Source organism: Perognathus longimembris, chromosome 4 (assembly GCF_023159225.1).
Source record: "Perognathus longimembris pacificus isolate PPM17 chromosome 4, ASM2315922v1, whole genome shotgun sequence".
NCBI lineage: Eukaryota > Metazoa > Chordata > Mammalia > Rodentia > Heteromyidae > Perognathus > Perognathus longimembris.
Window position 1 is genome coordinate 1,349,836 of NC_063164.1, and position 69,302 is coordinate 1,419,137.

Sequence of the window (69,302 nt, forward strand, 5' to 3'; positions counted from 1 at the left end):
ACATTTCCGTTTGATTGATGTCTGAAAGACTACACCTTGGTGAGATTTTGATAGGAATTCCAGGAATGCTACAGATCAACTTGGGAAGCACTGACAGTGTCTTCGCCCTCGGATCCACAAACACAGTCAGTTGCTGCAAGTATTGTGATCTTTGATTTCTCACACCAGCGTTTTGTATGTCTCAGCATACAGAACCTGTGCGTGTTTTCTCTATTTCACCTATTTCTCTATTGCAACCCAAGGATCACACTTTACTTGGAATGACTGTAAATGGTATTACGGCTTTCATTTTCGAGTGGTTTGTTGTTAATTCACACACGGCTGGGTGTGCTGTGAGTTTGTGAACTTATATCCTGCAACCTTGCTGAACTCGTTTGCCAGTGTTGGGACCTTTTCTGTAGATTCCTTTGGGTTTTCTAGAAAAGCAGTCACAGTGACAGCTTCATTCCTTCCTTTCCAGTCTGTGCTTCATTTATATAATTTTCCCTCACTGCTTTAGTTAGAAGTTCCAGTGCTCTCTGAGTTAAGTGGGGAGAGGAGAAATCATTGCTTCACTTCCTTTAATTTTTTTTTCATTGTAAAGGTGATGTACAGAGGGGTTACAGTCACATAAGTCGGGTGATGAGTATATTTTTCCAAAAGTGTCATCTCTTCCCTCATTTTCTCCCGGTTTTTCCCTGCTGACCCCCTCCCCCCACAGGTGGTATAGTTCATTGTCAGCATAGTGTCTACTTTCACTGCTGCATTTGTTCACCTTGCTTTCTACGTGGAGGGAAATGCTCATTCTTTCACAATTTAGAATGTTTGCTTTGGGGCTTTTTGTTCAAGCTACAAACCAGGTTTGCTCGGAGCTGGGGTTTTTTGTTTGCCTGTTTTTGTGCCAGTCCTGTGGCTTCAATTTGGAGCGTAGGTGCTGTCCCTGAGCTTTTGTGTTCAAGGCTAGTGCTCTACCACTTGAGCTGCACTCCACTTCTAGCTTGTTTGGTGGTTAACTAAAGATGAGAGTCTCACAGTCTCTCCTGCCTGGGCTGGCTTCAAACCATGATCCTCAGATCTCAGCCTGCTGAGTAGCTGCCAGTGCCCACCCAGCTGGTTGAAGAACATTCAAAAGGATGTTGGATTTTGTCAGATGCTTTTTGCTTTTTGTGTCCTCTGATGGTTGAGTTTTCTTTTGATTCTTTAGCTTATTGTGATAAGGTGATTTTACAGTGGCTGATGTTCAAATATCAGATCAGCTTAGCATCATTTGAATGAATTACATTTGACTGTGGTGAATTATCCATTTTATATATTGCTGGTTTTGTTGGCTATCATTTTCTTGAGGATTTTCCTGTTCTAAGTTCATCTGTGGTTTTGGGGTTGGAAAGCATTCTCTCATCTTCTGTTTTCTGGTGGAGATTGCATAGTAAATCTTGAGGCGTTCAGTGAAATTCTCTGATGAAACCATATGGACCTGGGAATTTAATCTGTTTTTTATTAGGTATTAGATGAGTTTAAAATTACAAGTTTAATTCTCAAGTATAGTACTATTCAGATTGTTGAATATCATTCAATTAATATAAATTAATTAGCTATAATCAATACATAAATGCGTAGGTCTCCTATTTTGCTTTTCGTTTTCTACTTATCCCCTCTGCTTTCTCTTCTCACGTTGCAAATGGTTAGCTTGTATTTTGTGTTTTTAGAATCCCACCCCATGATTTCAGCCCCCTTGTTTGGGGGGCTGTCATTTTGTATAGTTGCTTAGCGGCAGTTGTCAGTGTCGTAAGGTGAGGATTAAACTCACAACCTATTCTGCAGCTAGCGCATGTCTTCATGTGATGGAATGAACAATCGCTTTCACTTCAGTTCTTTTAAGCTCCCCATTTTCTAAATATGGTTGTCTTCAGAATTTCCTGCACGCATGTTGCTGCTACATTCACGGTGTTACAACCTTTCCGCGACCACGGCAGGAGGCTGGTTGACCCGTGAAGTAGGGGAAGCTCGCGCTGCTGCCATTGTGCTGCTATTCCTTCCTGCTGAGTCCTGGACTTGGTTCTCATCCTCTCTCTGTTAGGAGACTTTCCTTCAGCCCAGTCCTGTGTGGGGAGGGGAGAGTTCTAGAAACAGTCGCCTGGCTGCCGTTCACCTGAGAAGGTCTCTCTTGGTCCACTTCTTTTTCTTCCTGGAGAATGGTTTTTGGGATCTGCTTCCCCGGGGGACACTGGGGTCCCTTCCACGTGGCCAGGTGAGCCCAGCACTACTTGCAGGGGGTCCTCGGGGGGGGCCTGTGACAGAACGCAGCCTAGGAGAATAAGAAAGGCCACCACCACATGTGTTGGGATACAAGTTCCTAACTGGAGCCTCATTCAGAAGAGAATCCTAGGTGTGCGTCAGCCCCCTCCGCTGTGTATGCCCCCCTCCGCTGGGCACACCCCCCTCTGGTCTGGATACAGTGAGGGTCATGCTGGGGCCACGGTAAGGACCCACGCAGGGGGTCCACGGGGGGGTTTTATGTGAGAGGTCTATGAACTAACAGCTCTAAGCTCTTGCTCTAGCTCTGAGACTCTTGTCTGCAAAGCCTGACCCACGACAGCACATCCTGCCTCAGCAGGGACGACACAGGGTCAGGCCCCTTCCAGCCGTCTGCTGTGGCCCCAGCTCTGGGTGAGGGCCTCCAGGGAGGCGTGGAGCCCGGGAAAAGGGCCCTGACAGAGGACTGCGGGTCCAGACACAGAGCAATACACTCCCCTCGGGCAGGAGAGTGGTCAAGCTCTACGATGGAGATGGCTGAAACTTCATGTTATTTTCTGCTTCTTGGGGCAATCTGTCTCTGTCTCTGTCTCCTCTCCCTCCCTACCCATCAGTAAATAGCTGTCGAATACAAGAACCTTGTCTTAGAGAATAAGGTAAGGCAGTACCTTTTCCGGGGGGGGGGGGGGTGACCCCTACGGGAAAGAAGCAGAGGGAAATAAGAGGGAAGAAAAGGTGAAAACTCCATCCTGGGAGGTGGGCAGAAGACCTGGCCCTACGGGGAAGAACTCTAGAGATCTGGAGATGGGAGGGAGGCCTCGCGTCACCTGTCTTGGCGGAGGTGAGGTTGACCACCCGGGCTGCAGGGTGCACGGTGGTCTGTGTGGAAGGCCGGTCCACAGAGCTTTGGCTCCCCCTGTGTTGTGGCAGGAGCTCTGCAGGGAGGAGGGCACCGCTGCTAAGGAGGGAAGGTGGCTCTCACCGCCGAGCCTCAGGGTCCCAGACAGCGTTTCTCCCAGCGCTGCCCATCGGCCCCTTCATGAGCTGGAAGCCTCGGCCCACACAGGACTTACACCGGGCCCTGCCTACAGCTCTGCCATTCTCCAGTTACAGAAAATCCAGGGGAATGGCCAGGTCCACCCCGGGAGGGCTCCGTGCCGATGCCCCCCACCTGGTTAAGTCGCCACCCCGTTGCCTGGGTAACCCGCAGACCTGGAGGCAGTTGCCTCCCCCTTCCCTGGGGTCCCATCCCCCCCCCCCCAGGGCAGGGGCCAGCAGGGCCGCCCCTTCTCTCCCCTCTCCCGGCCACCCCCCCCCCCAGGGCAGGGGCCAGCAGTTGGGGAATGCACTTTTCTCTCCTGCTCTAAAACCCAGCAGAAATGAACTTCGTGTCACAGGTGCCCCCCCCCCCCCCCGCACCGGCCCGCTAAGGCGGTCAGGCTTGCAGGAGGAGGCTCCGTGGAGGGAGCTCTGCGCGCCATCACGGTGCCCCGAGTGTGTGGTGGGGGTGGAGCCAGGACGCGGCGGGGAGGAGGGCGGGTGGAAGGGGTGACGCCGGCCGGGGGCTGCACGGGGACCCGGAGGGGCGGCGTTCCGCGTCCCTCAGCTCTTGCTCCCTCTGGGCTCCCCAGGACCCAGGGCGAGAGTCCACAGCCCGGGGGGGCGGGGTCCAAGCCGGGCGCCCGGTGCCGCCCCGCGTCCGGGGCGCTGCCGGCGTCCAGCCCCGCCCAACTCTCCTTCTCCCCTCGGCACTCACCGGGCAGGGCTGGCGAGCTCCCGGGAGCAGGGGGCCCGGTGCGCTGAGCACAGAGACCCGCCCTTTCCCTCCCTGGCCCCGCCTCTCCGCACTAGCCCCGCCCATTCCCTCCCTGGCCCCGCCTCTCCGCACTAGCCCCTCCCCTTCCCTCTCCTGGCCCCGCCTCTGCACACCTGCCCCGCCCCTCCCCGCCCCGCCCCTCCACCCTAGCCCCGCCCCTTCTACCCCCGCTCTGCCCCTCCATCCCCTACCCCTGCCTCTCCGCCCCTAGCCCCACGTCTCTATCTTAGCCCCGCTTCTTCCATCTTCAGCCCGTCCCCTCCACCCGAGCCCCACCACTCCATCCCCCTAGCCCCGCCAGTCCGCCCCCAGCCCCTCCCACCGCGCCAGCCCCTCCCCTCTGCCCTGTACCCCTTTCTCTCCATCCTCCTAGCCCCGCCTATCCATCCCCTAGCCCCGCTTCTCCATCCCCTAGCCCCGCTTCTCCATCCCCTAGCTCCACCTGCCTGTCCCCTAGCCCCACCCCTCCCATCTCCAGCCCCTCCCTCCCGCCCCAAGCCCCGCCTCTCCATCCCCTAGCCCCACCCATCCATCCCCTAGCCCCGCCTCTCCATCCCCTAGCTCCACCTGCCTGTCCCCTAGCCCCACCCCTCCCATCTCCAGCCCCTCCCTCCCGCCCCAAGCCCCGCCTCTCCATCCCCTAGCCCCACCCATCCATCCCCTAGCCCCGCCTCTCCATCCCCTAGCTCCACCTGCCTGTCCCCTAGCCCCACCCCTCCCATCTCCAGCCCCTCCCTCCCGCCCCCAAGCCCCGCCTCTCCATCCCCCTAGCCCCACCCACCCATCCCCAGCCCTGCCTCTTCATCCCTCCACCCAGCCCTGTTTCTCTGCCCCCGAGCCCCGCCTCTCTTTCCCAGAGCCCCGCCCCATTCCCCCGAGCCCCGCCTCTGGCCGCCGCCTAGGCCCCGCCCCCTCTTCGCCTCGCCCCTCCCTCGCTGTGCGCCGGGCCGGCCCCGCCCCACCGCGCCTCACCTCCGAAGGTTCTGAACAGGCGCCGTGGACACCCTGGGCGTGACGTCACCGCGGCGCGCCGGCGGAGGGGAAGGACCCCGTCGCGTCCGCGTCCCCTCGGGTCCTTGAGCCGGAGCCGGAGCCGGAGGAGCGCCCAGCTATGGCCTTGAGGCTCCTGAGGCTGGTCCCGGTGCGGGCGCCGGCGCGCGGGCCCGCGGCTCGCCTCCAGCGCGTGGTGAGCGGGGAGCGGGCGGCGGGGAGCGGGCGGCGGGGGGCGGGCGGCGGGGGGCGGGGGGCGGGCGGCGCGGGCGGCGGGGGGGCGGGCGGCGCGGGCCTGTCCCCTCAGGAGCGCCCCTGCCCGGCGTGGGCTCTCTAGGCCGCTCCTCGGCCCCTGTGGAGCGCCCGCTGCCCGGGCGGCGGGGCCTGGCCGTGGGCCGGCCGGGGGACCGGGCTCCTCCCGGCCTGTGCCCCCGGCACGGAGGTGTCGCTCCCCTGCTGCGGCGCGGGGCCGGCTCGCCGGTGGTAAGTCCTGCTGCGGTTGCCTGAAGCAGCGCCAGCCGAGGAGAGGCGGGGAACACGCTTCGCTCACCCGTTAATGCGCGGAGCCACCTTACGCGCCCTTCCGAAGGGCCAGGGACAGGACATTTAGGCCAAATTCGGAAGGAAGCAGAACTTCCTATGAGAGAACAGCAGGACGCACCTAGACGCGGGGGGTGGGGTGGGGGGACGGGGCCAGAAAAGCAGATCCACCACCGGGAACCTCGGGGGACCGCTGTCACCCGAGCAGTTCCTAACCTCTGTGCTTGCGGGCGCTGGAGCTAAGTAACTGTCACACTGCGAAGGGGCTTCACCTCCGTGCTAAATTAATCCTCGATTCCGAACTGAAGAGTGTAATACCCTTATTAAAAGGCACATACGAGCGGGTGCAGGTGGCCCACACCCAGAATCCTAGCCACTCAGGAGGCTGAAGTCTGAAGATCACAGTTCAAAGCCAGCCTGGGCAGAAAAGTGTTGCTGTGCCTCAGGTGGCTGAGCGCTAGCCTTGAGCTAAGGAGCATTCAAGGGCAGCCTTCCCAGGCTCTTAGTTCAAATCTCAGGACCGGTACCTGCCCCCCCCCCACAGCCATATGAATGTATTTAGGAGATAAGTTGCATAAGAGAAGAGAGAAAGATGGTTATGTAATCTAGTCCCTGCACACACTTGCACCGGCATGTTTACTCCTGGGCACTGCCAGTTAACGGGAGTACAGAATCACTTCAGTAGGCCCAGGAGCAAGATGAAAAGGGATATATATATATATATCTTGGGACTTGAAATAACTGAAGGAAATACTTCATGAAAGATCAGTTATGCTGCGATTTCAGAGAGTGAAATAATAGAGTGGAGGATAGGAAATTACAGGGAGACTCCCAGTGCTCTACCACTTGAGCCACAGCTCCACTTGCAGCTTTTTTGGTAAAGTGGAGATAACTGTCTCAGATTTTCCTTCCTTGGTTAGCTTCAAACAACAGTCCTCAGATCTGGGCCTCCTGAGTAGCTGGGAAGTACGTATGTATGTACGTGCACACACATACGTACTTCGGGTGGGGGAAGTCCTGGGGCATGGGACTCAGGGTCTGAGCACTGTCTCTGGCTTCTTTTTTTTTTGCACAAAGCTAGCACTACGTCTTGAGCCACAGCACCACTTCTGGCTTTTTCTGTGTATGTGGTGCTGAGGAATCAAACCTAGGGCTTCATGCATGCTAGGCAAGCATTCTACCACTACACCATATTCTTGGCCCCCTATTTATGTATTTTTTTAATACTTAAAATTGTATTCATTGAGCATCCTTGTAAGTAGATTGTTGCATGCCCATCTGTTCTCTTAGGATTGGTCCTTGATGCCTTTGTCCCTTAGCTTTAATCCCCACTAGCAGTTCCTAAGGGTGAGTACTCTATCTTGTACTAACACTGAACATCAACTGATTCTCAGTTTGATACATGGAAAAGTATACTCTCCTTGTTCATAGTCTTTGTTTGCTTTTTGTAGCTATGAATAACAGTTTTTCGTGTGATTATTGGCATATTTAGTAATTTCTAAGTAAGCTGTCAAAAGGTCAAATAGGTTGGCCATTTTAGTTTGTCTTTTAATAGTATCCCTCTGTCCTTGCTTGGTAATTTTTATTTTGGAGGGAGGTCATTTTGGCCTCAGCCTGGGGGTGGGACTGGCCGGGAGGTGGTGTGTTACGTGTGGGTGAGAAGTGTGAGGATGCGATTGAGCCAGAGGGGGAACGGAGGCCCTGTCCAGAGAAATGGCGAGTTCGAGTCTGTGAGTGTGGAGTTTCAGGAAGGAAGAAGACGGCCACGGCAGCGCTTGTGTTTACAGTGCCTAATTTGTTGGGTAGTGGATGTTCCTTGTGTGGGGATGCGAGTGTTAGACTTCTGTTGTAGGTCTGCTAGCTTTCAGCTGCCTTCACAGCATTTACCGGGATGTGCAGAGCAGAGGCTTAGCTCAGGAGGCTGGGCCAGAAAAATGCCTTTTATTTTCATCCTATCTCCTAGCTTCCTCTCTTCTCTGACATCCATCCGTTTAACCACTTATCCATCCATTCATCCAGCTATCCACTCATTGTCCACCCACATATTCACCCGTTCATTTAACCACCCATCCACTGGTACATCTGCCAATCCGTCCAGTTTTCATTGAATGTAGCCCACTTGTTTGGCCCAGAGGCTTTAGCAGTGCATAGAAAGAGACACCATACAGGTTTGTAGGGAGCTTGTATAGGGTAGGAAGGAGTCAGCTCATTATAAACCGATTAATGCCCTCAGGTCTCAGTGGCTCATGCCTGTAATCCTCGGTTAAGTTCTGAGAGGTTGAGGTTCAAAGCCAGCTAGGGCAGACAAGGACTGTGAGACTCGTATCTCCAATTATCTGATCCCCCCACCCCCCCAAAAAAAAGCACCCAGAAGTATAGCTGTGGCTCAAGTAGTAGAGCCTTGTGCTAAAAAAGGTGTATTTTTAAAAAAATCATGGAGGGGTCTCAGTATTTTTACCTGTAGTTGCTGATGGCTGCGGTAACCGGAATGGTCATGCTGTGTCGTATGATATGTCTTTCAGGGACAGATTCATACCAGCGTGCAGTGCAAGCTGCGGTATGGACATTTGGCCTTCTTACTTGGTGACAAGACAAGCAAAAAACTGACAGAATACAGCAGGGTGATCACTGTGGACGGCAACATATGCTCGGGGAAAGGCAAGCTTGCGAAGGACATCGCAGACATCCTGGGTACGGACCGACGTCAGGCTGGGCCCCCCCTGCTCCTCGTCTGCGTGCCTGCCCGTCCTGCGTTGAATTTGCTGTGTACTGACCAGGTGGAACCGGGTCTAAAATAGGCACTTCACACCTTTTAAATGCTCAAGAGCTGTTTTTAATCCTGTAGAAAAAATATTTAAAGTCTGCTAATGGTCAGTTAGATAGGCAGTACACGCAGACCCCTTCTGTGAGCATTGTCTGACGTGGACTTTGTGGCAGCCTCCACACTGACAGAGTTGTAAACTTAGAACCGCTGCTGACTTGTGCAGTGATGTTCGTCCACCAGGCCTTTCTCTGGCATTTGATAGCAGCTGTGCACTTTCACAGTGGGGTTCCGGAAGAGGTCCTGGGAGGAATGACGCTGGAGTGCAGTGTGGCCTGCAGCACTCCCATGCTTCAGCCCTGTTGTAGGTGCCTCTCGGCTCCCTTTCCGTTGACGGAGCCGGGGCAGGAGGGTGGGGGCATGGGCGGGGGGCGGCATTCTCAGCCCCAGCAGTGGCATCCGACGGCTCTGTGTTTTGTGTAGTCCATGCTGCTCTGGAGCCGGAGCAGGTCTCTGGAGTGGGACGGCTCCTGCGTCATCCTGGTGTTTCTCTTCTCAGGGATGAAGCACTTCCCCGAAGCAGGGGTACATTATTTGGACCACACCACAGGGGACGGAAAGCCCCTAGACACGGAAATGACCGGCAGCTGTAGCCTGGAGAAATTTTATGATGACCCGAGAAGCACTGATGGCAACAGCTACCGTCTGCAGTCCTGGCTGTACACCAACCGCCTCCTGCAGTACGCAGACGCCCTGGAGCACCTGTTGAGCACAGGTCAGTGTCCTTGGTCAGGCAGCGGACACGTCCTTGAAACTCAGTGCTAGAGTTCAGCCACTCCAAATAGCCATTACCTGGTTCTTCTGTAAGTTTCACTGGAAGTAACTTCTGTCTCTGGTAAGATGATAAATTTTGGAGGTCCATACTATCATTGCTTCAGAATAAAGTTAAAGAGAGATAGCTGTACTTTGTGTATGCACTAGAGTGAGATTTATAGATTATATGGAATTTTTATGCCACTGCCGGAAGCACAGAAATGCAGAGTGTCAGGATGACGGAGGAAAGAGAATGTGGAAGTGACTGGAAGGAAGTGGGCTCTCACCAAGACGGAGTGTGCCTTCTACAGAGCTCTGATGGTAACAGAACGGGCTCCTCCTGGAAGGCTGATTGACGGTCAGGGTAGAAGCTAGACCTTGAAAAGGTTATTGGAAGCAAAATAATCAAGCCTCTAGGTACCCATGCGGTAGGGAAGATGTGTTCCTAGACTTTACCTGTGGTGAGGAGGAGGTGGCCAGCAGCTGTGTATTTGGACAGTTGAAGTCCACAGCCTGGGAGCAAGGAATTAGGAATCAGGAGGCGAAGAGAATGGAGACAAAAGGGCACATGTGGGTGAAGGCTCAGCTAGGGGCCTGTTTCATAGTTCTGGGAAGCAGAATCAAGTGTAAATTTTGGACCTGATTCCCAGACATTCTGAGAACTGAAAGCAGATGTGCTGCTGGTTTAGGTGAGAGCCACTGTGCGGTGGTGGTTGAGTCACAGGTAGAAGCCGTGGTGTATATGTGTTGGTGGTCGTCAGTGATGATAGGAGCTGTGGTGTGCGTGTGCTAGTGGTAGTCAAGGGTGGTAGGAGCCGTGGTGTGTGTATGTGCCGGTGGTCATCGGTGGTGGTAGGAGCCGTGGTGTGTTTATGTGCTGGTGGTCATCAGTGGTGGTAGGAGCCGTGGTGTGTATGTGTTGGTGGTCGTCAGTGATGATAGGAGCTGTGGTGTGCGTGTGCTAGTGGTAGTCAAGGGTGGTAGGAGCCGTGGTGTGTGTATGTGCCGGTGGTCATCGGTGGTGGTAGGAGCCGTGGTGTGTGTATGTGCTGGTGGTTGGTGATGGGAGGAGCCATGGTGTGCGTCTGCTGGTGGTTGTCAGTGGTGGTAGGAGCCATGGTGTAGGTATACTGCGGAGCCATACCATGTGTCTTTGTGTCTATGAGGCAGTGATTGCCCGTGGCTCTCAGCCCAGCAGCCGTAGAGTGGTTTTGTGGAGTAGGAGCTGAGAGTAAGGCCTCTGGATAACCAAGGTGCAGCCTGTCAGTCATGTGGTTGGGACCCATGGCCTCCTACTCCGTTCACTTCCCATACATGAGTACATGTCCATGCCTTGCAGCATGTGCTCCTGTATACATCTGTTGCATGAGTCTAACGTTTATTTGTTACTTTTTTCATGAGTATAACGCTGGTCTTGGTTGGTGATACTCTGAGAACTCGTGTTGTCTGCTTTGGATTTTTGCACAAGGCTCCAACTTTGGAACCCACTTAGTAATGTGGACAGAATAGCATTTGGATTGCTAAAGTATCATTTTTTTTTTTTTTTGAGCACTGTCCCTGGCTTCTTCCCGCTCAAGGCTAGCACTCTGCCACTTGAGCCACAGCGCAGCTTCTGGCCGTTTTCTGTATATGTGGTGCTGGGGAATCGAACCTAGGGCCTTGTGTATCCGAGGCAGGCACTCTTGCCACTAGGCTATATCCCCAGCCCTAAAGTATCATTTTTGAAACATATGCCAGACTTCATTTGCTGACAACCTGTTTCTTAAAATGAAAATCAGTTGGGTACGAGTGGCTCACACCTGCAATCCTAGCTACTCAGGAGGCTCAGATCCGAGGATTACAGTTCAAAGCCAGCCTGGACAGGAAAGTCCATGAAACTCTTATCTTCCATTGACCACCAGAAAAGCCAGTGCTAGAGCTGTGGCTCTAGTGGTAGAGCACCAGCTTTGAGCGAGAAAAGCTAAGAGAGTGTCCTGGCCCTATGTTCAAGCCACATACTGGCGCGCACCAGTGGCCATGGGTGTATGATGGTGGTGACTTGCTTGTACTTGTGATGTTTTGCGAAGAGCAAGGCTGGAAGTAGATGGAGATGAGGTTGGAGAAGAAGCCAGGCGAGACTGGGCCTGGAAAGCCATAACAGGGGCCAGTTTTTTTCTCTGAAGAAGAGAGGAAGCCACCGAGAGGTTTGAGCACAGCCGCTTCCGTGCTCAGCCCCATAAGGAAGTGTCCCTCTGCTGCCTGGGCAAGGGAGAGCGAGAGGTGGACCAGGGGACACGGGGCTATTGGACGGTGTGTTTGGGACACAGGGATGGTTTGTGAGGAGTGGGACATGAGGCATGCAAGGAATCAAAGACCCGGAATTGGATTTGTGTGGTTGAGTAAAATAGCACTGGAGCGGGGCAGGGAGGGCTAAATTTGTTGTTTAAAAACAGATGTGTGGTGGGCACATGACTGATTCTATCCTCTTGGAAGGTAAGGAAAGGAGGAACCTGAGCAAAGTTAGCAGCAAAAACCTATCTCAAAAACAAAGTACAGGCTAAAGGCCTGGGGGTGTGGTTCAAGTGGCAGAGCACAAACCTATGCCTTGGATTTGATCTCCAGTATGAACTAAGTAAGTAAACACACCCGGGGACACACACACACACACACACACACACACACACACACACACACACACAGACACAGAAAGTTACCAAAAACCGAAATGGTAATAGTTTTCAAAATGATTTCTCACTTATAAATAGCATAGTTTTTTTATAAAGTATTTGGTCTGGAATCAAAGAGTAAATCATCTCTTTTTCTATGCAAATTGAAATTCATAGTTAACAGTGCTTTTTATGTCTCTGGGTTTAAATTTTTGTTTTCGTTATCTCAACAGGACAAGGTGTAGTCTTAGAGCGCTCCATCTACAGCGACTTTGTCTTCCTGGAGGCGATGTACAAGCAGGGTTTCATCAGAAAGGAGTGTGAGTTCTGTGCATGCAAGCTCCCTGTTGTGAGCACAGCTCCACGTGAGACACGCTTGCTCCCTGACATGTGCATGGCTCCCTGCCGTGCACACGAGATCCCTAACATGCACATGCGCTCCCTGACGTGCACACGAAATCCCTGACATGCACAGAGCTCCCTGATATGCACACGCTCTCCCTGGCATGCACACGAGCTCCCTGGCATGCACACGAGCTCCCTGGCGTGCACATGAAATCCCTGACGTGCACACGAGCCCCCTGACGTGCACACGTGCCCCCTGACGTGCACACGAGTCCCCTGACACACGAGCTTCCTGACGTGCACACGAGCTCCCTGACGTGCACATGTGCTCCCTGACATGCACACGAGCTTCCTGACGTGCACATGTGCTCCCTGACGTGCACACGAGTCCCCTGATACACGAGCTCCCTGACGTGCACACGTGCCCCCTGACGTGCACATGAGTCCCCTGACACACGAGCTCCCTGACGTGCACATGTGCTCCCTGACGTGCACACGAGCCCCCTGACACACGTGCCCCCTGATGTGCACACGTGCTCCCTGACGTGCACACGAGTCCTCTGACACACGAGCTCCCTGACGTGCACACGAGCCCCCTGACATGCACACGAGCCCCCTGAGGTGCACACGAGCTTCCTGACATGCACACGAGCTCCCTGATGTGCACACGTGCCCCCTGACGTGCGCACGTGCCCCCTGACGTGCGCACGTGCCCCCTGACGTGCGCACGTGCCCCCTGACGTGCGCACTAGCCCCCTGACGTGCACACGAGCTCCCTGACGTGCACACGAGTCCCCTGACACACGAGCCCCCTGATGTGCACACGTGCCCCCTGACATGCGCATGTGCCCCCTGACGTGTGCACTAGCCCCCTGAGTTGCACACGAGCTCCCTGACGTGCACACGAGCCCTGTGACGTGCACACGTGCTCCCTGACGTGCACATGTGCCCCCTGACGTGCACACGAGTCCCCTGACACACGAGCTCCCTGACGTGCACATGTGCCCCCTGACGTGCACATGAGTCCTCTGACACACGAGCTCCCTGACGTGCACACGAGCCCCCTGACGTGCACACGTGCCCCCTGACATGCGCATGTGCCCCCTGACGTGCGCACTAGCCCCCTGAGTTGCACACGAGCTCCCTGATGTGCACACGAGCCCTGTGACGTGCACACGTGCTCCCTGACGTGCACACAAACTCCCTGATGTGCACACGAGCCCCCTGACGTGTGCACTAGCTCTTAGACTTGCAAATGAGCGTGCGTGCCAGCCTCTATAGTGGCCTGGAGGCACTGTTCTCCAAGTGTTGTAGGAGAGATTGTTACCAGGAGACTGAACGCCACGGCATGCCACAGTGCTTCAGGGAAGACTTGAGCTCCCATCTTCCCTCTCCATTTCACCTCTCCCTGTGGGTAGAAGCCCAGGTGCTGGACAGCAGATACTCACAGCTCCCACAACCATTCCCCAAGCATCAGCCCCTCACCCTGGGCCCTGCAGGGTGGAATTGAGATGTCTTACTTCCCCTCCACCAGCCCTGCAGTGTTGCCAGTGTCATTCTCTCTGAGAATGGCTGAGGGCAGTTGGAGCTGCCCCCATCCGTCTTCTCTGTCTGCAGTGAAGATGGGCAGTGGGACTTTATGGAAGGGTTTCTTTTTGACTCTGTGGTACGTGTGCATCTGAAGTTCTCAGGAAAAGGACCTATGGCCCCTAGAAGGCCGTTCCATGCTACACCTGCCACGTGCACATGCCCCACGGCCCCTGGAAGGCTGTCCCGAGCTACCCCTGGAGCGTGCCCGTACCCTCCCTGTACCACGGTCCCTGGAAGGCCGTCCCGTGCTCGCACCATTGGCTGTAAGTCAGTGCTGACTCCAGGCACTTCCCTGGGGCCCCTGGGAGGCTGCCCCTGCCTCACAGTCATGCTCAGTGTTTTCTGCTCTGCTAGGTGATGTGCAGGTTGGCACACAGCTCTGAGAACTGCGCGTGCTTGCTTTTATTTAAGAAAGACTCCGATAGTGACAGCCTTTCTCCTGTGCCAGGTGTGGACCACTACTATGAGGTGAAAAACCTCACCATGCGCGAGTACCTCCCTCCCCACCTGGTGATCTACATCGACGTGCCTGTGCCAGAGATCCAGAGGCGGATCCAGGAGAAGGGGGATGTAAGTCAGCCTCGGTGCCCAGTACTGGGCCTCATGCAGGTAGTCAGGCCCTTTACAGTTGAGCCATGCCTCCAGTCTGTATGACTAGTTATTTTTGAGGTAGGGTCTTCCTGTGTGCCCAGGCTAAGCTGGTCATGATCCTACTAATTGTTCTTCGTGTTGTAGCTGGGATGGCAGAAGTAAGCCCCCTTGCTCGTCTGTTGATAGGGGGATCTCGTGAACTTTTTTGCCTGGACTAGCCTGGAACCATGATCCTCCCAATCTCGGTGTCGACCAGCTGGGATGGCAGATGCAAGGCACTGTGCCTACCTACTGGTTGAGATAGGGTCCTGCAAACTTCATGCCTGGCTTATCCTGGAACCACCTTCCCCCTGACCTCCCGGCAGGCCCCAGTCATGGGTGCGGGGCTCTAGGCGTCTGTTGTGCACCTTTGTTGTGTGATTGGGATTTAGAATGCACACGGGGCTCTAATTCCTGACTGCTCCTACCGGGTCCGCTGGCACGTGCAGCCGGTCCCGGCCGAGTCGGTGGGGGGCGGGAGGGGGATGAGGGCTCAGGCAGCCCCGTGGGTGACGCCTGCCGCTGAGTCGGGGGTCACCTGGTGAAGAGCTGCTTTCCCTGTGCGTCTGTCCTGACGCCCTGCCCTTCCCCGGGGAGCTGCAGGGGCCTCCTGCCCCGCTCTTCCCACGGCCTCTCCCTCTTGTGACTACTTAGCGGCCCAGCACAGTAGCGTGCACACCTCGTTGCCGTCTCTCGGTTGAGACTGCCGGGTGGCAAGCACGCCGTAGTGCTGAGGCAGGGGTCGAGCCTGCAGAGGTGCGCGGGCAGCACGGCAGTCCTGGCTCTCGGGTCACTTCTCTCCGCTGCCTTGTTTAGTTCAGGAGGACACGCGTGTTGAGGGTGAGATTTGTGTGGCGGTGGTGTGGGGGGGGGCGCTCTCACGGTCGGTCTGTATGTGATCTTATTTCACTTGGACCCAACCCGGTGTCGGAGGCTTAGGACCCTGTCGCTCACGGCGCCTCTTCCCCCGGCATTTCCTGGGCCCCGGCTGCACACTGGCCCCCGGGAGCACAGGGAGTGCGTGGAGCCTTGCTGAGCACAGCTCCGGGCCCAGCAGCTCTCCCGAGGAAGCCAGTCCCCTTGGCGGTCAGCGTGGGAGCGTAGCCGCCCTGCTCGGCTTTCCCTGGGCCGCCTCCACTGCACGCAGACATGCTCTGTTACACCCCCTTCACCTCCCTCCCCTCTTTTCTTTCCATCAGCCGTAATTCATACTCGATTAAACGCACCTCGTTTAAGCATACGACTCAACAGTTTTTAGCAAGTTTACTAAACCCAGCAACTACCACAGTTCTATCACAGCAACTAACACAGCAACTATCACAGTCGAGAGTATTTCCACCACTTGGTAAACCCCGGGCCTGCCGTCTTTCTCCCTGTCCTCCCCCCGTGTGAGGCCACATTCGCTCTGTGGGGGGCTGTGTTCTGTAGAGCAGACCTGAGGTGAACAAGCAGGACAGGCGAAGGCCATAGAATGAAGCAGGGTGCAGAGAGAAAGCACAGCAGCGCTTGCTTTGCTAAACTAAGACGCTTTAAATACTAAAACCTGCTACCCAGAATGGAATTTGACTTAGCACACGGCAGACAGCAAGGGAGGGGAGAGAGAGTGAGGGAACCTGAGAGGGAGAGGGAAGAGTTTCTGAAAGGGTGATGGCTCTGGGCCGTTGGGAGAGGCCCCTGGTCTGTCACCATCGCCATCTGCCCTGGTGTCCTAAGGGTCGCAGAAGACAGGCAGTGAGACTTTATAATGAAGAAGGGCCTCTTTCTGACCCTGTCGTACCTGTGCATCTGGAGTCTGTGCCCTCGCTGGGCCAGGGTAGGGCTTCACAGTTTTCCCTGTGCCGAGGCCCTTCCCTGACACCCCACAGTGCTTGTAGTGCTTGGCTTAGTGCTAGAAAGCACTGCTGTGGGTTGTCTTTGTATTTTACATATGTACAGATAAATTAAAATGATGTCTGGATAGCTGGGTACCAGGGGTTCACGCCTGTAATCCTAGCTACTTAGGAGACTGAGATCTGAGGATTGCGCTTCCAAGCTGCCAGGGCAGAAAAATCCCCGTGGGACTCTTATCTCCAATGAACCACTCAAAAACTGGAAGCGGCGCCGTGGTTCAAGTGGTAGAGTGCCAGGTGTCTGAATGTACTTCCTTTCATTTTTCTGCTTTTGTTTAGCCCCATGAAATGAAGATCACCACTGCCTATCTCCAGGACATCGAGAACGCCTATAAGAACACCTTTCTCCCGGAGATGAGGTGAGCCCCGCGCCTCGCTGCGCTGTGGGACTGAAGTTTCTCCACAGACACTCGCGGTCTCTCCTCCGTGCTGGGTGTTGTCCAGGTGTTTCAGCCAGTGCTTGTGAGCAAGGCTGGCAGGAGACGTTTCCGCTGGATTTTTGTGGGGTTTTTTGGCTTGCTTATTTTTCCAGTGTTTTTCCTGTTTTGTTATGTCCCTAGACATTATGGTGCTAGAAAGACACCAAGCTCTAGTCCGTGTCATGTTTCAGCACCAGAGAACTCAGGCTGCTTGAACCCCTCAGCGTGCCTGTGGAGAAGTGGATGAGCGTTTCCATGGGCGCTTGGAGTGGGTTAGAGGAAGAGAAGTGGGCACCTTTGTCTTCCTCCCCGTCCTCTTCCTGTCCTGCTTAGGAGCACAGAGGAAGTCAGTTTGAATCCAGGCTTCGGGTGCTCGTTCTGAAGGCCTGGGAGTATCTGCAGGGAAGTCATTCCTACTGCCTTAGTCCCAGTACGTGCCCTGGTTTGAAATCCTGGAGTCCTCTGTAGTTGTGAATAAAAACGAAGCCACGGATAGTAACTATGAAGAAAAGGTCTAATTTACATCTTTAATTTTTACTTTCTCACCATAAACATTGCAGCTGATGTTACCGCTTCTCGTGGCAAATTTGTCTTCCGTATGGAAGACGGTGGCCTGTAGGCTTCTTTTACTCTGTTCGGCTCTGTTTTTAAGACCAAATGTGCAGGAAAAGAGGCAATTTCTGAAGTCTAGGCCCCAGGGAATGTAGAGAACTCTATAAATGCACAGCATAAGCCGAGGTCGTTAGCCCTTGAGTTCCAGTTCCAGAAATCCCTCCAAAGGTGCTCTGGCTGCAGAAGCATAGATGAGAAGGAATTTGCTCACCAGTCCTCCCACAGACTGCTTAGCCCCAACCTCAGGAGTCAGGGGTTTCACCTGAGCACAGATGGCAAGATGGCCTCTTTCCTTGCGGTTGCTTTCAGGAGCCTGCCCTTCCGGGCTTCCTTAGGATGAGGTGTGTCTAACAGCAGGGCTGAGTATCTTCCTTCATTGGGCTCTGTGTACTCAAACTGCATCAGTATTTTGTCCTGCTATCAAGTTCAGTTTATTCTAGCATCCAGATACACCTCAGAGGCTCAGGGAAGCTAAAAGACAGCTCCCTCCTCCCCACATGTACTTCCTGGGCTGCTGAGCTGTGATTCTCCTAGAGCCCAGTGATCAACTTGGTCTCCTCGTCATGGACTGCATACCCGTTGCAGGTCTCACTGGTGGTTGCTGGGCTGCTTTGGAAGCTTCAGCTCAAAGGTGCAGGAGCGAGTGGTCTCTGAAGAACTTTCCTAGGCGTGCCCTACACCACCAGGTTGGGGGGGGGGGGGTCCATCTGTGCCTAGCTCCACTGCTGTCAGCCTCCAGGTGGTGTCACAACTCCGGGTGACTCAGAAACCGCTCAGCGCTGCACCCTGTTAAGAATGGCAGGGCAGTGTGTACTGCACTCTGTGACTTAAGGCCCTTCTCAGAGGGACCTTCATGACCATTGCCAGTTTTCTGGTTTTTCAGTGCTGTAGTCACTCATGAAACAGAAAACCACACCTCTCTGGGGGAAAGAGGCTTCCTTGATTCTTCAGAGTAAACTTGGGTCTGAGATTTTTAGGATGGAAGCGCTCAGGCCATCCTTGCCAGGGATTTTAGATTACTGAATTGTAGCATATACACCTCAGCTGATGTCCAGGTTGGTATGTGTGGTCTGCTTTAGTCACCCAGAAGGGAAAAGTACACACTAGACCCTCTGGTTATGAATGGCTGGGTGTCCACGGAGCGAGGAGCTGTGTCCTCTGAGGCCTGGCTCGTGTCCCAGCTGGGCGAGGAGCCGTGTCCACTGAGGCCTGGTTCTGGTTCATTTTGCTTTCACCTTTGCTTCCACGCTGACCACCGCCAGGTAATGGCGGCTCAGGCCAAGCCCTTCTAATGCATTGTGTGAACAAAATCAATAGAAAGAATTTTCTTCCATTGGTATCCCATCGTGCTCACGGTACAGCTGAGGAGCCTTCTCCTGTCCTGCTTGTGTTGGGTGCCGTGTCACTGGCGGCCCTTATGCAGAGCATTGTGCGTGCCCCGGCTCACGAGTGCTGACACGTACATGCTGAATTGATTGGCTTCTCCAGATGCATATTATTCATTATGACCCCTCTCCTTATTGCCAATTCAAAAAGTCTTGAGCATTTGGACAAACAGGGTTTCTGTCCATTGTGAAGTGCATTCTGTCTGACAGAACAGCTGTTCAGATTTATAACAGCCATGCAAATTATGGGACACCTGTCATATTTAGAAGACCAAGTGCTGGAAGCATTGCATGTACTATGTTTTAAGATTTTCTTCTAGAAAGTCAGTATGAGACTTGACTATTTTATATAAAAATTTTTAAACCCATTACAAAAAGGTTATATAACGTAACATTTCTAAGTCATTTGTGTTTTAGAATCAGGAAGTATTTTCCAGCAGGAGCCATTTTAGGTTTCAAGTTTTAAGTTGTACAGGCTCTGCCGCCCCTGCGGTGGGCCACCCCTGGTCTGCCGCCCCTGCTCCTGCTCCTACTCCTGCTCCTCCATGTGGTGAGGTCCAAGCTTCTGAGCCTGCTGGTTTTCAGTCATCTCCTGGCTAGACAGCCAGGCCTCTGAATGGTCAGTGTAAACCCAGGAGGAAAAGGGCGAAGTACTGGAAACAGTGAACTTCTTTCCCCCACTGGAGACCTCGTGGGGATTTACCTGTGCCCAGACAAAGGGCTGAGGGCTAAGGGAACTGAGTTGGTACTAACCAGTTGCATGGTTGAAGCAGGAGGAGGGGGTGGTCCTAGTCCATGGCTGTCCCACCTGCCATGCCTGCCGCTCTCTGCAGAGTCTGGGGAAGCCAGGCTCCCCTGCCCCTGCTGCAGTGGAGAGTGCAGGTATGGCATTGGTGACCTCTGTCCACGGCGGGGGCCAGGACTGCTCCCCCTGAGGCAAGGGGGGGGGGTGTAGACAGGAGAGGCAAGCCAGGCAACAGAGCTGCTGTTGTCTTTGCCAGTGGTGAGCACATTGCCACGTGTTACCATGTGTCCTGAATTAGGCTCCGAGGCACACTGGCCCCAGTGCTCTGTTCCACCGTGGGCTGATTGGGCTTGGAGCAGGTGACTTGAGCATCTGTTCATTCATACGCATTCCTGATGTTGACACTGACCTGGTCTTGCTTTTTCCTACAGTGGGAAATGTGAGGTTTTACAGTACAGCACAAGGGAAGTTGAAAGCGCACAGAAGGTAAGAAAATGTTTGGGAAAGTGGGCATTCTTCTTCCTATTAAGTAGTTGTACAAAGAGGTTACAGTTCTGTAGGTCAGGTTATGAGTTCAGTGCATCTTGGTCACCCCATTTTCCTACTCTGATCCCTACCTTCAGGTTATGTAGTTCAGTTTTCACATAATGTACAATGAGTGTAATGACTGTTTGTTCAGTCTTCTTCCTTTTGTGTGTCCCCAGGCCCTTCCCCCAAAACACCTTGCTGCTTCATGGCATTTATTTTTAAAATCACTTCATGAGTAGTCCAGAGGAGTTGCACCTTTGAGTTCCTCCCCTAAGTATACCACCCATTAATTAGTTTGTTGTTTGTGTACATCTACCTAAAACCCTGTATGTTATCATGTACACTTATATTTTAGATGTAGCTCTCACATATGAGAGAAAACATGTGCTGTATTTCCCTGAAAATGACACCATATTCTTTCTGATGGTTGAGTAAAACTGCATTTATATATGTGCTACTATGTGTTCTTGACCCACTCATCTGCGGTAGGGCATCTGGACTGTTTCCATAGCTTGGCTATTGTGAACAGTGCTGCGGCAGTGAGCCTGGGTGTGCAGGTTTCTTTACAGTATGCTGGCTGGTGTTGTGTGTAGATGCCCAGGAGTGGTATCCCTGGGTCGTAGGGAAGTTCTGTGTTTAGTTTCTTAAGGAAGAATGGTTGTACTAGTTTACATTCCCACCAACAGTGGGGATTTTCAAAGCTGGCCAATCTTACTAGGGCGAACTATAACCAGTGCTGTTTTGATTTGCGTGTACTATATGGCTAGGATGTTGAGCATTTCCTCATGTATTTATTGGCTAATTTTAGTTCTGAGATTTTTTTTTTGCCAATTTATTAATTGGGTTATTGATTTGGGGGGCATTTAGTTTCTTTGAGCTTGTATATTCTGGATACTAGACCCTTGCCGATTGTTTTGCTGGTAAAGACCTCCCAGTCTGTCAGCTGTCTTTCTAGTTTAGTAACTTATGTCCTTTGCTGTGGAGAAGCTTTTTAGTTTGATGCAGTCCCATTTGTTGAGTCTCTCTCCTATTTGTTTAGCTTCTGCAACTCTCTTCAGAAAATTTGGGCCTACGCCAATAAGTTCTAATGTTTCTCCTACTCCTTCTTGTAGCCATTTCAAGGTTTCAGGTCTGATGTAGAGGGCTTTGATCCATTTTGAGTTGATTGTGGTGCAAGGTGACAGACAGGGCTCCAATTTCAGTCTCTGCATGTGGATGCCCAGTTTTCTTAGCACCATTTGTTGAAAGTGGTCATTCCTCTCACGTTTGATTCATGAGCAGGATTCTTAGAAACCAGGTCAATCATTTGTCCCATGGGTTTTAGGAATGCTCCCAGTTCCTCATTTAGAAGCACTACCCCAACCCATCACCTTCCCAGGTTTCCATGATCTTAAAATTATAGATGGTGAAGTGGCAAAGAATGAGGCATCTTCTGCTTCAGCATTTTTATTAAACACATAATACAATTGAAACTTGGATTTGTTTATGGGAAAAAGTTGTCATTAAAGGTGGCCACTTTGTCCATTCTGTAAAATTCTAGTAAATCTCTGTGGAGTTTTGGCGAAACTTCATGAGTAATAGACAAGGGAAAAAAAATGAGTAAGTTGGGATATTTTTCCCATACCGTAAAATAGTGGAAGCACTATAATATTAATATAAGAATGAACAAATAGCATAATAGAACAAGACAAAGTCCAGGCCTTGTAACATGACTGCCTTGCAGATGTTAGACCCCGAGTCTAAGCCAGTACTACAAAAAAAACAAACCAAAACCAAAAACAAACCCCTCTGAACACACAGAGTCCAGAAATAGGGAGTTGTGTGTCTTAGTTTGGCAAAGTCAGTTCCTCCAAGAGGAAAATGGGTTTGCAAAAATTGAAATCATCTACTTGATAAGAAGCAGAACTTCTCTATGACATGATGTATTATGAGTTAGAATAAATTACGAAAGAGCAAAGGGAATTGGAGCCCCAAAGTCCTGAGCTTGCCGGTTGCAGGCAGAGCTGGCCACGGGAGTGTCCAGTGCGGCTAGCATGAACAGCACACCCCGCGCGAGGGGAAGGCTGTGCTCTGCCGCAGGCAGCACCACGCTTCGCCTGGATCAGCTCTGCCGCTCTGGCGCTAAATATTCTTTTGAGATACTGGTTTGTGCTTCTCGGCTGAGTGAATTATACTTCATTTCCTTCCCTAATTTGTTTTTGTGGTGCTGGCATATTTGTTTTTAGGTTATTTGTTTCACATTTATGACAGAATGTTTAGGTGGCTTATATATTATATGTCTGTCTCAAGGACGGATTGTTGTTAGTTCATTGCATAGACTCAGGTTCTTGAATCTTACACAGAGGTTGGAGCTGGCCCTGTGGAGGAGAGCATGAGGGTGAGATTGCACTGAAAAGCTTGCTCTCTGGGAGGTCGGGTCCCATTTCACGTGGGGTTTTCTTCTGTCTTAGGTGGTAAATGACATTGAATACCTCAACTATGACAAAGGCCCTTGGCTGGAGATGGATAACCTCGCCTTCCACAATCTGCGGATGCTGTGAGTCACGGTGTTGGATGGTCATGGGGAGCCGTGGAGTGGAGATCACAGTGGACGGTGGTGGGGAGCCGTGGAGTGGGGATCGTGGTGTTGGTTGGTAGTAGGGAACTGTGGATTGGGGATCGCAGGGTTGAATGGTGGTGGGGAATTGTGGGGATGGGAACAGAGTGGATCTACTTGGATGCTACAGAACCTTGAAGTCATGGTGGATCTGGTCAGGTATTATCAGTACCAAGCAGTGCTGAGGTACATTTCCTATTCCCTTTCCTACAGTTCTTGAGCTCTCTAACCCATCGCTTAATTAATTGCCATTATTAATTCAAGAAATATTTCTCTTTCATTGTGTTCTAGGCATTACTTCAGTTTAAAATACTGGATAAAATTTCTGCTCCAAACATGGCTATATTAGGGACTAAAGTAAACGTTTTTAAACCAGTATTGAGTCAGGACTCTGAAGTATCCCAAGTCACAGGAACACAAGTGGTCAGGGCTCAGTGACATGGGGCCCGGGGGGCACAGAGGCCTCACGGGAACACCAGTGGCCAGGGCTCAGTGACCACATGCTCTGGGGAGTGTAGAGGCCTCACGGGAACACCAGTGGTCAGGGCTCAGTGACCACGTGCTCTGGGGAGTGTAGAGGCCTCACGGGAACACCAGTGGTCAGGGTGAGGATAGGACCCGGCTGCACAGGTCTGAGGATGTCTGGGACAGGAGTGGGAGCAGAGCAGGAGATTGGGGGGTGGGGGGTGTCCTGGAAGGAAAGGGCCAGGGGTCCTTCCACCACACACTTTTCCCTGTGCCCCAGCAGGCAGCCTGGGGACCCTGTGGTGTCAGTGTACCAGCTTCCCATACGGACACACAGGTGCCCGGCCTGCGCTGACCGCACTGTGCCCTGTCAGGAAGCTGCTCCTGTGAACACTTAGGAGGCAGTCTGCTGAGCCTCCCCCGTCCTTCTGCCCGTCGGCTCTGTGCACGCAGCCTCTGCAGGAGTGTGGACTCATGCTTGGGGACGCGCATCTGCTGCCTTGGCTTCACACATGCACCCAGGACAGAGATCTGGAGCAAGAGCTTTTCATTTCTTTTAGAATCGTAATTCCCCTTTGCATTATTTCATTTAGTATAGTGAACGCAAGGCCTCGTGCTTGCTAGGCAGGTCTGCGTGTTTCTCTCTCACCTTTGGTCAGGTGTGCAGAGCAGACATGCCTTCCGTCTTGGTTAATGCTCCACTGATTGGGAGAAGAAAATGGGCTCAGCCAGGTGTGGCAGCTCACGTCTGTAATCCCAGCTACTTGGGAGGCTGAGACCTGGAGGGTCACAGTGTGAAGTCGTCCAGGCTAAAACGTCCATGAGGCTCAGTGTCCAGGTAACTAGCACAAAGGATGGGTTGGCGGTGTGGGTCACATGGAGAGCACTAGCAGAGCGAGCTAGCTGGACGTAAGCCCTGTCCGCTGATGAGCTGGTGGCGGGGTTATGTCCTCACGGACCCCTCTGCGGGACCTGTCCTGTTTTGAAAGACGGAGTTCATGTCTCCAAGCACAGAACCTGGTTTGTCCAGTTCTCCTTTGAATTCTCTCAGGTTTTGCTGGAAGTGGTTTGTTTGTTTGTTTTTGGCCAGTCCCGGGCCTTGGACTCAGGGCCTGAGCACTGTCCCTGGCTTCTTTTTGCTTAAGGCTAACACTCTGCCTCTTGAGCCACAGCGCCACTTCTGGCCGTTTTCTGTATATGTGGTGCTGGGGAATCGAACCCAGGGCTTCATGTATGGGAGGCAAGCACTCTTGCCACTAGGCCATGTCCCCAGCCCCTGCTGGAAGTGTTTTGATAGCTGGTGGTTAGGTTCATCTGACTTTGCAGAGAAGTTGCCCATTTGATGTTATGTACTGCCCCTTTGTGTGCCGATACTTTCCTTGTCCTCGGGTCTGCTCCTCCTGAAGTTAATAAAGCCACTTCTGCCTTTGGTTAAGTGTATTTCTGTATCCTTGTAACTTACCTGACTATGCTTTCTCGTGGCGGATGGTAAGTGGCTCTGACCATCGCCGCCTTCTCCATTCGTGTTGAAGTGAGCACCACTGGTCCGGGATGCAAGCCAGTGCTGGTTTCCAGTTTATCTGTGTGGCGTGTGTCCTCTCCCTGCCCCCTTCCCCACCTTCTCTGCACTCAGTTGAGTGTTTTATCTGACCCCAGCCTATTTCCTACCCCCAGCTTCAACTTGAGCAACATGTTTCTTATTGTTATTACAAAGGTGATGTACAGACTTGAGTAATGCTTTTACAGTTGCTATTGAGGTTCTAGTTCCTTCCCTACAGTTGCTATAGAGGTTCTACAGTTGCTATTGGGGTTCTAGTACCTTCCCTAGCTGTTTCTGGGCCGTGCAGTGCTGACTGCCCTGCTTTGGGTCACTCCCGGGGTCACACACACGTCACTGGTGTGGTTCCCACCCCCCCCCCCCCCCCCGCTGAAATCAGTCACTGTATTGCTACTGTGGGCCTCTTTTTGTGCGTCTGTTGTTTTTAGCAGGGTTAACTCATCACACCTAGGGGTCCACATTCATGGATTGCAACCTTGGGTGAAGCCTATTAAAAATTACAGTTAGGCCTGATGTGTACACTTGCTCTGTGACTCCTGAAGCAGCACGGTACCACAGCCACGCACGAGGCGTTTCCGTTGTGTTCTGGACTGTTGAAGCTCGCAGGGCATTTTAGGCTGCGTGTGAATAGATGCCATTTATGTCATGAGGGTCCTGGAACTATTCCCGGTGGGTACCAAGAGATGCCTGGTGCTCATTTTCAGCTTTTCTTATTGTGAAGACAGGAATGAAAGCTCCAAACTCCTTCCTGTTGATGCTGGAACTGGGTCCCCACTTTTTAAAGAATGATCACTTTTTACTAGACTTTACAGTCTGTGTATGTTGCTAAGTTGAGCTAAGTGTTGTCCTCGCCTCTGTCCCCGTGCTCCCTGCTCGACACCCTCGCCTGTCCTGTCCCTACTGATGGTGTCTGAGCCTGCACCGGTGCTGGCTCTGCTCTGTAGCACTCCCACCGAGGTGAGGACGCCAAGGCTCAGGAGCTCGGGAGCTCTGGCCTGCTGGGCCTAGGCCTCCCTGGGGTGAGGCTCGTGGGCAGGGCAGCTTCTTTTGGCTGCAGGGTGGAAGCTGCTGGCACTCAGTCCAGGACCGTCTTGCCCTCCTTCGCTGTCTGTTCAGGCTTGAGTCCTGTGGGAGCCCTGATTTCCACCAGCAGTCCTAGGTCAAGCTCTCCTCTCTCTTCCCTGAGCTGCTCTCTGCAGGCTCACATGCTCTGTCTTTGCAGTTCTCTCCAATGTGCTTATTCTGGATGAGCTCCCTGCCTCCCGTCCGCCTGGTGTGCCCCTCCCAGGGTGGCTGTGGGTGGCTCACAGGGGTCCTGCCTCCGCCAAGGCACATCCTTCCCTGGCTTAGTGGTCTAGTCTTGGGTTCCAGGTTCATTTCCTGGATTGAACTCAGAATCCCAGCCTCCATCCTGCGCCTTCCCTTACCACCAGGAAGCCACTTACCCTCCTGGGCCTTGCCCCTCCACCAGTCACCGTCTGGGAGAGCCTGGTCCCCGATCATCTGCCTGGTGACGGTTGCAAAGCCTGCTGGCACCGGCCACTTCTGAAACCTCGGTGAACTCTTGAGGCTGTTTCTTACATGACCCTTATTTGTTAAGGATGTGTGTGTGAGCTGTCATACAAGGAGAGCTGTTGGTCCTAAGATCCCTCAGGCTTGGGAGACTGAAGACTGTATCTCACCTTTGACCTCCCACCAGTAACACCCTGTCATTTTCTAAACATAATCTAAAGTGTGCATTGATTTGACTCTGCACCATGTCCAAAACTCATGTTATAAAGTCATAATTGTAGTAAATTACTTAGTTATATGGTTCTGTGGCATAGAGAAGGATCCTGTAATTTCCCCCAAGTTTTAAATTACAGCATTCAATTAATTGTGTTACTTTAGTTTCCTATGGTTTTGTCCTGTCCTTTTCCTCATTTTTTGTAACTTCCCCCATGTTTCACAACATTGTACAGTGTAATTATACTTATTTTCATTTGAGTAACATTTCTTAAATGACAGTTATGACCAATTTTCTGAGATGATGATTGTAAGTATGCTATTTACCATTTCTAGTCATTTTGTATAGAGCCTGACCAAATTACAGGTTGACATTTTTGTACTGTCTCAGGTCTGTGTGTTGGTGTGTAATTACGTGTGTACTTGCACTGAGGCAGTAATTGAAGCTTGTTGTGCTTGTGCCTGTATCCATGACTGGCCACTGCCACCCGAGTTGGGTCACGGGTCACCAGGCAGGGGGCCAGGTGTCCCCCAAGCGGGCCTCCCTTCTTCCAAAGTGCCTGGGACTGCAGGGAGCAGCTTTCCAATGTGGACCGAGGGGCTCAGACCCCAGCGTGCAGTTAGCTCCGGGCCTCACACAGAACATGACAGTTTAGGACAACAGACCGTGGGAACACTGTAGAAGAAAGGGTAGATTCTGTTTGTTGGGAGACAGTTTGGGTTGTAAAACCCAATTTGCTATTTCGTCTTCTGTCTTCATCGCCTTTGTGTAAGATACATGGCAGCACCATAAGCTAGACTTTGGTGCATTTTATCTTCTTACTTGTACTCTTTGGCCTTGAGGATAGTTATTGTCACTTTTTAGAATGTGTGTGCACGCGTGCTTGTGCGAGCATGTGTGCCTGCACATACATACATAGGAATGTACTGGTCCTGGGGCTTGAACTCAGGGCTTACGCTCAGTCCCTGAGCTTTTTTTGCTCATAGAACTCTACCACAGCTCCACTTTCAGCTTTTGGTTGTTAATTGGAGGTAAGAGTCTCACTGACTTCCCTGCTCTGGGCTGGCTTTGAGTCACAGTCCTTGCTAGGTAGGATTACTTGTGAGAAGCTGTGGCGCCTGCTTTCAAATTCTTAAACTAGGTATGCTGTGGACCAGCTGTTTTCTTTTGCTACTCTTTGCTTCCTGAGTTGCAGAAGTCTCGATAATGTCTCTGTTCCTTGTGTATGTCCAGTCTAGAAGAGATGTAAGTTTATGAAAGACTCTTCCTCATCGTCCTTAAGCTCACGGTGATGCACTATTAAATTGATCCACTGAGTGCTGAACTTAGCCAGAATTAAATAGGGAACAGGATAGGGGCAGATTAGTTTTTTAATCTTCAAAAATACTGTTGAGTTTATTTATTCCATGGTTTTTCCTAGGGTTTTATATGAATTGTAATTCTGCCAAATTACACCTAGGTGGCACTGTTGCCTAGGCCATTAAGTTCTTTCAGATTTTTCCAGTATTTTCTTAGGATTTTCAACCTGGGAGGGGGGACCTCCTCCCAGCCCCTGTATATTAACATTTTTTATTAAAGTATGAACTTTAACTTTAGTTGAAAATTTTAATTTAGCTATCTAAGACTTGTTGATAGTAGCTGTAGAGGACTGCTTGTTCGTGGTAGGGGCTGTGTGCGTGCGTGTGGAGTGTTGTGCCGGTGTGAATGGTGCTGCGGCACTTGCTCCGGAGAGGAGGCCCGCCGAGCCGGTGAGGTCTCGTCACTGTCAGACTGCATTTCTAATAACTGAGCCGTGCTGTGCCCTCTACAAATTCGCCTGCCTCAAGCTCTCCTCGCCTCAGTCTTTTAAAACATGTAAATGTTGTTTGGTGGGTGGAACCATTGATGTGGAAACTGAGAAAACAGCATTATCTGTGAGTAGTGCCCAGGCAGACCGGGCCCCTCAGCAGTTCGTTCCCCGGCCTGGATCTGGTGACTGGGTCGGGGGTCGCAGGGTGGCGACGTCGGGAGCGGCCGTGCTGCGGCAAGGCGTTCTGCCTGGGACCCCTGGATCTGTGCACACGCACGCCCATCACGCTGCCCATCCACTGCTGTGGGCCCAGGCCTGGGGCTTGCAGCATGGGCCCAGGCACCTTCCCGTACCGCGAGAGTCTCACTTGAGCCTTGCGTTACAGCTTACTAAAGGGGAAGTGGCCGCCGTAAGAAAGCCTGCAAGAAAGACTCGATTCTAATGCTTTTTTTTTTTTAAGCTCAAAAAGGGATTTTTCATTTTCAAGTGTAGAGATTATATTCCAACTAAGATAAGAAAATATCACAATACATAAGACAATGAACTATAAAATCATAGTAAATATAAATACCTCAGCATCCAATGAAATGAAATAGTAGAACAAGGAGACCAAGGAAATGACCTTGGTTAGGTGTCATGGACCACCCTCTGCAGGCCCTGGGTGCCGAGTGAGTTCCATGGAGCCAGCTTGGCCCTCCACAGAGCGCCCGAGCCCTGGTTGGTAGCTGGCGAGGCCCCTTCCCAGGGTGCAGTGATGTTTCGCCCTTCTGCGGAGCGCCGTCTGCACGGTGCTGTGAGAGCCATCGTTGGTGACCTCCTCTCCTGTCCCTGGATGCGAAGCACACTTTCTTGGCCCTCCTTTTGCATTTCCCCAACTGTGTTCGCTTTCCAGAGCCCCTCATTGAGGGCACCCGGGGTTTCAGAAGATACCCTCGGCGTCTTGAGCCGTTTCAGCAGAGCCGCTGAATGATCCCTTAGTCTTTGGGGTGGAGGCGGTGCTAATGAGATGCGTGGGAACAAACAGCATTTACCTGAGCAGATGCTTGTTGTGTGATACCTGTGTCCATGGCTTATCTTCCAGGGTCCAGAATAAGTGGGAGGTGGTAAAGTACTCAGCCATCCCTGTCTATCTCCCGGAAACTACAATTGGGGCATATCAGAGTGCCAGGATCTTCCAGAAATTCAAAGAGGTGAGTCCCCAGTGTGTGTGAGGCGGGGGGAGGCGGGTGCTCATGCAGAGGCAGGACAGACACGGTTCCTGGGTGTCCTGAGCCCTGGCCATGGCACCTGCCAAGCACATGGTCGACGTGTGCACTCTGTTCTGGGGCCTTTACTTCTTTACTACCACATGGTAGTTCTGGTGTCCCTGTCCTCTGCAGTGCTCGTTTGTAGGGGGGCTGGGTGTCCCCGTCCCCTGCAGTGCTCATGCATGGGAGACTGGGTGTCCCCGTCCTCTGCAGTGCTTGTCGAGTTCTATTTCTGTGACAAGCTTTGGGATTTTTTCTGGCACGGTGATGCGTGCTGAGGTGTGCGTGTCAGCTTCTCAGTGAGTCTGAAGTAGCCCGCGTCTGGGATGCCGTGGCTGGGGTCTCGGGTGCCGTGGGCGCCGCGTCCAGGACGCTGTGGCTGGGGTCTTGGGTGCCATGGGCGCCGTGGCTGGGGTCTCAGGTGCCGTGGGCGCCGCATCCAGGACGCCGTGGCTGGAGTCTTGGGTACCATGGGCACTGTGTCCAGGATGCCGTGGCTGGGGTCTCGGGTGCCGTGGGTGCCCCGTCCGGGACGCCATGGCTGGGGTCTTGGGTGCCGGGGGCGCTGTGTCCGGGACGCCATGGCTGGGTCTCAGGTGCCGTGTGCACCCTCATCCCTGGCCGCACCTCTGGCCGTGCCCAGCCCTGCAGGTCCTCACTGGTGTGGCGTAGAGAGGCCTTCAGCCGGAGAGCCCGCAGGCTCGCCACAGGCCTCGGGGGTTTCTGCCCAGCTAGAAGCCCTGGACCTTAGCCACCCTGGCCATTCAGGGCCACATGGACCAGACAGCTCGACTTGTTTCCGAGTGGCTCCGGTCTGGGGAGAGGACAGACCTTGCTATGCACCTGTGGCCAGGAGCCGCCGCCTCCTGTGCTCGCTCTACAGTCTTCCCTGAGGTCGGCTCTGGTGCTGTACTCAGTGGACCAGCACAGTGGAGGCTGGCCCAGGCCTGCGTGTGTCACGCGTGTTTCCGTGGCTGGGCTTCTGTGAACTAGGGCGGCGTGTCCGCAGCTGCTGCTCCAGGTTGTGTGCTACTCTGTCTCCATGTTCACCTGTTCTGTCGACAGGGTACCCATCCTCCATCCTTTACACTCCTCCTCTGTGTTCATCCCCTGCTTTGGGCTCTGCACGCATTCGTGTGTGTGTGTGTGTGTGTGTGTGTGTGTGTGTGAGAGAGAGAGACAAAGGTACAAGGTGGGCTGTCTCTTCTGCATTTCTTGAGGCATTTAGCCACCTGTACTTGGTGAGTAAACAGTGCCATCTCCCGTGGCCGCGGGGCTGCACCTGGCTTCACGAATGGCGTGTGTGTAGTTTCCTCCATGTGGCACAGGGTGTGTGATTTTCTCCACACGCTATGGGGGGTGTGTGTGTGTGCGTGTGCGTTTCTCTGTGTGCATGGGCTGTGTGTGGTTTCCTCTGTGCGGCACTGGCCTCCTGTGCCACGCTCTCACCTCAGTGGACATTCACAGGCCCTCGGCTCCCATGGGTGGCAAGCGGTGTCGGACAGTGTGGAGCGGGGTCTGCTGAGATTCCTGCAGTGCGGCAGAGGGCCTACAAAGCAGGGGCTCGCTCAGACGATGGTGGGGGGGCAGGGACCTCAGGCCCTCACTGACCGGTGTGCCCCCCCTCCTTCCCACAGCTGCCAGGCCGCAGGTATGCACCTGGGTACAACGCCGAAGTGGGCGACAAGTGGATCTGGCTGAAGTGAGCGGGCCTCGCTCTGATGTGCCTGGCACAGCCCACGGAGCCTCACAGCAAGGGGGCAGAGCCAGAGCACCGCACACGCATGGCTACCCGTGTACAGCTGGCGGGATGAAAAGAGCCTACTTCTGCCTAGGCTTTGGAACCCTCTACCTTTGTTCTGGAAAATTCCCTGAATTGTCAGTGGAAAAGAGAATTGTGCTGTAAAGGCCTGCTCTCCCAAGGCTGTCACCTCAGAGCTGCTGTGTCACACAATTCAAGAAATAAAGTTATCTCTGGAAATTCTGTATCTGCAGGAGGCCACCCTGCCAGCACCACGCCCTGTCACCCTGCCAAAACCACACCCTGTCACTCTGCCAGCACCACGCCCTGTGCACAACCCTGTCACCCTGCCAGCACCAGGCCCTGTGCACACGCCCTGTCATGCCAACAACAGGCCCTGTGCACACGCCCTGTCACCATGACAAAACCACGCCCTGTGCACACACCCTGTCACCATGCCAATACCACGCCCTGTGCACACGCCCTGTCACCATGCCAATACCACGCCCTGTGCACACACCCTGTCACCCTGCCAGCACCACGCCCTGTGCACACACCCTGTCACCCTGCCAGCACCACGCCCTGTGCACATGCCCTGTCACCATGCCAACACCAGGCCCTGTGCACACGCCCTGTCACCACGACACCACGCCCTGTGCACACCCCGTCACCATGACCACACCATGCCCTGTGCACACGCACTGTCACCATGACAACACCACACCCTGTCACCATGACAACACCATGCCCTGTGCACACGCCCTGTCATGCCAACACCACGCCCTGTGCACACGCCCTGTTATGTCACTGTGTGCAGACACCATGTACTTGGTACACACCGTCATGTCACCATGCCAACACCACGCCCGGTGCATATTTCTTTTTATGTCACTGTGCCTAGACTCCAAGCCCTGTGCACACGCCCTGTCGTGTCACATGCCCAGACTCTGCACACGGGCGCTGTCCTCTTCCTGGATCGCTCCGGTGTCAGGGCCCTGAGAAGGCACTGAGCTGCGGGCAAGCCCGGGACTTGGCAGTGCAGCTGCTGTTCCCAGCACCTCGCATCACCCTGGGGAGTGAGTGAGGATTTGTGAGGGAGCCCCGGAGCCCCAGGGTGTCCGTAAGGAGGGACTGTCTGCGCACACCCTCTCGTGTGAGTGACATCAAATCCACGTGGCCCCTCCAGGGAGAGCGCCACAGCGAGGGAAGCAAGCAGCAGGCGCCAGGAGAGCGGCGGACGATGGGGACGAAGTCTGAGGCCTTTCCCTTGCGTCCCTAACACTGGGGCAGAGCTGCCCAAGACACACCTCAGGCTGGCCCTCCCGGCCCTCGCCACCCTAAGGGGCCGTGCCCCAACAGATGGCAGGGGTGCCCCAACAGATGGCAGGGGAACCCCAGGGGCCTCATTGGTGTGACCTGGTTGGTTGGGTCCTTCAGTGATGATGGCTGTGTATCAAGGGCTGGGGTCAAGACAGATGCCCAAGATGATCCATCCGGGAAGGTGTCAGGGCTCTGCTGAGACGGGGCAGGGAGGGAGCGAGGGAGAGGGGGAGGAAGGGCACTCAGGAAAGGGAGGACGTGGAGGGAGGGAGGATTTTCAGGACAGGAGGGGAAGGAAATGACTAGTGATGCCTGAGAGACTGGGCCGGGGCGTGGCCTGACTGGGTCTCCTGCACGAGGGCTGGTCGTGACATCGTGACGATATCATGATGTCGGGGAGCGGGTCTGTCTGAACGCGATAGCTCTGCCCCCAGCGCTGCTCCCTGGGATCACCATTTTACCCAAGGCCTTGCCCTGCCCCAGCCCCTTCCTCCAGCGCAGTGACACAACTGGACACGGGTGGGGGGGTAGCATGCTGCTGTCACCAGGCCTGCCTGTCCTCCCACCAAGTGTGACACCTCCTCACCTGGGCTGAAACCAGCGGGACCTGGCCACACCCTTCCCCGAGGCCATGGGGCACTGTGGGCAAGGTGGCGGCTGGAGGGGGCCGGGGCGTGGGTGAGGGTCCTGGCAGGATGGTGGTGTGGAGTGGGGGTCCTGGCTGGGGATGGGCAGGCAGGAGCCCCGTGGGGTGCAGTGTCCCAACCCCTTGGAGGTGACCCCATGAGGAAGGTGTGCCCCGGCCTGTTAGGGAGCCTCACAGGGCAGCTTCTGAGTCTCTGAGGACTGAGCATGTCTCCAACCAGCCTGTGGGAGGGGCTGCAGACTAGCCAGGGAAGCTGCCAGGAACGGGGCTGGACACCCAAGGAGAGGGCACTGGGTCAGGGGTTGCCCCAGGGGTCTGCTGGACAATCCCATCTCATCCACCTGCTGTCTACACACCCACCAGCACCCAGCACCACGGGCCGGACTCTCCGCGCTGATGGCTTCATTTCATTCTGCTTGTTTCCTGGTCTTTGTCTCCTCTCTTCCTCCTCCACCCAGTCTGTATCGGGATTTATGCAGCGTAGCACGCCATCATTTCTTTGAAAATACTAACAGCGGCTCTGCCTTCAGTGTCCTCCCTCTTCCATGCACTTGTTCCGCTTGTGATGTGTGTGTCTGCCCTCGGGAGGCTGTGTGTGGCTCCCACTCCGTGCCTCCCGCTCCACGCACCTCCCGTTCTGGGCGCCTCCCGCTCGCGCCTCCCGCTCTGCGCCTCCCGCTCCGCGCGCCTCCCGTTCCGCGCGCCTCCCGCTCCGTGTGCCTCCCGTTCCGTGCCTCCCGCTCCGCGCCTCATGCTCCGCGCCTCATGCTCCGCGCCTCCCGCTCTGTGCGCCTCCCGCTCCCCGCGCCTCCCGTTCCGCGCGCCTCCCGCTCCGTGCGCCTCCTGCTCCGCGCGCCTCCCGTTTCACGCGCCTCCCATTCCACGCGCCTCCCGCTCGCGCCTCCCGCTATGCGCCTCCCGCTCCATGCCTCCCGCTCCACGCGCCTCCCGCTCCGCGCGCCTCCCGTTCCACGCGCCTCCCGCTCCGCGTGCCTCCCGATCCGTGCCTCCCGCTCCGCGCCTCATGCTCCGCGCCTCATGCTCCGCGCCTCCCGCTCTGCGCGCCTCCCGCTCCGCGCGCCTCCCGTTCCGCGCGCCTCCCATTCCACGCGCCTCCCGCTCGCGCCTCCCGCTATGCGCCTCCCGCTCCATGCGCCTCCCGCTCTGCCCGTCTCCCGTTCCGCGTGCCTCCCGCTCCGTGCCTCCCGCTCCGCGCCTCCCGCTCCGCGCCTCCCGCTCCGCGTGCCTCCCGCTCCACGCCTCCCGCTCCGCGCCTGATGCTCCACGCCTCCCACTCCACGCGCCTCCCGCTCCGCACACCTCCCACTCCGCGCGCCTCCCGCTCCGCGCCTCCCGCTCCGCGCGCCTCCCGTTCCACGCGCCTCCCACTCGCGCCTACCGCTCTGCGCCTCCCGCTCCGCGCGCCTCCCGTTCCACGCGCCTCCCGCTCGCGCCTACCGCTCTGCGCCTCCCGCTCCCCGCGCCTCCCGCTCCGCGCCTCCCGCTCCGCGCCTCCCGCTCCGCGCCTGATGCTCCACGCCTCCCACTCCACGCGCCTCCCGCTCCGCACACCTCCCACTCCGCGCGCCTCCCGCTCCGCGCCTCCCGCTCCGCGCGCCTCCCGTTCCACGCGCCTCCCGCTCGCGCCTACCGCTCTGCGCCTCCCGCTCCGCGCGCCTCCCGTTCCACGCGCCTCCCGCTCGCGCCTACCGCTCTGCGCCTCCCACTCCCCGCGCCTCCCGCTCCGCGCCTCCCGCTCCGCGCCTCCCGCTCCACGCCTCCCGCTCCGCGCGCCTCCCGCTCCGCGCGCCTCCCGCTCCGCGCGCCTCCCGCTCACGCCTACCGCTCTGCGCCTCCCGCTCCCCGTGCCTCCCGCTCCCCGCGCCTCCCACTCCGCGCCTCCCGCTCCGCGCCTCCCGCTCCTTGTGCCTCCCGCTCCTTGCGCCTCCCGCTCCGCGCGCCTCCCGCTCCGCGCGCCTCCCGCTCTGTGCCTCCCGCTCCGTGCCTCCCGCTCTGTGCCTCCTGCTCTGTGCCTCCCGCTCCGTGCCTCCCGCTCTGTGCCTCCTGCTCTGTGCCTCCCGCTCCGCGCGCCTCCCGCTCCACGCGCCTCCCGCTCTGTGCCTCCTGCTCCGCTCCTCCTGCTCCGCGCACCTCCTGTTGCGCGCGCCTCCTGCTCCACATGCCTCCTGCTCTGTGCCTCCTATTCTGTGCGCCTCCTGCTCCGCGCCTCCTGCTCCGCACCTCCTGCTCCGCGCACCTCCTGCTCCGCGCACCTCCTGCTCTGCCAGGCCCGTGCCGGGCTCCTTACCCAGACTCTTATTACCTGAGTACTGGGCTGGGGTGTTATGTTCTATTTTACTATTTTTTGTTTGCCGTCTTTTCGTTCTGTCTTCTTCTGGGATCGGGTGTGTGTTGTTTTCTTTTTGAACAGGGTTTCCTGTTTCATTCTAAACGTCCTGGACCCTGGTCCTCCTGTGTATCGGTAGCTGGGATGACAAGCGGGCCCCCTGCATCCAGCCTTCTAGGGTGGAGATGGGGTCTCTTGGGCTTCCCTTTTCCAGGCTGGCCTCCAGCGATGGCTGGGGACTTGGCCATTGCTCATGTTTGTCGGCAACCTCTGCCCACGGAGGCGCAGTCTGATGGCGTTGGCTCTGCGAATGCGCAGTCTGCTGCTTCTCTGGTGAACTGCGCTGAGCCTTTGTCAAGGTTTAGTGCAGGGGCAGCTGGTGTGGTTCCGCTCCTTGCGTCCTTGCACTGGTCCCAGCACCATCAGCTCTTGCTTACTGGCACTTGCCTGCCTGTGTCATGAAGACAAGATGGCACCAGTGAGGCTCTATTCCCTACCCTCCACCACGTCACCAAGATGGCGCCGGTGGGGCCCAGTTCCCTACCCTCTACCACATCACCAGGAAGGCGCCAGTTAAACCAGCGTCCTCGTTTCAGTCCAAGTGTGTCATCCGCAAGCAAGAACAATTCCATTTCTTCCTTTCCAGCCTCCCTGGCCCTCGTTTTCTCTTCCTGACTCGGTGCCGCGCCCGGGTGTTCAGCATTCGGCGTAGCAGTAGCGACAGAGGCCTCACCTGAGGAAGGCCTTGAAGCTCTGCATTCTGCTTGTCCGAGGTTTTTCTGTTTTACTGTAGTTCGTTCAGGGTAGGGTATTGATTTGAGACTCCTCCTTTCCATATGCAAACCTTTCCTGCTCACTTTATTGCTTTTTAGTTTGTTTGTGGTTTTTAGGCCAGTTTCACTACATATCCCAGACTGATCTTACTCCGGGTCCTCCGGCTGTGGCATCAGAAGTGCTGGGATTGCATGCATATGTTACCTGCCTGGCTTTTATCCTACACGTTGTGATGGACTTTGACTTCCCTCTTGTTATAGGTGTTAATTTTATCTCATGTTAGACTACTTGTTTAGCTCATATGTCTATTTGTAAAGGTGGTGTTTAGTTCCTAAGTGTTTTGAAGTTTCTCTGTTGTCTTTGTGTTATTTTCTCTCTGGTTTTATTATGGTCAGAATACAAATTTTGTATAAATTATTTTAAACTTTTCCTGTAACCCAGGATGTAGTCTGTCTTGGTGAATATTTGAAAGGCATCTGGAAATTGTGTGTTCTCCCCTAAGGAGAGTCTTGTCTAGAACTATTAGAGGTATCTGGAGCTGTTAGCCTCTTTGGCTGTTCGTGCTCAGTTCTGATTTCTGATAGAGGGTCATTGAAGCCCTCACCTTTATTTGTGGGTTTTCATATTTCTACCTTTAGCTTTTGTTATGTGTTTTGTTATGTGTTGGGTGCATATGTGTTTTGGGTTGTTATGTTCTCTTTTATATTATATGAGACCGTAATGTCTCTTTTTGGTCCCAGTAATTTTCTTCACCCTGAAGCCTAGTTTATCATTCATATAGCAGCCTACATGTTTTGGTAGCTAGTGTTTGGTTGGTATATTTGCCTCTGTCCTTTTACTTCCAACTTACTTATTATGTTTAAACAATGTATAATTGGATTGGGTTTTCCATTATTTCATCTACCTTGACAATTTTCTTTGTTTCAGTGGTTGTGTTTAAATCAGGTTTGATATTTCGTCTTTTTTAATTGTTTTGTTTGTGTGCCTTTTATTGCCTTCCTGTGGATTTCATCAGCAGTTTTAAACTTCCTTTTTGGCTTTTCCATCTGAGTAGACTGCTCTGTGAGTTGTGGGCCGTGTCTCAGACGTCAAGATGCAGTCAGGTGCTGAGACCACCACGTGCACCGACGTCGGAGCCCTTGGGGGGCTTTCAGGCTCCTTCCTTCCACTCTGTCCCCCGACACCCCACAGGTAAACACAGTTGTCACAGGCGCTTGCGTGCATGAAGCCTGCTATCAGATGATGTTGTCGCTTTTGCCTCAACCTTCGAAACGCATTTTCAAGAGCTTATGAATGGAATCCTAACAACTTATTTGTGCCGGGATCTCCCACTGTTCCCACTTCCTCCTTGAAATCGGTTAGTGCCGGGCTCGGGCGCCTCCCCTGGCGCGGGGGGGACAGGCTCTACTCTACTCTAATCGCTCCCTTTCTCACCCTCTCCCCGGGTCACCCAACCCGCAGGTAAGGCCAGAGTGGAGTGGGAGGCTCAGGAAAGACCTCAGGTGCATGCGGCCATACGAGATCGCTTTACCTCCCTCCTTACCCTTGAAGAAAGCCAGGCATACTGTGGGGCACACTGACTGGCCCCGCCTGTCCGCGCCCCGGAGGTGTGTGGTTGTTGCGCCTCGGGAGTGAGGCCCTGAAGAGCCCCGCCTGCCTCAGTCCCTGGGTGCGTGCTTGCTTGCACCGCCTCCCGGAAGAGGGATCCCGGTTAGCCCCGCCTGCCTTCTGGGTCCGGAACTGGAAAGGCGGCTCTAGCTGGCCACGCCTCCCAGCCTTAAGACCATGTGTAGCAAGATGGCTGCCGGCAGTAACCTGGGGGCAGTCCTGCTAGTACTTAGGCCGCCCCTTAGGGAGGTCCCATGGCCTTCCGCCCTTGACTGACAGCTCGCCCCTGGCTAGGTATGTTACACCCTCCTTTTCCTGCTGCCATTGCCCATACTTAAGATTGGGTCCACCCCACTAAAACTGAGAGCAGTCTTGAACCTCTCCCGAGTCATCTGATTGTCCAACTGCTGGCGAAAGGTTGGGTTGGGCTGGGTGCGGGAGACTCGCGGCTCGTTACCTATTCTGGGTTCACACTCAGCAGGGTGCGCTTCCTTGCCTCTCCCGCTGGTGGGGAGAGCACCCGGGGTGCAGGGACCTCTGCAGCGTACGCGGATCTCGGAGATGCTTCAAAAGCAAATCTGATTTAATAAGGGAGTGGCTAGCAGTTGATATAGTAGGGGTGACGAGAGAAGGGGTGATCGACCGATAGCTGACAATAGGCTGGTGAGCTTGTCATAGGACCCCCTCATGAGCTAACGTCACTTGGATAGCACCACCCCAGGGGCAAAAAGCCCGTGAGAATGGGGAGCACATGGGCTGGCGAGAAAGTTGGGGGGCTGTTCGCAAAGCCAGTTCTTCTGGTTCCGGACCCAGAGAATTGTGGCCTGCTTCCGCATTCCCCCAGGGCTGGGGGAAGGCGGCGTCTCGGGAGCGCTCTCCATTGCCCTTCCCCCTCAAGGCCAAAGCTGAACCCCAACAGGTTAGCATTTCCTGTCTGTTTAGGGAATTTTCTTTAGAGACCTGTTAAAGAGCTTTTGGTGGCCGAATCCTTTCATTTTACTGCATCTAAGATTCCCTTTATTTGTGCTTCATTCCCTGGGGATATTTTCACTACTCACAGAATTTGGGATTGGCAGGCATTTTGGGGGCATCTTGTACCTTCACAGTGACATGTGAGAAGCCTTCTGTGTAGATGACCACTTCTCTCTACGAATGTCTGGTCTCACCAAGATGACTTTGAACGATTCAGACGTTCGAGGGGGGTGGGCTTCCCTGAGCTAGTGAGGGCACAGGTTCCCTCCTGGCCACCGTGAAATGCTTCTTCCAGAAAACAAGCGTAGCAGCTGAACGTTGGCCTGGGAGGAAGTTCAGAGACTCGGCCTCTTTCAGCAAACATGGCTTCTATTTAGGAACGCCTGGTTTCCATCTGTAGCTCAGGAGCGAATTCTTAGGGTAGCTGCGTTCTTGCCCTACATGGACTTGGTTGCGTGCTCCAGCCTTTGGACTCCAGCAACATGGCGGCCAGGCCCCACTTAGGGGCCGGCCAGGGCCTCAGGCCAGCCCAGAGGCTCCACAGCACAGCCTCCTCCTCCCGGAAGCTTCCAGGCCCCGGCCACAGTCAGGGAGGGCGTCCTGGCCCAGCCTGGCCTGTGTGGCTCCGCATGCCTCTCCCTCTGCCTCGCTTTCTCCGACTGTGAGACACAGGACACAGAAGAAGAGCAGGGTGGCGGCTCGCTGCCCCCCCCCCCCCGCAGGCCCCTGGGGAAAGGGCAGGCAGTGGACAGCAGGGATCTGAGAGGGGGGTGCGGGGGGCAGCGTTTAGGGCACCCTGGAGGATGGAATGGACCATTTTTGCAGTTCCACAGCTACTCGGGGGTGAACGCGCCGAGCCTGGTCCCCGTGCTGGAGGGCCGCTGGGCCGGGCCTCACCTGCACTTGAGTGTGTGCTGCGTACTGCAGATGCAGCCCCATTCTGCCCGCTGTCTTCAGCACCCAGCCCTTCCCCAAGGGCAGGGCTGGGGGTCCGGGATGGAGCGGCATGCAGCCCCAGTTCCTGCTGAGGGCGCTCTTCTCGCTACAGAGGCCCTGCGCCTGTGGTGTTGCCTCGCCCCAATCACCTCCCGAAGGACCCTCCTCCACCAGGGCTGAGGGCCCACCCCGCCCCCATCCCCCCCGAAGCTCCTCCTCCACCCAGGCTAAGGGCCCACCCCGCCCCCATCACCCCCCGAAGCTCCTCCTCCACCAGGGCTGAGGGCCCACCCCGCCCCCATCACCCCCCAAAGCTCCTCCTCCACCAGGGCTGAGGGCCCACCCCGCCCCCATCGCCTCCCGAAGCTCCTCATCCACCACGGCACCACCCAGGGTCATGGGTCCAACTTTGTGCCTGGGAGCCGCAGTTCAGTCCTAGGCTCACTGGAGCGGGTCTCCTCTCATGGGGAGACCCTGGGAAGCCCCCAGTCACCCCAGAGATGGGCCCCTCTTGTGGGGAGACCCTGGGAAGCCCCCCAGTCACCCCAAAGAGGCTCCCCTCTTGTGGGGAGGCCCTGGGAACCCCCCAGTCACATGCCAGGACCCACACAACCTCGTGCTTCGGTTTGGGGCCTGTACCTCACCATGTGGATGGACGGAGAGGGTGGGGGGCCCGCATGTCCAGCCATACCATAGCAGGGCTGGAGTCCACCCCCTCCTGCCCCCCACAAGCACCTCTGGCCCTTCTGACGACTTCCTTCCTGATGATGTGAATATTCTAGAAATCCATAAATAAGAAAACAGTGGGTACATGAGAGTGAGGTGTGGGGTTGGGCCCCCGAGGGCCAAGTCCCACCAGAAACGACGTGGGGGCCTGTCCGCTTGCTTCCCGCAGGACAGCCCTGAGAGCACCCGGAGTGCTGGAGGAATGGTTGAATCACCCTAAGAGGAACCGAGCTAGAGGACCGGTGAACCCCAACATCCCAGGCATGCCTCATTCATTCATTCATTCACCCACTCCTTCATTCAACCCAGATGGTGCCCAGGCCAAACTGCTCAGGACATCGGCAGCCCTGCCTCTCTGGGAGGCTGGGGGAGCTGGGTGATGAGGGGGAAGCGCCAGTGAGGGCCGGGGGGGGGGGATGGAGGGGGAGGTGGGGGGCGTGCAGGGGGAGGTGTGGCTGTAGGAGGCAGCGAGGGCTCTCTGGGCTGGGCAGGTGTCCTGGGCCGCACGCTGCCCCACCCAGCCCCTCCACCGCCTGCGTGGATTCAGCACAGGCCCTCCCTGAGTCACGAGGTGACTCGTGAGTCACCCTCCTCCCCTGAGTCCTCCTCCTCCCCTCCTCCTCCCCTCCTCCTCCTCCCTCTCCTCCTCCCCTCCTCCTCCCCTCTTCCTCCCCTCCTCCTCCTCCTCCTCCTCCCCTCCTACTCCTCCTCCCCTCCTCCTCCTCCTTCTCCTCCTCCCCTCCTCCTCCCCTCTTCCACCCCTCCTCCTCCTCCTCCTCCCCTCCTCCTCCCCTCCTCCTCCTCCTCCTCCTCCTCCCCTCCTCCTCTTCCCTCCCCCTCCTCCTCTTCCTCCAGGGTTAGGACGGCAGCAGCTGCGGAGGCGTCGTCTGCGGGGGGGGGGGGGGGGGGGAGCGGCTCTGCGCGGGACAATGGGGAGGAAATTGCAGGCGCTGTGAAGAGCGGCGGATCCGGAGCCCATGTCCCCAACGGCGGCTTGCTGACACACAGGTGACGGGTGTCACTCCCATTCTTTCCTTAGACGCTGCCCGGCCTCTCCCCTCTCTAACCCGGGGGGCGCCCACCCAGCCCCACCGTGAGCCACAGGGGCCCACACACCCCCCGGGCCGTTCACAGGCGGGCCTTCAGGCCCGGGGTCCTGTCACTCGGGCACCAGAGCACCTGGCCCGCTTCCAGCTGGAGGACGGACCCCCACCCCTCCACCCCTCCCACCCCCCTGCCCCCCTCCATGCCCCACCCTTCCCCAGCCTGGCTGCGGAGTCTCCGCAGGACTGAAGCAGAAATCCGAGGGAAGAACGTGGGTGGGCACACAGCCCCCCGGCCCGCCCTGCCCCGAGGCCCCCAGAGGCAGCCACGGGGCAGCCCTCTGGGTCAGGGGCCTGGGCTCAGGGACCCCACCCCGGCCCGGCCCCAGGCTGGCCGGACGGCAACTCCTGAGGAGGAGAGCAGGAGCCACTCCCGGCCTCTTCTCACCCGGACACCAGCAAACGCCTCCCTCGGCCCCGACTCCGCGCACTGGAAACGCATCCGCAGTTATGAGGAAGCTGGTGCTGGCGCTCACGCCCGTAGTCCCCGCGACTCAGGGGGCTGAGACCCGAGGACGAGGGTTCAGAGCCCGCCAGCCTGGGCAGGACAGTCCATGAGACGCTTACCTCCAGTTACCACCCCAAAGCTGGAAGTACAGCTAGGGTTCAAGCGGTAGAGGGCTAGCCCTGGCAAAAACAGCTCAGGGACGGTGCCCAGTCCTGAGTTCAAGCCCAAGACCAACGCGCACACACACACACACACACACACACACACACACACACACGTTACTAGGATTAGTCGGACAGTGACTCCTCTCTGAAATCAGTGTGTGGTAAGGATGGTTTCAGTGACTGCATAGGACGTGGTTACTTTTCCAAATCCAGTAAAAGTTTAACAAAGCAACAGTCACCTTTTCCCCTCTGGGTTGTTTTTTCTGTTTTTTTCTTTTTTTAAATCAGTTTAAGCTGTCTTTAGTCACATCCAGTCTGCCTCTGTTTCACATTTGTAAGTCACTGTGGGGTGTGGGGTGTGTGTGTGACTATTAACTTCTGTCACTTTAAGAAAAAAGTATAATAGCGAATTTTTTTAAATTTTCCTTTTCCCCAAAGAGTTGCGAGAAGAATTGACTCATCCTAAATAATTTCATTAATAGAGGTTTCAATAAAAAACAAGATTTCTCCTGAATTTGTTATTAAATAGATACTGACATAATTAGGCACTTAAAACATGTATTTGCATCTTCCAGCAAGAACATTAAAATGTACTCTTTTGCTGGAAATGTTGTTCATGTTGCTTTACACAAAGAAAACAAGGGGAATGACATTGAGAAAATGATTTTATGCCAGAGCCTTCATGCATGGATCACAGAATTCAAATGCTTTCATTAACTACCCTGTTACTGGTTGCTAAAAAGATCATTCAGCATTGAAAACAGAATTTCTTATAAATTAAAAGGAAAATTTCTTTAAGCAAATGTTTTCTTTTAACTTATAAGGGTTTCTATTTATTCGTAATTTATATGCACAGAAATAACCATCTATATGTCAAGTGTGTGTGTGTGTGTGTATGTGTGTGTGTGTGTGTGTGTACATCCTTCTTGCTATAAAAACCGTGCCAGATGCCAGTGGTTCACGCCTGTCATTCTAGCTACTCAGGAGGCTGAGATCTGAGGATCACGGTTCAAAGCCAGCCTAGGCAGGAAAGTCCATGAGACTCTTATCTCCAATGAACCAGCAGAAAACTGGAAGTGGAGCTGTGGCTCAGGCGGTAGAGCGCTAGCCTAGCCTTAGCTGCAGAGCTCAGCCAGGGACAGCGCCCAGACCCAGAGGCCAAGCCCCATGACCGAGGCTTTGGGGTTGGCCTGCAGCCTCCGGGCCCCGCCCCCCCCACACACACCCTGCACAGAGCGCCCGGGATCAATCCCCAGCACAAACGTGACATTCAACACTGGGCCCATCTTGCCTCCCGCGCTCCTCAGCTCCTCTGCTCTGGGCTACGTGAAGCCCTGCTGTGCCCGGTCTCTGAGCGCCCTTTAGAGGTGCCTGTGCCCCGCCGCCGCGTCTGCTCTGAATGCCGGCACTGAGACCTCCTTCAAGCCTGGCGCTGGGCCTCACGCCTGCCACCCCAACTGCTCAGGAGGCTGAGATCTGAGGATCACGGTTCGAGGCCCCCCTGAGACTCTTTTCTTTCTTTTTTTTTTTTGGCCAGTCCTGGGCCTTGGACTCAGGGCCTGAGCACTGTCCCTGGCTTCTTTTTGCTCAAGGCTAGCACTCTGCCACTTGAGCCACAGCGCCGCTTCTGGCCATTTTCTGTATATGTGGTGCTGGGGAATCGAACCCAGGGCCTCATGTACACGAGGCAAGCATACCCCCAGCCCCCCCCCTGAGACTCTTATCCACAACTAACCACTCAAAAACTGGAAGTGTCCCTGTGGCTCAAGAGCTAGAGTGCTGGCCTTGAGCACCAAGAGGCTCAGGGACAGCGCCCAGGCCCCAAGTTCAAGCCCCACACAACAGAGAGAGAGAGAGAGAGAGAGAGAGAGAGAGAGACTTCCTTCAAGCCTGACCCTGGAGACCCCATGGGCCTCGCCCTGACTGGGGCGGTGTGGCTGTTTGAATCAGAAGCCACGCAAACGCTTGCCTTGCTGACAGCTCCCTTCCTCTGTTCGAGGCCACGGACCTGCTGGACTGCCAGGCCCAGGCTGTGCATCCATGTGGACTTGGGTTCGCCCGGCGGAGCCCTGGGGGGCCCTGTGGACCTGGGGTTCGCCCAGCGGAGCCCTGGGGGGCCGTGTGGGCCTTGGGTTCGCCCAGCGGAGCCCTGGGGGGCCGTGTGGGCCTGGGGTTCGCCTGGCGGAGCCCGGGGGGGCCCTGTGACAGGCCACCTGCCGCGGGCCACCGGCTGCGCGGATGTCGGGAAGGAGGCCTGCACTGTCGCCCTGCAGCCGCGCCTGGCCCACCGTCAGCCAGGCCACAGCAGTGGGGGCCACTTTGGTCCTGAGGGTTCCGGGGGCGATGGCTCTGGGGCTCCGCAGGGCGGGTCGGCGAGGGCAGCTGGGAGGCCGGCAGGAGGGAGGGCGCGGTGGGGACGTCGAAGCCCTCCTTCCCGCGGTGCCCAGGTCCTGGGCCCCGGCTGGGCCTGCTCGAGGGGCGGGGCCTGCAGGACACGGGCCTGTGGGAGCCACAGGGCTCTGGGGTACTGGGGACCCAGGGAGGGAAGAGCGGAGTCGAGGGAGAGGGAGGGGGGGAGGGAGGGAGGGAGAGAGGGAGGGAGGGAGGGAGGGAGGGAGGGAGGGAGGGAGAGCGGGGATCGGCCACACAGCCTCACCCTGGCAGCAGCCCAAGCAATCCCAGTGTGTGTGGAGGGCGGGGCCGGGCCTGGAGCACGGGGGGGGGGGGGGGGGGGGGGACGGGGATGGGGCACAGTCTGTGTGCTCCCCACATAGGAGCCCAGGGCGGCCATAAGCACCGGACCAGGACCTTTCCCCCTCCTTCCTGATCCCCCCACCCCTCCTCCCCATGCACTCACCCCTCCTCCCCAACCCCCTCACCCTCCTCCCGACCCCCTCACCCTCCTCCCCGACCCCCTCACCCCCCTCCCGACCCCCTCACCCTCCTCCCGACCCCCTCACCCTCCTCCCGACCCCCTCACCCCCCTCCCGACGCCCTCACCCCCTCCTCCCCAACCCCCTCACCCTCCTCCCGACCCCCTCACCCTCCTCCCCGACCCCCTCACCCCCCTCCCGACGCCCTCACCCCCCTCCCGACCCCCTCACCCCCCTCCCGACCCCCTCACCCTCCTCCCGACCCCCTCACCCCCCTCCCCGACCCCCTCACCCTCCTCCCCGACCCCCTCACCCTCCTCCCGACCCCCTCACCCTCCTCCCGACCCCCTCACCCTCCTCCCCGACCCCCTCACCCTCCTCCCTACCCCCTCACCCTCCTCCCCGACCCCCTCACTCTCCTCCCCGACCCCCTCACCCTCCTCCCCGACCCCCTCACCCTCCTCCCGACCCCCTCACCCTCCTCCCCGACCCCCTCACCCTCCTCCCGACCCCCTCACCCTCCTCCCCGACCCCCTCACCCTCCTCCCCGACCCCTTCACCCTCCTCCTGACCCCCTCACCCTCCTCCCGACCCCTCACCCTCCCCCCCGACCCCTCACCCTCCCCCCCGACCCCCTCACCCTCCTCCCCGACCCCCTCACCCTCCTCCCGACCCCCTCACCCTCCTCCCTGACCCCCTCACCCTCCTCCCTGACCCCCTCACCCTCCTACAGACCCCCTCAGCTCTGCCCCCCACCCTGCCCTCCATGCTAGGCTGGGGTGTGTGTGCGCGAGTGTGCGATCAGGGCGTGTCAGCGATCTCGGAGCCCCAGGCGCTGCGATCAGGGCGTGTAAGCAATCTCGGAGCCCCAGGCGCTGGGACGGGCGTGTCAGCGATCTCGGAGCCCCAAGGGCTGGGACGGGCGTGTCAGCAATCTCGGAGCCCCAGGCGCTGCGATCAGGGCGTGTCAGCGATCTCGGAGCCCCAGGCGCTGGGACGGGCGTGTCAGCGATCTCGGAGCCCCAGGCGCTGGGACGGGCGTGTCAGCGATCTCGGCCCCTGCCCTGCGCAGATCTCGCCCCGCCAGAGCTGCACTGGGGAAGGGGTCATTTCCGTGTGTCTACGCGTGCACGCCGTGCGCTGGCATTCATGCCATCGTGTAAAAGTGAATGGTAAAAACTCATGCTGCAAACGTATCATTTAATTTCTCTTTACTTAGAAATGACATGAAGCAGCAAACCAAAATGCCGTGTTCACAGTGGCGCGCGCAGGGAGAGGCGGCGGGCGCCTGCCTCTCACTTTGGCAGAGTTGGTGGTGAGTCCTCCTGCCTTCAGAACAGGTCCACGTCTCACTCTGCCCTCAACTGTCCCCCAGCCCCCCTCCCGGAGCCGCACCCCCCTCCCGGAGCACCGGGCTCTGCCGCTGAGTGGAGCGAGGTTTGCACACGCTGTCTCTCTTTCCTGTCCCTTGCCACCATGGGCCAGTGCTCTGAGTCCCCTCCTGTGTCAGTCCTGGGCACCACCTCTGTCAGTCCTGGGCACCGCCTTCTGTCTGTCAGTCCTGGGGCTCTGCCTTCTGTCAGTCAGTCCTGGGCACCACCTCCTGTCAGTCAGTCCTGGGCACCACCTCCTGTCAGTCAGTCCTGGGCACCGCCTCCTGTCAGTCAGTCCTGGGCACCGCCTCCTGTCAGTCAGTCCTGGGCACCGCCTCCTGTCTGTCAGTCCTGGGCACCGCCTCCTGTCAGTCAGTCCTGGGCACCGCCTCCTGTCAGTCAGTCCTGGGCACCGCCTCCTGTCAGTCAGTCCTGGGCACCGCCTCCTGTCAGTCAGTCCTGGGCACCACCTCCTGTCAGTCAGTCCTGGGGCTCTGCCTTCTGTCAGTCAGTCCTGGGCACCGCCTTCTGTCTGTCAGTCCTGGGCTCCGCCTTCTATCAGTCAGTCCTGGGGCACCGCCTTCTGTCAGTCAGTCCTGGGGCTCTGCCTTCTGTCTGTCAGTCCTGGGGCACCGCCTTCTGTCAGTCAGTCCTGGGCACCGCCTTCTGTCAGTCAGTCCTGGGGCTCCGCCTCCTGTCAGTCAGTCCTGGGGCTCCGCCTTCTGTCCATGGTGGATGTGCAGGCTGTGCTTTTCGGTCTCACACTTGCTGTTCAGGGGCCCCATGGTGTATTTCTGTGTCTTTTCCCTGGAGTCCGTGGCTATTCGTGTGGTTTTGCCACTGGGGTTGACTTCTCTGTGGTGGGCATGCCCACCTTCTTGGGCTTGGCAGTTTGCTAGGTGGCCCACTGTATCTGTGTCACTGGTCACAGGAGGCTGATGTCCCTCGCTCGGAACCATGAGACATGCCCTGCGTGCAGTACATTATGGCAAACGTTTCCTCTCCATGCATAGAACCGTATCATTGCTGTTTTCCCAGCACAGCTTTAGGAAACTCAAGGAGAAAAGGAAAGTCCATTGTGTTGGGCCATTTTACTGTATCCCTCCTCCCTTCCTTCCCGATGTCTCATCTTTCCTTCTCATTTCTTTTTCCTTCTGCTTAAGAATTTGCCCAGGGGCTGGGAATATGGCCTAGTGGCAAGAGTGCCTACCTTGTATCCATGAAGCCCTAGGTTCAATTCCCCAGCACCACATATACAGAAACCAGCCAGAAGTGGCGCTGTGGCTCAAGTGGCAGAGTGCTTGAGCAAAAAGAAGCCGGGGACGGTGCTCAGGCCCTGAGTTCAAGCCCCAGGACTGGCAAAAAAAAAAAAAACCCAAAACCCAAAGAACTTGCCAAGCAGATGTTCTGGGGCCATGCGTGCCGTGGATGAGTCTCCTGCTCTCGTTCCATCCAAGGGCATCCTGGGCGCCCGTTCACTCCTGATGGTCGTTTGGGCTAGTTATAACACTTGGGGTTGATGGCTCTTTTCTTTCAGTGCATAAAAACTGTTCCACCACAGGTTTCTGGTCTCCAAGATTTCTGATAGGGATGTCCTGCCTTTTCCATGATGCCTCCGTAGCTAATGCTTCATTTCTTTCTGGCAGCTTTTGAAAACTTACCTTCTCTTTAGCTTTCGTGAAGCCTGGTTATTTGGGGATCATTCTCTCTGGGGTTTGTTCAGACTCTTAACTGTTGTGAACTTGCAGGGTGTGGGGCTGTTATTTCTTCGAGGGCTTTGCTAACTTCACTTTCTTTCTCCTCGCTCTGGGCTCTGGTGTCACTGGTGCTCATTCTCCTGTCCAGTATCATCTGCTGTGTTTCTGAGGCTCTGTTAAGTTTTCCTCTTCAGTTTTCTCTCACCATTCAGATTAAATAACGACTCTTATTTACCCTATTGTCCAGTTCCTTAAGCTTTTCTCTGTCATCTTTATTTTTGGTAGGTATATCTACTAATTTTCTTTTTTTGTCAGTCGTGGGGCTTGAACTCTGGCCTGGGTGCTGTCGGTGAGTTCTTCAGCTCAAGGCCAGTGCTCTACCTCTTGAGCCACAGCGTCACTTCTGTTTGGAAGTGGTTCATTGGAGATAAGAGTCTCATGGTCTTTCCTGCCCAGGCTGGCTTCGAACTGCGATCCTCAGATCTTAGCTTCCTGAGTAGCTAGAATGACAGGCTTGAACTGCCGGCCCCAGCTTCTACTACTTCTTTAAAAAATCTTTAGTTGTTATATGTATATATTTATACTTATATGGTGGTAGTTATATATTGTTATGTATATAGTTTTTATATATTATAAATTTGATATATCTACATTAGATGCAGCATATTTTCCGTCACGACGATCCTTAGTGATGTTGACACGAGTCCCAGGGTCAGGGTCTCGGGTCACTGTTAGTTCTGTCCGGTGCTCACATGCTCGTACTCTTTCTGTCTTTCTTCTGGGAACGCCTTTGGAACGCTGCCCATACCACCTCACGGCAAGGCGGCTGTGACCCGGGACAGCCGGAGAGAACGGGCATCCGCTAAGAAGCATCGCCGTCCCGTCGTCAGCTGGGGTTAGCGGAAGAGAGACATGGGCTTTGCACCTCTCCCGGCCCAGCGCGCGGCCTTCCCGGGAGAGGAGGGGTGGGGCCTGGGGGCCGGGAGCCGGGGGCCCCCGCGCAGACACCCAGCCGCGCACCCTTCTCCTCTCGGAGCCATCCCTGTGTCCGCCATCTCCAAAACCAACCAGCGACCCGCTACCTCGCCTGCCGGACCGCGCGGTGCGGCTCCAGCCCACTGCCGTGGCCAGCCGTGCTTGGTCCGCCATGGCTGCGGCAGCCCGTCCCGCGGGGTCCCGGGGGGGTGGGGGGGACCTTGCCCACTGGGTGCAGAGTGTGTGTCGTGGAGGAGAGGCCTCTGGCCAGCGTGGATGGGCCTGGCGAGGGCGGGCTGTGCCCTGACTCTCCTTCCTGGGTCTGTCTGAGGCCCACGGCCCCACGCGGGCTCCCGGGAGGCCGGGCCGCCGCCCCACGCGGGCTTGTGGGAGGGCGGTTTTGATGATGAGACAGAGGATCTGCTTGCTTCCTCTCTCTGACCCCCTCCCGGGGGCACTGACGGGGCACCCATCGCCCCCCTCCTCCAGCTGGGCGCGGGTGTGTCCACCGTCAGGACTTTCGGGGGGCAGATGGGCGCCCACTGCCTTCCCGCGGGCGCGGGACGAGGCTCGTCGGCGCGGTGTGAGGGGCGAGGTGTGGGGGGGGTAGAGCACGATGGGGGGGGGGTGTGCCGAGAGCGAGCGATGCCGGGGAAGGGCCGCGCGTGGACGGCGGGGTGGGGCGCACACGCGTGTCTGGGGAAGGGAGCGGAGGGGCGGCAGGAGCCCCGTGGCGAGGCCAGGGCGCCGTGGGTCCCCGTGTCCGTGGGGCCTGGCGCGCGCAGCCGTCTCCGACGCAGCCGTGAGGGCGGGAGGAGGGAGGGTGGACGCCGCGGTGGACACCGTGGTCCCAAGCCTGCTGAGGACGGCCAGCGCCCCACCGGGCGTGGAAGGGGCTGCGAGGGGCTCCCCTCCCCCGCCCCGGCCCCCAGGGGAGCCAGGCCCGTCCACACGGCCGCCTCACCCCGCCACCGCGAGCCGCGGGAGCCGCCCGGCCCATGGCGTCCGCCCCAGCGGCCCCGGGGCCCTGGGACAGCGGGGACCCGGCGGCGAGGCCCACGGTGCGGCCCCGGTGGCCCGCGAGTGCCGGGAAGGCGGCCTCCGGCCCTGGCCCCGCTCGCTGCAGACTGCGGCTGGGAGCAGGGGTCCGGGGGGCCGCACCCCACCATCCCGGTCCCCTGGCCGAGCCGCGGGGCCGCCCCCCACCCGCCTTGGTCCTGTGGGAGCCGCGTCCGGACCTCAGGGCGGCCCTCTGTCTACCTGCGTCCCTGCCAGCACGTCGGTGGTGAGCGTGGAGGTGCCGCGGTGGTCGCAGTGCTGGGGCGGGGGAGGGGGCCCCAGACGCCGCCCTCTCCACCCCCCTGACGCAGGCGGGGGGCGTCTGTGCTCCCTGCGTGTGCTCCCTGCGTGTGCTCCCTGCGTGCGCCCCGGGAGGAAGGCCCCACCCCCTGACAGGCCGGGGGCGTCTGTGTGCGATTCCCCGCAGTGCTGCGGCAGGCCGTCCGGTCACAGAGCACCGGCCGCACCGCGCGCGGCTGCGAAGGCCCCAGCCTGGACTGGCGCGTTCCCCTCCAACGCTCTGTTTCCCACTGAGACGGCGGGTGCCGGCGGCAGGCTTCGTCCCCCGTTCAGCCGGCTGGCCGGTCATGCTCGTCTCTCGGCGCCTGGTCCCGTCTCTGCTGCGGTCGGGGTCGGTGGGGAGCTGGCCCCGGGGCCGAGGCTCCTCCCTCGGGGGCAGGAGCATCGGGGGCGCTGGCCGGGCGGGGACCGGGCCCGGGGGAACCGCTCTGGCCTCCCTCTAGTCCCCCTTGCCCTCGCCCTGCTCTGTGAGTGGCCCTGGCCACGGGATGGGCAGGAGGTGTCCCCGTCTGGGGAGAAGGAGGAGGCCCCAGGCATTGGCAAAGGGGGGGGGAAGAGGCTGCCTCTGGCGTACCCCAGGATTTGGGGAGACCCCGCTGTAGGCTCTGGGTGCCTGCGTCCCGGCCAGTTACGGGGATGCTCCTCTCTGACGGGATCTAGGGGCTTTGCACACATCAGCTGTTGAATTCTGCTCCCGGCCTGTGGATCCTCCCCAGCTCCCCTGGGGGAGAGACAACCCACGCAGCCCACCATTGACAGCAAGCTGGTTTGGGTGCCCCGAACCCTGTGACCCGCCCGGCCAGTGCTCTCCTGGGGTGCAGGCGAGCTGAACTCGGGTGCAGGTCCCCAAGCCGCTCCCAGGAGTCCGACGAGGGCGAGTTTGGCAGTGGGGGACGGGGGGGGGGGGGTGCTCGTCACGGACCACACCGGGGTGGGCACCGGCTTCCTGGAGGCTGCAGGGCAGACGCGGAGCCGCCGTGGGGCCGGCAGCCCGTTTCCTGCGGGCCCCAGCGGCGGCCGCCCTCCCGGCACAGAGCGTGCTTGCAAATGGTCCTCGTCTCCCTCGCCAGCGGGGAAATAGGAAATGGCTTGGGAGACTGGGGTGGAGGAGATGACGGTTTCAAGGGGGGCCGGGTGAACAGCCCTGGGCCTTGGGAACTTGTGGACTCAGGAGTGTGCGCTCACACACAAACACCTGAGAGCCCCTGAGCAGCACAGCCCAGCGCGGGCCCGCGGGTGAAGCGGGAGGGGCAGGCGGGTCCGGGCGGGGGCCGTGGAAGTCCGTGGAGGGCGGCGAGCGGCGTGTCCGCCCCAGCAGGCCGTGGCCCCGGCTGAAGGGGGCCCGTGCGGGGGGCCGGGCTGCCCGGAGGCTGCGGCCGCCACAGCCCACGGGAGGGCCGCCGGTGGCCTTGTTGACTTTGCGGACTTCCGTTCCCCCTCCCCCCCCACCCCATCAATGTACCTGCTGGCTGTGGGCCCTGAGGTCCCAGCCGCGGTGACCAGTGTCCCTCGTGGGGCCTGGAAGCCTCGCCTCCCGAGGGGAACGCGTCCTGTGGGCTGCCACTCCCCTCAGGGCCAGGCTCCCTCTGGGTCGGCACCCACGCCACCCCCCCCCCCCCCGCCACTGCCCCTGGGTTCAGGGCCATCTCAGCCAGCTTCGGATTGGAGACTGGACAGGCTCAGGAGGTCTGACCCACGCCTTCCCATGTCCGCCTCTCCCCCCCCCCCCCCCCCGCTGAGCCCATCCCTATGCCCCCACCCCCACCCCCGCCTGCTGAGCCTGTCCCCAGGGTGCTCCCGGGAGCCACGCGCCCCTGTGGCCTGTGCGCACCGTGTGGACGGGGTGGACGCACTGCCCTGCGCTCTGCGCACCGTGTGGACGGGGTGGACGCACCGCCCTGCGCTCTGCGCACCGTGTGGACGGGGTGGACGCACCGCCGTGGGCTCTGCGCACCGTGTGGACGGGGTGGGACGCACCGCCGTGGGCTCTGCGCACCGTGTGGACGGGGTGGACGCACCGCCCTGCGCTCTGCGCACCGTGTGGACGGGGTGGACGCACCACCCTGCGCTCTGCGCACCGTGTGGACGGGGTGGACGCACCGCCGTGGGCTCTGCACACCGTGTGGACGGGGTGGACGCACCGCCGTGGGCTCTGCGCACCGTGTGGACGGGGTGGACGCACCGCCCTGCGCTCTGCGCACCGTGTGGACGGGGTGGACGCACCGCCCCGCGCTCTGTGCACCGTGTGGACGGGGTGGACGCACCGCCCCGCGCTGTGCGCACCGTGTGGACGGGGTGGACGCACCGCCCCGCGCTCTGCGCACCGTGTGGACGGGGTGGACGCACCGCCCTGCGCTCTGCGCACCGTGTGGACGGGGTGGACGCACCGCCGTGGGCTCTGCGCACCGTGTGGACGGGGTGGACGCACCGCCCCGCGCTCTGCGCACCGTGTGGACGGGGTGGACGCACCGCCCCGCGCTCTGCGCACCGTGTGGACGGGGTGGACGCACCGCCGTGGGCTCTGCGCGCCGTGTGGACGGGGTGGACGCACCGCCCTGCGCTCTGCGCACCGTGTGGACGGGGTGGACGCACCGCCGTGGGCTCTGCGCACCGTGTGGACGGGGTGGACGCACCGCCCTGCGCTCTGCGCACCGTGTGGACGGGGTGGATGCACCGCCGTGGGCTCTGCACACCGTGTGGACGGGGTGGACGCACCGCCGTGGGCTCTGCGCACCCTGTGGACGGGGTGGACGCACCGCCCCGCGCTCTGCGCACCGTGTGGACGGGGTGGACGCACCGCCCCGCGCTCTGCGCACCGTGTGGACGGGGTGGACGCACCGCCCCGCGCTCTGCGCACCGTGTGGACGGGGTGGACGCACCGCCGTGGGCTCTGCGCACCGTGTGGACGGGGTGGACGCACCGCCGTGGGCTCTGTGCACCGTGTGGACGGGGTGGACGCACCGCCGTGGGCTCTGCACACCGTGTGGACGGGGTGGACGCACCGCCGTGGGCTCTGCGCACCGTGTGGACGGGGTGGACGCACCGCCCTGCGCTCTGCGCACCGTGTGGACGGGGTGGACGCACCGCCCCGCGCTCTGCGCGCCGTGTGGACGGGGTGGACGCACCGCCTGCGCTCTGCGCACCGTGTGGACGGGGTGGACGCACCGCCCCGCGCTCTGCGCACCGTGTGGACGGGGTGGACGCACCGCCGTGGGCTCTGCGCACCGTGTGGACGGGGTGGACGTACCGCCGTGGGCTCTGCGCACCGTGTGGACGGGGTGGACGCACCGCCCTGCGCTCTGCGCACCGTGTGGACGGGGTGGACGCACCGCCGTGGGCTCTGCGCACCGTGTGGACGGGGTGGACGCACCGCCCTGCGCTCTGCGCACCGTGTGGACGGGGTGGACGCACCGCCGTGGGCTCTGCGCGCCGTGTGGACGGGGTGGACGCACCGCCGTGGGCTCTGCGCACCGTGTGGACGGGGTGGACGCACCGCCGTGGGCTCTGCGCACCGTGTGGACGGGGTGGACGCACCGCCGTGGGCTCTGCGCGCCGTGTGGACGGGGTGGACGCACCGCCCCGCGCTCTGCGCACCGTGTGGACGGGGTGGACGCACCGCCCTGCGCTCTGCGCGCCGTGTGGACGGGGTGGACGCACCGCCCTGCGCTCTGCGCACCGTGTGGACGGGGTGGACGCACCGCCGTGGGCTCTGGCACCGTGTGGACGGGGTGGACGCACCGCCCTGCGCTCTGCGCGCCGTGTGGACGGGGTGGACGCACCGCCCTGCGCTCTGCGCACCGTGTGGACGGGGTGGACGCACCGCCCTGCGCTCTGCGCACCGTGTGGACGGGGTGGACGCACCGCCGTGGGCTCTGGGCACCGTGTGGACGGGGTGGACGCACCGCCGTGGGCTCTGCGCACCGTGTGGACGGGGTGGACGCACCGCCGTGGGCTCTGCGCACCGTGTGGACGGGGTGGACGCACCGCCCTGCGCTCTGCGCACCGTGTGGACGGGGTGGACGCACCGCCCTGCGCTCTGCGCACCGTGTGGACGGGGTGGACGCACCGCCGTGGGCTCTGCGCACCGTGTGGACGGGGTGGACGCACCGCCGTGGGCTCTGCGCACCGTGTGGACGGGGTGGACGCACCGCCGTGGGCTCTGCGCACCGTGTGGACGGGGTGGACGCACCGCCGTGGGCTCTGCGCACCGTGTGGACGGGGTGGACGCACCGCCCCGCGCTCTGCGCACCGTGTGGACGGGGTGGACGCACCGCCCCGCGCTCTGCGCGCCGTGTGGACGGGGTGGACGCACCGCCGTGGGCTCTGCGCACCGTGTGGACGGGGTGGACGCACCGCCGTGGGCTCTGCGCACCGTGTGGACGGGGTGGACGCACCGCCCCGCGCTCTGCGCACCGTGTGGACGGGGTGGACGCACCGCCGTGGGCTCTGCGCACCGTGTGGACGGGGTGGACGCACCGCCCTGCGCTCTGCGCACCGTGTGGACGGGGTGGACGCACCGCCCTGCGCTCTGCGCACCGTGTGGACGGGGTGGACGCACCGCCGTGGGCTCTGCGCACCGTGTGGACGGGGTGGACGCACCGCCCCGCGCTCTGCGCACCGTGTGGACGGGGTGGACGCACCGCCCTGCGCTCTGCGCACCGTGTGGACGGGGTGGACGCACCGCCGTGGGCTCTGCGCACCGTGTGGACGGGGTGGACGCACCGCCGTGGCTCTGCGCACCGTGTGGACGGGGTGGACGCACCGCCGTGGGCTCTGCGCACCGTGTGGACGGGGTGGACGCACCGCCGCGCTCTGCGCACCGTGTGGACGGGGTGGACGCACCGCCCCGCGCTCTGCGCACCGTGTGGACGGGGTGGACGCACCGCCGTGGGCTCTGCGCACCGTGTGGACGGGGTGGACGCACCGCCCTGCGCTCTGCGCACCGTGTGGACGGGGTGGACGCACCGCCGTGGGCTCTGCGCACCGTGTGGACGGGGTGGACGCACCGCCGTGGGCTCTGCGCACCGTGTGGACGGGGTGGACGCACCGCCCCGCGCTCTGCGCACCGTGTGGACGGGGTGGACGCACCGCCGTGGGCTCTGCGCGCCGTGTGGACGGGGTGGACGCACCGCCCCGCGCTCTGCGCACCGTGTGGACGGGGTGGACGCACCGCCCCGCGCTCTGCGCACCGTGTGGACGGGGTGGACGCACCGCCGTGGGCTCTGCGCACCGTGTGGACGGGGTGGACGCACCGCCGTGGGCTCTGCGCACCGTGTGGACGGGGTGGACGCACCGCCCTGCGCTCTGCGCACCGTGTGGACGGGGTGGACGCACCGCCGTGGGCTCTGCGCACCGTGTGGACGGGGTGGACGCACCGCCGTGGGCTCTGCGCACCGTGTGGACGGGGTGGACGCACCGCCCTGCGCTCTGCGCACCGTGTGGACGGGGTGGACGCACCGCCGTGGGCTCTGCGCACCGTGTGGACGGGGTGGACGCACCGCCCTGCGCTCTGCGCACCGTGTGGACGGGGTGGACGCACCGCCGTGGGCTCTGCGCACCGTGTGGACGGGGTGGACGCACCGCCGTGGGCTCTGCGCACCGTGTGGACGGGGTGGACGCACCGCCCTGCGCTCTGCGCACCGTGTGGACGGGGTGGACGCACCGCCCTGCGCTCTGCGCACCGTGTGGACGGGGTGGACGCACCGCCGTGGGCTCTGCGCACCGTGTGGACGGGGTGGACGCACCGCCCTGCGCTCTGCGCACCGTGTGGACGGGGTGGACGCACCGCCCCGCGCTCTGCGCACCGTGTGGACGGGGTGGACGCACCGCCGTGGGCTCTGCGCACCGTGTGGACGGGGTGGACGCACCGCCCCGCGCTCTGCGCACCGTGTGGACGGGGTGGACGCACCGCCCCGCGCTCTGCGCACCGTGTGGACGGGGTGGACGCACCGCCCCGCGCTCTGCGCACCGTGTGGACGGGGTGGACGCACCGCCCTGCGCTCTGCGCACCGTGTGGACGGGGTGGACGCACCGCCCTGCGCTCTGCGCACCGTGTGGACGGGGTGGACGCACCGCCCTGGCTCTGCGCACCGTGTGGACGGGGTGGACGCACCGCCCTGCGCTCTGCGCACCGTGTGGACGGGGTGGACGCACCGCCGTGGGCTCTGCGCGCCGTGTGGACGGGGTGGACGCACCGCCCTGCGCTCTGCGCCCGTGTGGACGGGGTGGACGCACCGCCGTGGGCTCTGCGCACCGTGTGGACGGGGTGGACGCACCGCCCTGCGCTCTGCGCACCGTGTGGACGGGGTGGACGCACCGCCCTGCGCTCTGCGCACCGTGTGGACGGGGTGGACGCACCGCCCTGCGCTCTGCGCACCGTGTGGACGGGGTGGACGCACCGCCCTGCGCTCTGCGCACCGTGTGGACGGGGTGGACGCACCGCCCTGCGCTCTGCGCACCGTGTGGACGGGGTGGACGCACCGCCCTGCGCTCTGCGCACCGTGTGGACGGGGTGGACGCACCGCCCTGCGCTCTGCGCACCGTGTGGACGGGGTGGACGCACCGCCCTGCGCTCTGCGCACCGTGTGGACGGGGTGGACGCACCGCCGTGGGCTCTGCGCACCGTGTGGACGGGGTGGACGCACCGCCCTGCGCTCTGCGCACCGTGTGGACGGGGTGGACGCACCGCCGTGGGCTCTGCGCACCGTGTGGACGGGGTGGACGCACCGCCGTGGGCTCTGCGCACCGTGTGGACGGGGTGGACGCACCGCCGTGGGCTCTGCGCACCGTGTGGACGGGGTGGACGCACCGCCGTGGGCTCTGCGCACCGTGTGGACGGGGTGGACGCACCGCCGTGGGCTCTGCGCACCGTGTGGACGGGGTGGACGCACCGCCGTGGGCTCTGCGCACCGTGTGGACGGGGTGGACGCACCGCCGTGGGCTCTGCGCACCGTGTGGACGGGGTGGACGCACCGCCGTGGGCTCTGCGCACCGTGTGGACGGGGTGGACGCACCGCCGTGGGCTCTGCGCGCCGTGTGGACGGGGTGGACGCACCGCCGTGGGCTCTGCGCACCGTGTGGACGGGGTGGACGCACCGCCCTGCGCTCTGCGCACCGTGTGGACGGGGTGGACGCACCGCCGTGGGCTCTGCGCACCGTGTGGACGGGGTGGACGCACCGCCGTGGGCTCTGCGCACCGTGTGGACGGGGTGGACGCACCGCCCTGCGCTCTGCGCACCGTGTGGACGGGGTGGACGCACCGCCGTGGGCTCTGCGCGCCGTGTGGACGGGGTGGACGCACCGCCCTGCGCTCTGCGCGCCGTGTGGACGGGGTGGACGCACCGCCGTGGCTCTGCGCACCGTGTGGACGGGGTGGACGCACCGCCCTGCGCTCTGCGCACCGTGTGGACGGGGTGGACGCACCGCCCTGCGCTCTGCGCACCGTGTGGACGGGGTGGACGCACCGCCCTGCGCTCTGCGCACCGTGTGGACGGGGTGGACGCACCGCCCTGCGCTCTGCGCACCGTGTGGACGGGGTGGACGCACCGCCCTGCGCTCTGCGCACCGTGTGGACGGGGTGGACGCACCGCCCTGCGCTCTGCGCACCGTGTGGACGGGGTGGACGCACCGCCCTGCGCTCTGCGCACCGTGTGGACGGGGTGGACGCACCGCCCTGCGCTCTGCGCACCGTGTGGACGGGGTGGACGCACCGCCGTGGGCTCTGCGCACCGTGTGGACGGGGTGGACGCACCGCCGCGCTCTGCGCACCGTGTGGACGGGGTGGACGCACCGCCGTGGGCTCTGCGCACCGTGTGGACGGGGTGGACGCACCGCCGTGGGCTCTGCGCACCGTGTGGACGGGGTGGACGCACCGCCGTGGGCTCTGCGCACCGTGTGGACGGGGTGGACGCACCGCCGTGGGCTCTGCGCACCGTGTGGACGGGGTGGACGCACCGCCGTGGGCTCTGCGCACCGTGTGGACGGGGTGGACGCACCGCCGTGGGCTCTGCGCACCGTGTGGACGGGGTGGACGCACCGCCGTGGGCTCTGCGCACCGTGTGGACGGGGTGGACGCACCGCCGTGGGCTCTGCGCACCGTGTGGACGGGGTGGACGCACCGCCGTGGGCTCTGCGCACCGTGTGGACGGGGTGGACGCACCGCCCTGGCTCTGCGCACCGTGTGGACGGGGTGGACGCACCGCCCTGCGCTCTGCGCACCGTGTGGACGGGGTGGACGCACCGCCCTGCGCTCTGCGCGCCGTGTGGACGGGGTGGACGCACCGCCCTGCGCTCTGCGCACCGTGTGGACGGGGTGGACGCACCGCCCTGCGCTCTGCGGCACCGTGTGGACGGGGTGGACGCACCGCCCTGCGCTCTGCGCGCCGTGTGGACGGGGTGGACGCACCGCCGTGGGCTCTGCGCACCGTGTGGACGGGGTGGACGCACCGCCGTGGGCTCTGCGCACCGTGTGGACGGGGTGGACGCACCGCCGTGGGCTCTGCGGCACCGTGTGGACGGGGTGGACGCACCGCCGTGGGCTCTGCGCACCGTGTGGACGGGGTGGACGCACCGCCGTGGGCTCTGCGCACCGTGTGGACGGGGTGGACGCACCGCCGTGGGCTCTGCGCACCGTGTGGACGGGGTGGACGCACCGCCGTGGGCTCTGCGCACCGTGTGGACGGGGTGGACGCACCGCCCTGGCTCTGCGCACCGTGTGGACGGGGTGGACGCACCGCCGTGGGCTCTGCGCACCGTGTGGACGGGGTGGACGCACCGCCGTGGGCTCTGCGCACCGTGTGGACGGGGTGGACGCACCGCCCTGCGCTCTGCGCACCGTGTGGACGGGGTGGACGCACCGCCCTGGCTCTGCGCACCGTGTGGACGGGGTGGACGCACCGCCCTGCGCTCTGCGCACCGTGTGGACGGGGTGGACGCACCGCCCTGCGCTCTGCGCGCCGTGTGGACGGGGTGGACGCACCGCCCTGCGCTCTGCGCACCGTGTGGACGGGGTGGACGCACCGCCCTGCGCTCTGCGGCACCGTGTGGACGGGGTGGACGCACCGCCCTGCGCTCTGCGCGCCGTGTGGACGGGGTGGACGCACCGCCCTGCGCTCTGCGCACCGTGTGGACGGGGTGGACGCACCGCCCTGGCTCTGCGCACCGTGTGGACGGGGTGGACGCACCGCCGTGGGCTCTGCGCACCGTGTGGACGGGGTGGACGCACCGCCGTGGGCTCTGCGCACCGTGTGGACGGGGTGGACGCACCGCCGTGGGCTCTGCGCACCGTGTGGACGGGGTGGACGCACCGCCGTGGGCTCTGCGCACCGTGTGGACGGGGTGGACGCACCGCCGTGGGCTCGCGCACCGTGTGGATGGGGTGGACGCACCGCCGTGGGCTCTGCGCACCGTGTGGACGGGGTGGACGCACCGCCGTGGGCCACCGTGCCGCACCTCCCTGCGCGCTCGCTGCCCCTCGCTCCAGGCCAGGCTCCGACCACTGCCACCGCACGGTGAGAGCCGGTGGGTGTGGCTTTCCCATCCTCCTCCATCGCCGGGCCGACGGTGCATCCCAGGGCCGCCCTGCTTCCCGGGCCCAGGGGTGTTATGACCTTGGGGGACAGCACCACGACCCCATGGCTCAGCCCCTTCCCAGGGCCCGGAGCTCATGGTCAGCACCAGCCTCCGCCAAAACTTGGGGTGCTGTCACCCCACCTGCACTCCTTTCCGTGGAGAGGAGCTGCTGCGTGCCTGGGTGGACTGACATTGGAACACCGGCGGGAGGGCAGAGCGGCCAGCCGGCGCTGGTTCAGGCTCCGCCTCCACCTCCATGCGCTGCTTCTTCCCGAAAGAGCAGTCCTCCCTGAGGCAGAGCTCAGGACGTCCTCAGAGGGGAGGAAAGACCCCACCCCTTCACCCGTCAGGACACCCGTCCGCACCGTGACCCCACGACCTCCATCCGCACCGTGACCCCACCACCTCCATCCGCACCGTGACCCCACCACCTCCATCCACACTGTGACCCCACCACCTCCATCCACACTGTGCCCCCACCACCTCCATCCACACTGTGCCCCCACCACCTCCATCCACACTGTGACCCCACCACCTCCATCCACACGACCTCCATCCACACTGTGACCCCACCACCTCCATCCACACTGTGACCCCACGACCTCCATTCACATGACCTCCATCCACACTGTGACCCCACGACCTCCATCCACACTGTGACCCCACGACCTCCATCCACACTGTGACCCCACGACCTCCATCCACACGACCTCCATCCACACTGTGACCCCACCACCTCCATCCACACTGTGACCCCACGACCTCCATCCACACTGTGACCCCACCACCTCCATCCACACTGTGACCCCACCACCTCCATCCACACTGTGACCCCACCACCTCCATCCACACTGTGACCCCACCACCTCCATCCACACTGTGACCCCACCACCTCCATCCACACTGTGCCCCGACGCCCTCCATCCGCGGGTGCCCTCGTGACCCCGTCAGCATGGTGGCAGAGCCTGTCCCTCTTGCTGGTAGCTGGTAGGCTTTGTCCCAGCAATGAGTCTTCAGGCCATCAGGCCAGGAATGAATGGAGCTCAGGGTTGAAATACCAAGAGAGCACACTGTTCTTCCATGGGGGGCAGTTCAGAGAGCGGGGAGCACTGGGTCACAGGCCAGGGAAGGAGATTGGAAAGGGAAACAAAGGGGATGGCGTCTGGACGCGGGACTGCCCAGGGCGTGGTGTTGGAGTGTCCCGGGGTCTGCGTGGGGAATGCCCAGGGCGTGGTGGTGGGGTGTCCAGGGGTCTGCGTGGGGACTGCCCAGGGTGTGGTGTTGGGGTGCCCTGGTGTCTGCACGCGGGACTGCTCAGCGTGTGGTGTTGGGGTGTCCAGGGGTCTGCATGGGGACTGCTCAGGGCCTGGTGGTGGGGTGTCCAGGGGTCTGCACATGGGACTGCCCAGGACGTGGTGTTGGGGTGTCCAGGGGTCTGTGTGGGGACTGCCCAGGGCGTGGTGTTGGGGTGTCCAGGGGTCTGCGTGGGGACTGCCCAGGGTGTGGTGTTGGGGTGCCCTGGTGTCTGCACGCGGGACTGCTCAGGGTGTGGTGTTGGGGTGTCCAGGGGTCTGCATGGGGACTGCTCAGGGCCTGGTGGTGGGGTGTCCAGGGGTTTGCACATGGGACTGCCCAGGACGTGGTGTTGGGGTGTCCAGGGGTCTGCGTGGGGACTGCCCAGGGCGTGGTATTGGGGTGCCCTGGGGTCTGCGTGGGGACTGCCCAGGGCATGGTATTGGGGTGCCCTGGGGTCTGCACACAGGACTGCCCAGGGTGTGGTATTGGGGTGCCCTGGGGTCTGCACACGGGACTGCCCAGAGCGTGGTATTGGGGTGTCCAGGGGTCCGCACACGGGACTGCCCAGGGCGTGGTGTTGGGGTGTCTCAGTCTGAATATCATGAAGTTTTCATTCTTTTGTGAACAAAATCTTAAGTTGAGTGTATGTGTTTTTACAAAGTGTCTTTGTTCTTGTCATTTATATTTTTTTGGTTTAATTTTCATGATTTAAAAAGTAAACAGTTATTTTTTCACTCAGTCTTGTGCCTACAACAGCTTTCACTATCTGTCGCTTCTTTTTCATTGGATTTATGTTGTCATTTCTGACAGTAATATTGAGCAGCAAAACTAATAGTTTGTACATGTGTGTGCGTGTCTGTGAGAGCGTGTGTGTGCGCGGGTGTGCGCCTGTGGTGTGTGTGCGCCTGTGGTGTGTGTGCGTGTGTGGTGTGTGTGCGTGTGTGGTGTGTGCGTGTGTGTGGTGTGTGTGCGTGTGTGGTGTGTGTGTGGTGTGTGTGCGTGTGTGGTGTGTGCGCATGTGTGGTGTGTGTGCGTGTGTGGTGTGTGTGCGTGTGTGGTGTGTGTGCGTATGTGGTGTGTGTGCGTGTGTGTGTGTGTGTGTGCACGTGGTGCATGTGTGTGTGTGGTTCTGGGGATTGTACCCATACCTGCCACACAGGTGCTCGACTGCTTGAGCTGTGGGGTTGTTTGCAGATTGAGTTGCACTTTCTTCCTGGCTGTTGGGGGCCTCAGTCCTCCCAGTGTGTCCCCCGGGACCTGGGGTGTCAGGCGTGGGCCCCGCGCTCGGCCACTGGGCTCCCCCGGGACCTGGGGTGTCAGGCGTGTGCCCCACGCTCGGCCACTGGGCTCCCCCGGGACCTGGGGTGCCAGGCATGGGCCCCGCGCTCGGCCACTGGGCTCCCCCGGGACCTGGGGTGCCAGGCGTGGGCCCCGCGCTCGGCCACTGGGCTCCCCCGGGACCTGGGGTGCCAGGCGTGGGCCCCGCGCTTGGCCACTGGGCTCCTCCACTCTCTGGGATAACAGATGTGCGCCACCCACACAGCCACTAGTTGAGAGTTTCATGAGCTTATTTGTCTTGGGCCGGTCTTGAACTTCAGTCCTCTGATCTGTCCCCTCCAGGGATCACAGGGCTGCAGGGTGAGCCCCGTGCCACGCCCGAGCTGCTCCCGGCAGGGCGGCATGCAGTTCTGTGGTTAACTGCTCTCGTGCAATTTGACTGGTCACATTGTGGCCTCCCTAGTTCCCGCGTGCTTTCCCAGAAACTAGGAACCGTGAGTACCCTGCTCCCTGACACGGAACTGGCGCGTGTCGTGGGGTGGGGCACGGATGGGTGATCACACATGGCAAGGTCGAGGCACACTCGTCCTTATTCCTCGAGAGCCACAGGGCACGGGCGGGCAGACCGTGCCTGGAGACGCTGTGGGGGGGCGGGGAGGAGGAGGAGGAGGAGGAGGAAGAGGAGGAGGAGGAGGAGGAGGAGGAGGAGGAGGAGGAGGAGGAGGAGGAGGAGGAGGAGGAGGAAAGCAAAGTGATGATAGACATGTTCTGCCCGTCCTCTCCCAAGGCCTCTTCTCTGTCACCACACCCCCCTTTCTCTAGGGTTCTCATGCAGAACATGCCAAGGATAAACCTGCCCGGGCTTCCTGCGCTCCCAGATCTCAGCACCCCATCTCTGCTCAGTGCTCCCAGCAGCCCCCTCTGCTCATCCCCGGCACCGGCCCCCCGAGGGAGAGATGTGAGCACCATGTTGGCGGCCCACAGTGCGCATGCGCGGGGCTGGGCAGGCCCTGGGCGGTGTCTCCGGGGGTCGTGGGCATCTCTATCATTTCTCCGCTTGCCCTCCCCTTGTCTCACCCTCCCTCAGCCTCCAGGGAGACAGGAACTCTCACCCAGGACCCTGCTCACTTCCCGACAGGAGCCCAACCTCCGCCCCAGGCCTGGATACTCTCCCCCGTTTCCTGAGGACAGCTCCTCATGGTGGCTTCCTCCTTGTGCCAGGGCAGGGCATCCGCACCCCCGGCCCTGCTACCCTGGCCCCCCACGCTCGCAGCACATCCTCTGCTTTCCTCGTCGGCTGACTTGCTCTCCACCCCGGGCCTGCTCCTCCAGAGAGTTCTCTTCTTACCTGACACGCGACTTTTCTCCTGTGCGCGGAGCGCCCGCCTCTGCCAGAGCCAGGCTTGCCCACCTCCAGCGGGCTGCACGGCCCGGCCCTTCTCCTGATCGCCCACGAGGGAGCTCCACGCGAGGCTTTTCTGCCCTCACTGGAAAGGCAGCCTGCAGCCCTGCCAGCTGCACCCTGGGTCCCAGAGGCACCTGCTGCAGCCAGCTCTGACCTGGGCTGCAGGTCCATCGAGGGCTACTCGGCTGGGACGCAGAGAGGAACTGCGCCATCTCTCGTTGCTGGTGTGGAAGCCTGCCACGGGAAGGTGACCTGGACTTTCTGGGTCCCGAGGCATCAGGTGGAGGTGGAGGTCTCCCGGATCCCGCTCGTGTAAGAGCCAGGGCAGGGCAGAGGCTCCTGTGCTGCCCACGCCACGGAAGGCGCTGGCCTGCCCCGCCCGGGCCAGCTCTGAGGCCACGCATCCTTTCCTCTCCCCTTCACGGTCACCTGTGACGGGGCCAGCGAGTCTGGAAACAATTCACATGTTGCCATGGAAGCTGGCGTCACCCTCTGTTGCCATGGAAGCTGGCATCACCCTCTGTTGCTGTGGAAGCTAGAGTCACCTTCCTGTTGCCATGGAAGCTGGTGTCACCCTCTGTTGCCATGGAAGCTGGCATCACCCTCTGTTGCCGTGGAAGCTGGAGTCACCTTCCTGTTGCCATGGAAGCTGGTGTCACCCTCTGTTGCCATGGAAGCTGGCATCACCCTCTGTTGCCGTGGGAGCTGGAGTCACCTTCCTGTTGCCATGGAAGTTGGAGTGACCCTCTGTTGCCATGAAAGCTGGCGTCACCCTCTGTTGTCGTGGAAGCTGGAGTCACCTTCCTGTTGCCATGGAAGCTGGTGTCACCCTCTGTTGCCATGGAAGCTGGCGTCACCCTCTGTTGCCGTGGAAGCTGGAGTCACCTTCCTGTTGCCATGGAAGCTGGTGTCATCCTCTGTTGCCGTGGAAGCTGGAGTCACCTTCCTGTTGCCATGGAAGCTGGTGTCATCCTCTGTTGCCATGGAAGCTGGAGTCACCCTCTGTTGCCGTGGAAGCTAGTGTCACCCTCTGTTGCTGTGGAAGCTGGTGTCACCCTGTGTTGCCATGGAAGCTGGCATCATCCTCTGTTGCCGTGGAAGCTGGTGTCACCCTTTGTTGCCGTGGAAGCTGACCTCACCTTCCTGTTGCCTTGCATTGTGATTATTCATTGTTTATTAAAGTTGTGCTAAAAAATGCTGACACTGTGATTTCTTCCTCACAGTACAACTAGCCTGTGTGTGTGCGTGTGCATGTGTGTGTGTGTGCGTGTGTGTGACTATGCAGTCCGAGCCCCAGCTGAGGCTGATGTCTGACCCAGATGTGTTGCTGCCACCAGCTGTCCTAGTATTCACTGACCCTTTCCCCCCTTGGTGTCTCTCAGCCCCCACTCTGTGAGCAGGGGGCCCCCTCATGACTCCAATCCCCCCGGTTCCTCCCCTTCCTGCTCTCCCTTCCTGGGCCTTTCCAAGATGGCAGGTAAGACCTCTGCGCTCTTCCTCCTTTCTGTCCCCCTCAGGTCACAGAAAAATCTACTTTTACCCCCGAAGAAACCCGGCACTCCAGACTGCTGGCTGGTGGCCGGAAGCTTGGGCAGATCTGCATGGACATTGAGCACATGGCCTTCTTGACTCCTGTACACTGTACATGGAGTCACAGAGTCCAGCCACACCTGCACTTAGTGTACACAGAACTATGGTGCCCACCTCTGCCTGGACTTAGCGTACACGGGACCACACTGCCCAGCCCTGCTTGGACTTCATATATACAGAACCATGGTGCCCTGCCTGGACTTAGTGTGCATAGGACCACAGCACCCAGCCCAGCCTGGACTCAGTGTACCCAGAATCACAGTGCTAGTCCCTCCTGGACTTAGTGTGCATAGAATCAGCCTCAGTGCTCAGCCCAGCCTGCAATTATTGTACACAGAAACACGGTGCCCATTCCTACCTGGACTTAGTGTACACAGGGCCACGATGCCCAGCCCAGCCTGGACTTAGTGTACACGGGACCACAGCACCCAGCCCCGCCTGGACTTAGTGTACATGGGACCATGGTGCCCATTCCCACCTGGACTTAGTGTACACGGAAGCACGGTGCCCATTCCCACCTGGACTTAGTGTACACGGAAGCACGGTGCCCATTCCCACCTGGACTTAGTGTACACGGGAGCACGGTGCCCAGCTGGGCCTGGGAAGCCACATGGGGGCCAGGCGAGGTCAGCTGAACGCGGTGAGTCGAGCGTGGCTTCTGCAGGCAGGCCAGGGAGTGTGTGCGGAGGTTGGAGCATGCAGAGAGCTGCGGCTGCAGAATATGGCGTGCTGATGGGTGAACTGGGCACGAGTGGCAGCAGAAGTAAAGCAGGCTGGGGTGGCAATGAGGAGAGAGAGGCTCTTCCCCAACCCAGAGCCAGCTCCTCTCGTGGACATAAGCTTCCGGAGGTGACAGCGGCAGGGGCGGCAGGGTGCGGCGATGGTTCTGGTGACCTCCGCGCTGCCTCCTCCTGTGGCCCGTGGGGAGGTGGCCTTCCCATGTGCTGTGTGAAGGTTGGCACAGAGAACATGCTAGGCCTTCCTTCCCCTGCCAGGTGAGAGGAACCCGCCTCCTCTGGGCGGACCCCTCCGGACTCCCAGGGCCTCTCCTCTGGCTGAGCCCCTCTTGCTGCTGCGGCCCTGCCCGGACCCCTCTCAGGGTCTCTGTGTCCCCTTCCCGCTCCATCTCTGTGTCCAGCTGAGGCCATGGGCTTCACCCATCCGGGTGGAAGGGGTTCTCTGCCCGTGGAGAAACTGAGGCTCAGTACGGAGGGCACGGGCCAACAATCGGGCCTAAGAGGTTCACCTCCTTCCCGCCCTCGCCTGTGCCTGAATGGGCTTCGCCCTTGCAGGCCAGCCACCCCCTCACAGTGGGCAGGGCTGTGCTCGTGTTTGCCAGCCACAGATTGTGGCGTGAACGGGCCACTCGCTTAGAAACGTCACGCACGGGGGCGAGCGGGGGTCGGTGCTGCCCCCTCCCCCGCAGTCATCCCAGCCGGGGAAGGAACTCGGCCCCCGCAGCCTGCTTCCACTGGAGCTCTGCCCGTCAGGGGTGAGCCCGCCTGTGCCTGCCGGTCCCCCTACGCCTGTCTGCAGCCGGCCTGCCCCAGTCCTCCCCCAGCGCTCTTCCACACTGAGCCTTTGGCCTCAAAGCCACCCAAACATGACCCCGGGTGCAGACACGAGCCCAGGGGCCTGGGCTTCACGTCCTCAGCTGCTCGAAGGAAGCTCCCAACTGCTCACTGTTTCCCAGGCTTTCTGAGGTTCCCCTCGTGAACTGTGCTGCTCTCCGGATGGCCGTCTAGGGCACGCAGGGCGCCTGTCAGCTCATCCGATGTGCCCAGGCCAGGATCAGAGCCAACCTCAGCCTCGCCAGGACTGGGTTCCCCCTTCTAAGTAAGTGGGCAACCCCAGGGGCCACACCGTCCACAGCTTGCCCAGCAGAGTGACTGATCAGAGGACCCCATGTCCCCGAGACAGGGCCGTGCTGATCACCGTGGGGTCTACGGCAGTGGAGGGGCAGGCGAGGACCCCGGGGCCATCAGAAAGAACCCGAGCGGTGAGAAGGCTGTGGAGTCTTGTGGGCTTGGAGATGGTGTGGCCCGGTCAGGGGTGGGAAGCCGAAGGGGTTCTGGGAAGGGAATCCTCGTGTCACACTGGCCGGAGGCCCATACTGTCACACTAGCAAGTGGCCATCATGTTACACTAGCAGGGGGCTGACGTGTCACACCAGCAGGAGGCTGTTGCGTTACACCGGGATGTCCCGGGAGGGGCGGCTGCTGTGCTGCCGACATTTGCACCCCCTCCTCACTTCAGTGCCTCACACCAGCCTCCTGTCTGACCCTCGGGGGCCCTGTGAGAGGATCCATCGCACGGCTTCGGGGACGGAGTCAGCTGTGATGGCTTCACCACCCCATGGCTTTGTCGAGCGAGGTACAAGTGTTAGGAGACACAGCCTCGTGGAAGAGGCAGAGGGCCCAGCAGCCCCCCTTGGGAGGGGAAGCAGCAGGCCAGTGGGGGGCCCCCCCGGGAGGGGAAGCAGCAGGCCAGTGGGGGACCAGCAGGTCAGTGGGGGCCCCCCCCAGGAGGGGGGAAGCAGGAGGCCAGTAGGGGGCCCCCCGGGAGGGGAAGCCGGAGGCCACTGGCCCCCAGCGGCCTCCAGGAGGTGAGCAGCTTGGCTGGGCCTCACCCTTCTACCACAGGGCCAGAAACCAGGAGCCAGCCAACCACACGTGGACATCTCGGAAACCACAGCCAAGATGACTCTTGCCTTCGTTTTGAGTTATTTCTCTCAGGAATCGTGTCACAGCTACAAAGAGCCGGGACATTCCCCTTCGTGACAAAGCTCTGTCAGCGTGCCCACCACCAGCCATGCCCGTGGACTCCTGCTGCAGGCAAGGCAGACTAGAGGAGTCACCACAGGCCGAGAAGCCTGTTCCACGTCTGTACGGAGAGGAGGCGCCTGCCCCCCGCTGGGTGAGAGGGAGGAGGCGGCCTCCTGGTCACGCTCCCGAGGGCGCTGGGGGAGGGGGAGGGCACGCCCTGTGGCCGGTGGCGCTGAGAGTCCCGCGGCTTGTCACTGGCTTGGCGGGTGAGAGCGGACAGTCTGTCGCAGGGCGCGTTGTCCGGGAGGAGGCTCGGGGCTGGGCCCTTCCCGCGAGCCCTTGGCTCGGCTTTTCCTGCGTGTGGAGATTTGGGCCCATGAGGCTCTCCAGCTGCAGCTTCAATGTCACAGTTTCTTTTCCTAAGAGCTTTTTCCCCCCACACTGAAAATGTTAAGTGACACACCTCTGGAACGGTCCCAACTAAGTCTTCACAGTGACGCATCTGCGCGCTGTTTGCTGCTGTGCTGTTTGGTTGTCGTGGCAACAGGCTGCAGTCGCTAATACGTCTATGCTGAGGATTCTCACGCCGGTTTGCCAAGATGAGGAGAGGAGGATTAACTTAGACTCCGGGGCCCTGGGCTCCTACTCTGGGGAGAGCCCCGTCCACACGCACGGCCTGGAGCGTCTGAGAAGCAGCGCTTAGTGAACTCGGAGGCCAGCGGCACCCCAGGGTGCTCCAGGAGAGACCGGGCAAGGCTGGGAGCTCGGCCCCTGGGCGCCCGGAGAAGGCGCTGTCCCTGCACCGTCCCCAGAGCCAGAGGGGAAGGCAGGTCTGACTGGACCCACCTTTGTCCCTGTCAGATGTCAGAGCGGGTCACGGGGGGGAGGCCTCAAGGGGCTGCCAGGAACGGGTGACAAAGCCCAGGAGGGCCAGCTGCCTGTCACCTAGCACGAGACAGATGAGGACGAGGTAGGAGCTTGAGCCCTGTGCTCATGTTTAGCCAACAGGGTCCGT

General features: G+C 59.7%; 1 protein-coding gene across 3 annotated transcripts; it reads left to right on the plus strand.

Annotated features, from left to right (window-relative positions):
• Positions 1 to 5,069: 5,069 nt before the first annotated feature.
• Ndufa10 (NADH:ubiquinone oxidoreductase subunit A10) lies at positions 5,070 to 44,607 on the plus strand. 3 transcript variants are annotated; one of them, XM_048344400.1, is made up of 12 exons: positions 5,070 to 5,234; positions 8,101 to 8,269; positions 8,899 to 9,114; positions 12,031 to 12,117; positions 14,181 to 14,302; positions 16,531 to 16,610; positions 19,844 to 19,898; positions 22,391 to 22,476; positions 29,156 to 29,264; positions 30,959 to 31,044; positions 38,289 to 38,301; positions 44,598 to 44,607. In XM_048344400.1, the coding sequence occupies exons 1-10, from the start codon at positions 5,160 to 5,162 to the stop codon at positions 31,025 to 31,027; spliced, it is 1,068 nt and encodes a 355-aa protein (XP_048200357.1). In that variant the 5' UTR covers positions 5,070 to 5,159; the 3' UTR covers positions 31,028 to 31,044; positions 38,289 to 38,301; positions 44,598 to 44,607. The 3 variants fall into 3 exon arrangements, with proteins under 3 accessions (XP_048200357.1, XP_048200356.1, XP_048200359.1); XM_048344399.1 differs by lacking the exons at positions 38,289 to 38,301; positions 44,598 to 44,607 and having other exon boundaries at positions 30,959 to 31,309; XM_048344402.1 differs by lacking the exons at positions 29,156 to 29,264; positions 38,289 to 38,301; positions 44,598 to 44,607 and having other exon boundaries at positions 30,959 to 31,022.
• Positions 44,608 to 69,302: the final 24,695 nt, after the last annotated feature.

Bases quoted from the DNA above. Each gene is read 5' to 3' on its own strand.
- Ndufa10 (XM_048344400.1), top strand. From the start codon at position 5,160: ATGGCCTTGAGGCTCCTGAGGCTGGTCCCGGTGCGGGCGCCGGCGCGC. The intron at 9,115-12,030 runs GTCAGTGTCCTT...TTATCTCAACAG, and splicing joins GGAGCACCTGTTGAGCACAG to GACAAGGTGTAGTCTTAGAG. The intron at 29,265-30,958 runs GTGAGTCCCCAG...TCCTTCCCACAG, and splicing joins TCTTCCAGAAATTCAAAGAG to CTGCCAGGCCGCAGGTATGC.